This window comes from Panthera tigris, chromosome A2 (assembly GCF_018350195.1).
Source record: "Panthera tigris isolate Pti1 chromosome A2, P.tigris_Pti1_mat1.1, whole genome shotgun sequence".
Taxonomy (NCBI): Eukaryota; Metazoa; Chordata; class Mammalia; order Carnivora; family Felidae; genus Panthera; species Panthera tigris.
The window spans coordinates 165,669,869-165,740,708 of record NC_056661.1 but is presented as its reverse complement, the minus strand read 5'-3'; the positions used below and the strand labels follow the sequence as shown (position 1 = coordinate 165,740,708).

The 70,840-nt window shown below is 52.3% G+C and overlaps 1 long non-coding RNA gene and 1 pseudogene across 1 annotated transcript; one reads left to right on the top strand and one right to left on the bottom strand.

Annotated features, from left to right (window-relative positions):
* Positions 1-34,299: 34,299 nt before the first annotated feature.
* Positions 34,300-34,793, bottom strand: LOC102963780 (annotated as a pseudogene).
* A 21,892-nt stretch (positions 34,794-56,685) lies between these two features.
* On the top strand, positions 56,686-60,704 carry LOC122235876. The gene is made up of 3 exons (XR_006213974.1): positions 56,686-56,796; positions 56,892-57,069; positions 60,004-60,704. It is a non-coding gene; the product is annotated as an uncharacterized LOC122235876 (long non-coding RNA).
* Positions 60,705-70,840: the final 10,136 nt, after the last annotated feature.

Genomic DNA, 70,840 nt, shown 5'->3' with positions numbered 1-70,840 from the left:
TTACGATTTTCTTACCATGTGCTGGGCTTCGAAGGAGGTGAGGCTTTCAGAGCGCTGACGTCTTCCCTGTGCGAGAGCAGGCTCGGCTCCCGAGCGCCCCTTCCACCTAAATGACCACCTTCCACCCGTTCAGACTCACACCTGCTGAGGGTGGAAAAGACGGTTCTGCATCCTGGCCGCCAAGGCCTACGGGTTGGGTGTGGATTCGCAAGAACAAGCGGGTCAGGAGGTAGGAGCGTTTGTAAGGACAGGTCGTGTAGTTTGGACTGTGTGGCGACGTTGATGATGATTTCGAGTCTGCCCTCAGGTGATACCAAACGGGATTATCAACAACGTGTGTCAATGATAAAAGAAATCGATCAGACAGAAATAAGGATTCAGTTTGGCTGTGCAGATGCCAAGTGGCTTGCTGTTGTGCACCGCAAATCGAGGCTAAGAAACAAGACTTGTTTTTTTTGTTTTGTTTTTAATTTTGTTTTATCTTTTTAAGGTTTATTTATTTTCGAGAGACAGAGGGAGACAGAGCGTGAGTGGGGGAAGGACAGAGAGAGAGGGAGACACAGAATCTGAAACAGGCTCCGGGCTCTGAGCAGTCAGCACAGAGCCCGACGCGGGGCTCGAACTCACAGACCGCGAGATGGTGACCTGAGCCGAAGTCGGACGCTTACCCGACTGAGCCACCCAGATGCCCCGAAACAAGACTTGTTAAACCAGTGTTTTCTGTGGGGTTGTGCTCACTGAGCTTTTCCTGGTCCGGGTACCAGAATTTGAATAGGAAAAGGTGGGACCTCTCCAGTTCAGAGAGCTGCCTGCCCGATGCCAGGGTGGTGACAGAGCACTTCATGAGGGTAGCAAGGGCCAGGATTCTCAGCGATGTGCAGGTGCAGTGACAGCAGCACGTGGAAATGTCGTAGTGGGTGGCATTTCTTGAGTATGGCTACGTGCGTATTGTAACATAGGAGCACTGTTATTATCCCCAGTTGGAAGGAAACAGGCGCAGACAGAGCGAGGAGGTCCCTGAGGTTACACAGCTAGGAGGTGCAGGGGCTGGGGTGTGAACCGGATGACGGGTTCCCACTCCCAGGATTGTGACCCTAGTAGCCACTAGACCTCCATTCACCAGACCCTGAGGAGGCAACTCCACGAGTGATCTGGTGGACACGTCTCTCAGACGGAAGAGAACATTCTTGGTGATTCTTCTGGCATTACTGAGTTTCTGTTGATCGCCTTCTTGTGTCCTGTGGCTGCTGATCCTGCTGCTGTGTGGGCTCCTCAAAACCCTAAACGGGGTCTCCTCTTGTGGGGACTCATGAGGCCCTAAATGGACCCCCACTGCTCATGCCCATTCTTCACATTGTTCTTGGTGGCCTGTGTGGGGAGCACAGGCTTTAACAATGAAAAGTCTGTTTATAGTTCAGGTAGTTTGAAGGAATCAAACATTTCAGTTCCTTGAACCTTACTGTCTCAAGCACTTATGCAAGTTTTTTTCCCCTCTAAATTATTTCATAAACAAAAATAATGGCCTGGGAACTTTCTTGGGAAAACCCATGTAATGGAAACAAAAATGTTAATTCTGGGAAAACATCTGGGGTCGCAACCTAAAGGAAATTTACACGAAAGAGGCAGAGTGGAGACATTTGGGAGATAGGCTCTGTACTCTCAGACGTATCCATCTATGTTCTTGCCTTCGGAGACCTCAGTAATCTTTTAATTGGATGCAGTAGGTCTTTTCACGGCGCTGGGAGTTGTAAGGGCTGCAAATCAAGTGGTGCCCTCCACATCAAGGAGCGTATAATCTTGTTAGAAGCAGAAAACCCTCCCGCCTGAAACACTGAAATGTGCGGGACCAGGAGAGACAAGAAGCGCTCCGGACTTGGAGAGGATGGCAGAGCTTCCCAACGAGGGGGGGTTGATCCCGACCTCGAGGGATGGGAATGACTTGGAGACTAAGGGAGCAGGTGGAAGGATGCTGTTGGGAAGGAAAAGAGCAAGAGGGGGGCTCCGGAGATCCTGGAAGAGCCCCTGGTCCCCACTGGACAAGTGGGCTACGTCCTTGCCAGGGGAGGGGCTTTTCATGCTCAGGAGGTTGCTGTGACTTAATGGTCCAAATGAGAGGCAGGCTTGTGGACAAGGAAACCAGCACGTGTACAATAACCTGTGGCTGTGATTCAAGTGCGAGGCACACCAGAGGGATGGCGGCAGGGACAGGGGGACACGAAGTGACAACAGAAGACACTGTTTGAAGGGGCGTGGCACAGAGTCACTGGTTTCCAGGCGAACGTGGGGCATTTTAATGCAAAAATATTGTCGGTTGCTTATGGTGTGTACTGTCTTAATTGTGTTGTGATAGGAAAAAGTGAGTAAGACTGACTTCCTTTATCTTTGCAGCCACGATTGGGGTCAGAGAATACACCGTAAGACGTGTTTTTGAAATTCAGTGACTAACGGGATGGTGGGGCTGGCCTGGGGGAGGGGGACACGCAGGGCCCCGGGCATTCCAGGTGAGCTGGGAGAACCCGTTAGGAAGTGGGTGGAGATCTATGGCTTGGGGGTGTATGGGTTCAAGGACAGATTTGAAAGCCATCGTAGGGAGGTGTTTGTGAAGCTGTGAGCGGTGAGTGGATGGGGAGGCAGGGAGCAGGCTGGGCGGGGGGCCAGGGGGTAGAGGGCCAGCAGAGACACAACGATGGCCAGAGGCGTCTCAGGGATGGAAGCGGCTTTCGGGGTTCCAGTGGCCGGAGGATGTGGTGAGGAGACTTTCGGCAGTTAGGACATCAGTCACAGTGGCTTTAGGAGCTTGGGGAGGGAGTGCGGATAACGATTATCAAGTGCCAACTTGTGATAAGCGTTGCTTGAAGGTGGCAGTATTTAGCACAGCAGCCCCCGTGTATGGGGAACCCGAGAGACGACACCAGTAGCTGGGGCAGGTGGCCCGCAGAGGCACTAGAGCCGCAAGGAGGGGAGCATCGCTTCCAGCCAGTGGGGGCCACAGCGTCTCCGTGGGAAGGAGGGTGACCGGGATCAGGAGGGACCAGGCAAGGGGAAGAGTGGGTTGGGTTTCTGCACGTTACTGGGATTTGGACGTCTAGAGATGGTGGGATAGGGTTTTAAGGAAGTGGGTCGGAGGGGGAAAATGATTTGGGGTTGAAAGCGAGAAGGTGTGTACGATTACCAAGGAGTAGGCAGTTCTAGACAGTAACGAGTGCAGGCTGCAGAGATCAGGTGGTGCCAGGTGGGGGGCCTTCCTCCCTCCCTCCCTCCCTCTCTCTCTCTCTGACACACACACACACACACACACACACACACACACACACACACACACACACTACAGTTTTATTTACTGGCATGTGATCTACGTAAACTACAACTCACCTACTTAAAGCATACTGTTCACTGAGTTTTGAGAAGTGTAAAGTCATGGGAATACCACCAGAATAAAATTTTAGGATACTGTTATCACCTTAAAATCCCTTCGTGCCTCCAGCACGAGGCTGACCCCAGCCTCCAGCAGCCACCGAGCTATATGGTTTCACCTTTCCTGCAATTTCGTGTGAGCGGAATCACGCGGCATGTAGGCTTTCATGTCTGGCTTCTTCCAGGAGCACGAAAGAGTTTGCCACGCTTGTTTCCGTTGTCTACACTGAGTAGCAATGCATGTGCCTTACTTCATCAGGTTAGTTGAAGGTTTCTACATTTTATTGATTTTATCAAAGAGCCATTTCTTGGTTCCATGGATTTTTATCTGTTGCTTGACTGTTTCCATTGGAATTTTATGTCACGGATTGTAGACTTTCTCCTTATCTAGTATAAGTTTCTAGTGATGAATTTGCCTCTGAGCACTGCTTTAGCTGCATCTCACAGATTTGACAAGCCGTGTTTTCCTTTTCATTCTGGTCAACTGTATGATTTCTCCTTTACTCATTGGTTATTTGTAAGTATCTAGTATACTTTCCACACATTTTGGGATGTACCATTTAATAATTCTGTTATTAACTTGAAGTCTAATTCCACTGTGGTCAGAGAATGTGTTCCTTATAACGTCAGTCTTTTTAAATTTATTGAGACTTGCTCTGTGGTCAGTCCTGGTAAATGTCCCACATGTGTTTGAAAAGATTGCATATTTTGTTTGCTGTTGTTGGGAGGAGAGTTTTATGGAAGTCAGTTGTTTGATGGTGTGGTTTAAGGCTTCTGAGTCCCTCCTGGTTGTCTGCCTGCTGGACCTCTGGATTTTGGAGAGAAGACGGGCAAAGTCTCCAGCTATAATCTCTGTCTCTTTTTCGGGTCTGTCGGGTTTTGCTCCCAAGTATTTTGGGGCTCCACTATTTGGGGCTCCATTGTTAAATGTGTGAGTTATACATTTCCGCCACACTGAGCATTTCATCATTATGAAACATACCTCTTTGTCTTGAGAAATATTCCTTAGATTAAAAACTGTTAGTTTGATATGAATAAGCCACTCCAGCTCTCTCATGTGTAAAATTTGTACATTTTTCACTTTCACTGTCTTTGTATTTTCAAATTTAAAGTGTGTCTCGTGTAGACAGCATATAGTTGGATTTTGCTTTCAGATCCAGTCTGACAGTCCTGTCTTTTTGTTACAGCAATTATTAAATTTGTGTTTAATATGATTACTGATAAGGGTGGATTCATGTCTGCCATTCGGCTCTCGTGTTCTTCCTTCTTTTGCCTTAAGTGTTTACATAGAGCACTTTACCATCTCTATTGATTTCTTACCTACATTTCTTTGTCTGCTTTTCCTTTAAAATTATTTTGTGATCACTCCAGAGGTTACATAGGCATCGTAAACTTATTACAGTATACCTCAAATGAACAATGACTTCCTTCCGGTAAAATATAGGCACTGTGCTCTGGCATGGTGTGTAGAGTCAGCTGCATGTGTGTGCGTTCTCACACACACACACACACACACACACACACACACACACACACACAAACATATACACCCCCACACACCTGTAGTGAAGGTCTATCAACACATATAATGTTTGCTTTAAACATTCTTTTGAGGGGCGCCTGGGGGCTCAGTTGGTTAAGCATCCAACTTCAGCTCAGGTCACAGTCTCACGGTTTGTGAGTTCAAGCCCCGCATTGGGCTCTGTGCTGACAGCTCAGAACCTGGGGCCTGCTTTGGATTTTGTGTCTCCCTCTCTCTGTGCCCCTCCCCTGCTCTCACTTTGTTTCCCTCTCTCAAAAATAAATAAAACATTTTAAAAATGAAAAACACCCCACTCTTTTGAAGAAGTTAATAGATAAAAGAGAAAAGCACACAATTATATACATATTTACCACTTTTGGTGTCCTCTAGGCTGTCCCGTGGATCTGAGTTAGTCTGTGCCATTTTCTGTCCTCCCACAGGACTCCCTTCCAGGCGGTTCCAGTCATGGTAGGTTCTGTTGGTGTTGGTGCACCGAGAAGCACCCTTATCTCATTACCATGTTTGAAATATCATTTACTGGAAACAGAATTCTTGGTTGAGGGTTTTTCCTGTTTGGACACTAAGTCCTTCCCATGTCTTCTGGCCTTTTTATCACTTGTGGGGGGAAATGAGCTTTCAGTTGTGTCTTTGTTCTTCTCCAGGTGATGGGTCATTGTTCTGTGCTTGCTTTCACCAGATTATTCTCATCTTTGCCCTTCAGCGGTCTCACTCTGCTGCGTCCAGGTGTGGTTTTCCTGCTGTCTGTCCTGCTTGGATTTGGTGACCTTCTTGGGTCCCCATGGTAATTTTCTTTCAACCAAATCTGGGATGTCTTGGTACAGCATTTCCAGCGAATTGTCCTCCCTTGGCCTCTGTACTTCCGGGACTCGGGCCGCACGGATGCCGGGACACAGCGTTGCTCCGGAGGCTCTGTGGCCCTGTGTTTCTTCCTTCAGTCGTCGTCCTCCCGTCCGTTCTTTCCCTCTGCCTTCACGTTCACTGCATATTGTGTCTCCCCGCCCCTGCCTGCTGTTGAGTCCGTCTAGTGAAATTTCAGTCTCACTAGGTCTGGTTCTGGCTTGTCATTTCCACGTTCCCCCCGTTCCTTCTCTGCTCACTCGTGCCTAACACATTCCCTTCAGTTCTTTGAACCGATTTTCCTTTGAAGCTTTGAACATATTTACAATAGCTAACTTTTTAAAGAGAACCTTTGCTAGATTCAACTTTTGGTCCACTTGGAGTCACTTTCTCCCGATTGCACCCCCCCAGCCCCGAGTATGGATTATACTTTTCTTTTTTTCTTTTGCATATCTTGTGAGTCGAATTTGGAAACTGGCCATTTTAGGAGCTACCTGGAAGCGGCTGGGGTTCCGGTTTGTTCCTGTGAGGGTGTCGGCAGATAACCCGCCTGGGCCGAGGGCCGTGTCCCCGCTGCCGGGCACAGCTGTGCGCATCTCCCTCCGCCCAGAGGTCACCGGCCTGCTCCCCACGGTCTTCCCGTGCCTGGGTGGCTGGGCAGTAGAGGTCACGCTCTGACATTCCAGGGTGTAGGGACTCCACCCTCGGCTACCTGGGCTGTGTGTGGCTTGAGGCGAGCAGTCAAGGGGGCGGTCATCTCCCAAATGTCTCCTGCCTGTAACTTTTGTAGCTTTCCCCGGGCCCCCCCCAGCAGGTGTCACTTTGCCGTCCCCCATGACTTGGTGACTTGTGAGGAGGTCTCAGCAGCCCTGTGGCTGTTTACTGCCACAGCGCCCCCTGGCTTTTCTCGCTGCTGTGCCCCCGACCCTGAGCCAAGCACACTGCCCCTGACCCCTGCTCTGGGGAGGAGGGGCTGGGGACACCCCCAGCAGGAAGGCCACACGCCCGCCTTCTTGCTGCTGCGGGCGGGTTTCCTCGGAGCTCACGGTCCTCAGGCCACGGCCTGTGCCGGCCTCTTTCCTGGTGTCCTGGTGCTGTGTCCGAGGGCATGGGCCGGCGAGGACAGCGGAGTGGGGCACCCACAAGACGAGTTGTTGAAACTCCCCAGACTCCAGGATGAGCTGTTAGAACTGCAGGGTGGACCCAGGAGAGTGTTAGCGAGGGACACGGCCCTGTCCTGTCCCCCGGGTGCTAGCCGGGGATGCAGCGGCTGTTGCCCGGGTCTCAGCCATGACCGCAAAGGGACATCTTCCGGCGCTGCCCCGGGCTCACCTCGCGTGTTCGGCTGGGGACGCTGCTGCCACGCGGCTCCCGTGAACCTTCCCGCTTCTGTGACAGCTCGCTTCTCTTTGCTGAGAAGGAAGAGGGGAGAGTGTGTTGTGCGCTTTCTGAACCCGTGGATGTGACTGTGTGGACGGGGGGAGGAAGGAAGGACGTGCGTGGCCCGGGACTGGCCGACAGTAAGCCACCCTCCCTACGTGGAGAAGGGAAACGTCACGAGGCTCGGGACGGTGATGACACAAGCCTGGTGTTCGGGCAGGGGCACGTGTGAGCTGGCGCAGGTGGTGGAGGGTGAGCAGGGGTCACCAGCTGTGACCGGGGGAGTCACGTCTCGGCTTCGCTGCCCCCGAGGGGACGGGATGTGAAGGCATCTGATAACCTGCACGGGTACATCCTTGATAAGGATGTTACTGGTCTGGCTGGGGAATATTTGTTTTAACACTTCTCTAGCTTCTCGTCCCAGTAGTTTCTTTGATACTTTGATATACGTGCGGAGGAAATACTGCCTTGTAATAAATTGGCAAGATCGTTTGATAATGAGAGACTTTTGTGATCAAAGCTTGAGATTTAGCTGAACCCTTTGGCGATGTTCAGCGTGCCTTCTTCTTATGCTAACTTCCTGCCTGGGTGGAGGGCGTCCTGATCATATCGTGGCGTGGCCACAGCCACGCTTGCCTGTGTGTGTCACCATCTGCTGGCGGGAGGATTGGAGTGACGGCACTTGAAAGGCTCACCTGCCCCAAGTGTCCTCTGTGGCACATGCTGGAATTCTGCCCTGGGGAGCGGCTTCCAGAGCGTGGCTCCCTGTTACAAGCTGTAATACTTGTGCAGATGATGGCGACTCGTGCCCCTGGTGCCCCGAGGGCACTAGCTTGTTCCCCACGTTTCCATCCCACGGGGCAGCACCACCTCACAGGCGGGAAGGCCGGCCGGTCGCCGCGTCGGCTGTGCGGGTGCTACTACTGTTCTCCCTGCGTCCTGGGTCCCTTCCCTCTGCTCCGCCCCAGGCACGGGCACCAGCACGATCTTCGGGTTACACTGCGCGTTCTTTCAGTTGCAAAGCCCAGAAACCCATTCGAGCTATTAAATGAAAGTGGGGAAGGGCATTTATTTTAAGGACCCGGAGAAGTCACCGAGAGGACACCTGCAGCTGGGGCTCGCGTCAGCTGGGAGCGCGAGTCAAATAATCAGGGTGGAAACGACATCTCTCTGGCGGGCAGCCTGCCTTCCTCTGCTTGGGCGTGAGTCTCATGTGGCCAGCTCGGCCTGGACTGAAGCCACCCAGCTCCGGTGCCCCTCACTCACTGCGTGATTCCCTCTGTGTCTCGTGGCCCGAATTTCTAAGAGGAATACTCTGACCGACTCGGCTCCACTTAGCTTGGAAAGAGTCTTTACGTCTGTCCCTTCAGGAGCTGTGGGAGGGAGGGTGGGGTCACAGGACCTGCTGCCCTCACAGCCCCGCCCCAGACAGGGAGGGCATCTGTGCAGGTGCAGGATGGGTGAGGCAGGCAGTTGTGCCAGTCTCTAGGGCACACTGAGAACTGTTTGGATTGTGTGACTCATTTGCACAAAAAACTTCACACACACACAAAAAACAATCCTCATTTCTTACAAGACTGCCCGTGATCTGACTGCTGTGTGTCCAAACTCATTTAGTCTTCTCGCCTTGTGCATCGTGTCCAGGCACCGTGGCCTCCCTGCTGTTCCCGGCATGTCTGGCCCATTCCTGCCTCGGGACATTTGCACCTGCTGTTTCCCAGGCTTAGAGCTCTTTCCTTCCGGTTACTAGCATGTCTCACTCCGTCATCTCCTTCAGGTTTTCACTTAGAGTCTGTCTCCTCACCTCAGTGAGGCCCCTCCTGAGCATCCTGTCCCCTGTTACGATATGATACGAAGGGTGCGTCACCTCGGGGGCAGTGTTTTCCGATATGCAGAACCCCGGCCTGGGAACAACATCAGACGACTCCCACCGAGGGGCACTTGGCACTGCTCACACCTGTCAAAGCCGTGAAAACCCATGGCGGCTGGGCAACTGGTGCAGACCAGAGGGGGCTCGCTCAGGGGACGTGACGAGGCAGTGGGTGTGCCGGGTGAGGTCCGGGAGCAGGAGGGGGACGCCAGCGGAGCGTCCGGTGACATCGGGACTGGGTCTGGAGTTCTGCTGGTGATGTGGCAGCCTTGGTGTGCCACAGGGAACCTGAGGGCTCTGTGCTGTCTTCGCGTCATCTCTGTAAGTCTAGAATATTCTAAAGCAAACTTTCTGTTTGAAAGAGTCCAAGTTTCCATTGCCTGGACATTCTTTTTGCCTCCTCCCTCCTTATGTTTCTCCGTAGCCCTTATGGCACCCGAGTCTGGCATATTTTGCTGATTTCGTCACCGTCTCCGACCCCGTTAGAATGTGAGTTCTGGGGTGCAGGGGTTTCGCGGGGCTGGGTGCCCAGGACGAGGACAGTGCTGGGTGTGGCGTGTGATCCGTGCTCAGGAAATGCAAGTTGAGTGTGAGGGAGCCTGGCGTCCGGGCTCCCAGCCGTCTCACCCCCACGGCTCTTCGCAGCCACTTTTGCACGCTGCCGACTGATGGCCCACGGTGGCCCGCCTTGTCTGGGCCAGTGGCTTCCCCCACCTGCCAAGCCCTCCCTCCTTCTGTCTGCACATTCAGCTCTGTCTTTCAGCTTCCGGATCAAATGTCACCTCTCCAGAGGAGCTGCCTCTGACCTCGAACCCAGAAGCAGCCTTGGGCTGTGCAGGTCTGCCCCGGTGCCTGTCTGTATGCCCCGTGGCCGCCCCGTGGCCGCCCCGTGGCACTCACCACCGGTCCAGGCGGCGAGCGCTTCTGCTCCGTGACTTCCTCCACTGGACTGCGACCCTCTCCAGGTCAGCGTGACTTTCGCTCGTCTTATTCCCCATGGAGGGGACACGCGGCGGTACTCCGTGGACGTCTGTTGAGTGGGTAAAGCCGAAGGTTGATGGCAGAGTCACGGGGGGGCTGGGAGGTGGATGACGAGGTGGCTGTGCTAGTCCATCACCACGTGGCTCTGGGGATAAATGGCCAACACCAAGCTGGCAAGTGGTCTGCACATTGAATGTTAAAAAATAAGTAAGTAGTGGATTCGTGCCCAAGAATCTGGAGAAGCATTTAGAGGAGAGAGTGTGTGCCAGGTTCCCGGGTCACCGCCGAGGCGGCCGCGAGAGCGGGCGCAGGGAGCAGGGGCCAGGTGAGGGGAGCCCCGGGGTCTGGCGGGACCCGAAGGCGCTGGCTTTCTTTGGACGACGTGTACAGATTCGGCGAGGCTGCAGTGGCGTGCCGAGGGCGCGTTAATGTGTAACCGCGGGCACAAGTCTCTGCAAGGCGCCCAGGTCTGCACCAGTGCCGAACGGGGCGTCTGCTGGCCGCTTACCCACCTGGATTGCCGTGCGGGGGCCGCAGGCCTGCCGGCAGAGCACGTGAGCAGGAGAGAGAACATTCCTCCTGCCTGGCCATGTGGAAACGTGTATTTTTCCGCAGCCTCATGAACGCAAAGTCAGTTCAGACCGAGTGAGTGAATCTGAGACTATACAAGGATGGACAGATGGACAACCAGGTTAGTCCTGTGATGAGCTTGTAAGTCTGGCTGTGTAAACATCCAGCCCGGCCGCTCTGAAAAGCCCGGCCCCTGGCACGCTGGCCACAGGAGACCCTGCCCAGCTCCCCAGTGCCCGGAGGCCAGCTGACCCCGGGCGGGCCCACTGCTCACAAGCCCCACCTGAGCCCCGCTGACCCTTCCTGGAGCAGAATGTAGAGGAACATGGAAGCGTCGAGTGGCTCAGAACGATTGAGGAAACCTACGCTTTGGACCAGGGGGCCCGGCTGCATAAACGGAGCCCCTGGGCCCGGGCCAGGCCTGCCTCCTGTCTCTGGAACGCGAGCCCCGGGCACCTGCAGGGCGCTGCGCAGAGCTGGGACTCGCAGGGCTGGTGGCACAGGAGCGGGAAGGAGAACCGAGCTGTCGAAGGACCTGGGGATGTGGCCCTCATGAGTCTGTCTTCCCTAAGGGGCACCCACGGGTGTGGGCCACGCTGCCTGCAGCAGAGCCGTGGATGTGTGTTCCCATCCCTCCCCTGCAGGGCTCCGGAGTCCCAGAGCCGGGGAGGGGGGCTCCCTGGACGGGTGGACGGGGGCAGGCCTGACGGGGCCGCGTGTTGGCTCAGCTAGAATTAGGACCACCCAGATGCCCAGTAAAATGTGGATTTCGGACAACAGACAGTGGGATTGTGCTTACGAAACATTTGAGATTCACGTATACTAAAACGTGATTTGTCGCCAGTATTTCACGCACCCACCTGTCGATTGCTCAGTCTTACCACCAGGGCCAGAAACGCGGTTCTCCTGGACCTGTGCCGTGGCCAGGGCCCCGCCTGTAACGGCTGCTTTCAGGAGGTGGCCCCCCCCCCCGCCGCCCGGTTCCACACCTGGATCCCCGCCTCAGTTGGCCTTCCCGCAAGCTGTTGGGAACTGGTTACAGCACCCGAGAACCGCTGATCCGTCTCCCGTGGGAAGGCAGCTGGTCGGGATGACCGAGGTGGTGACAGAGATGGGAAGGTATCAGGGACCGGGGGTGTGTGGGCCTCCGTTTCCAGCCCTTCTGGTGTTCTCCTCAGCTCCAGGCTCAGGGCCACCATGGCCGTGCTCAGAGGGGGTGCAGCTCTGGGCTCTGACCTGACCGGACCCTGTCGAGAATTCCTGAAGATGGGAGTGACGGGGGGTGGGGGGGTCACCCCCTTCCCGGCCCCGTAAGTTATTAGTGCCGACAGGGAACACAGGGAGCGGGTGGGACCCTCCCCTGCAGACGGGCAGCTGAGGCTGGCGGCTAAAGGGAGCACTGGCTAGTGAGCCTCTCCCTCCTCCCACCCTCCCGTCTCCCCGTCGTCCGTGGCGGGTGTGCGGTTCAGGACTAGTGCTCTGTGACGTAGCCAGGGGTGGGAGGCCATGTTTGCAAGGTACCTGCGGCAACAACGTATCTCTTCAGAACGGCACGAGGCAGTGTGAGGAGACCAGGTGGCACTGACAGTTCATTTGTGGAAAAAGGACGTGGCCCTCGTTATAACGCAAAGTGGCCGTATGGCCTGGATCTAGAGGACAAGAGGAATCAGCTGCTCGCAAGTGACCGACTGAGCCAAATGCGAAGAGATCAGGCAGGCCCTGACCTTCACGCTTCGACAAGTCCTGACAAGTGACAGGCACGTGGGCAGCCTATCAGGTCCAGACGTTTCCTGAAACCCCCCAGTCGGCAAGGCCCTAAGGACTGGGCGCCTGGCCCACCTTGTCCGATAACTTGAGTCCGGCTCCACCCTTCGCCTGTGTTGGCCGCGGTGGCCTCTGCTCGGCGGGGTGGCCGCATCTGCTCCCGGCTCCGGGAGGTCTGCTAAAGCCCATTCAGGTGCACCGCTGGCAGGTCAGGTGGTCCACGTGCCGAGGGGAGGAGACAGCGTCCTTCCCTGGTTTCTGCTTCATTCACGGTTGGAGCTGACGAATTCTACAGGCTCCCTTTGGCTGGGGGTAAAACACTGATTTCCTACCTGCATGGGCACATCTGTGATGCACTCCTTAAGATTTTAGCTGGCAAGCCCCCGGAGTTGTACTTTTCTTCCCGGAACGTTCTTCTTCATACGTTCACGCTGTAGTTAAGGGAGCAGGAGTGGCATGGAGCTGTTTGCTGTGACTGAAGACGTGCCAGGCAGAGTGGCATCCGGGTGAAGGTGGCAAACAGACCGAGGATAAGGGCTGTGTTATTTGGAGTGTCGGTTTGACTCGTTCTAAGAAAACAAGCGTGTTTTATCCGGAATGCTGCGGATTCCGTATTCATTTCCTTGATGGAACGGCAGGGTCCCTGAAGCACCATTTCTTCGGATTGTTTGATCCTTACCTTAGAAAGGTTGGAAATCCACGGGATCTGAACCCCAGACGCGGATCCAGCCAGAAGATGTGGTTTTGTTTCCCTTGACACATTGATTTGGCCTGGGAAAGGTCGCGGTCCTGGGACACACAGAAAGGTGAGAGGGACTGTGGCCTCAAGAACCTGAGGGCTGGGCATCAGGTGGGGAGCGTGAGGCAAGGGCCAGAAACAGCAGAAATGCAAAGTGTCCAGGCAATTCCACGCAGATGCAGGAAGGAGAAAGGATGTAGACATTTGGCTGACTTTGGGAGCAGGGCCGCGGGGACCAGCATAAGGCTGAGGTTTACCCAGGGGCACGCGAGTGTATGCTGTCCTCACGGACTGAGGTTAAAAACACTATTGCCTTGGAGAAGTACTTTCCAGGGAACAGCTATTCTGTCCGTTGGCCTAGTGCGTTATTGGCCCCGTTAGCTTCCGAGTGGCAGAAAGCAGGCTCTCCTTGATCCTCGTTACCCATTTACAGAAACGAAAGCAGTCAGAAGGCACCTGGAACTTCAGAAGCTCCGAAACCGTGTGGCACAGGCGGGAATGCGTTCCTCCCGTCTTCTTCCCAGATGATCCCGAGAAGAAAATGGTGATGTTTGGAGCTTCATATCGTGTGAGAAGTCAGCCTTACCAACTTCTCGCTTTTGCATTTCAAGGAAAGAGGGCTTCCTTTTTGAAGTCATGGTTTGAGTCACGGGGACGTCTGACTGGCCGTGCGTAGGTGTGGAGCCCGCATGATCCCCCGTCGGTGTCTGTTTCGTAGCGAACGCCTCTAAAGCCAGTCCTCTGTGCGCGTGCGTGGTGCGCGGCTGAACGGTGCGTCGCTCGCCGAGTGTATCTCCACGCGGGGGAAGGGGGCAGGACGTTCGGGCGGAGGCCAGGCAGGTGCCTGTAGTTTACGGCTTCCGGAAGACAGCGTGTCCGCGAAGGCGAGCGACAGGCAGGTTCAAACGCTGCAGCTTTCCTAAAATAAGTTGAAAAGCGACGACCAAGTGGTGTAACACGGCGCTGACGTTTTTTGCTCATTGAGCAAACTCACCGTGCTTTTTCAGAGTGAAGAGAGCTTAATGGTGAACATCCCATTACTGGAGAATGGGTCAGTTCAGGAAATTTTGGGTAAACACTCTTCTACCTTTTGAAAAGGCCTTAGTAATCGCGGTAGTTGGGCTGTTGGTGGAGGAGAGCCCGAAACAAAAGACGTCATGTTTATTTAGTTGATTCTTGGCACAGGTTTTTGGATTTGATGTGTGTATATTTAGGCGATCACCACAAAAAGTCTGCTTAACAAGCATCACCTTACACAGTTACACAGGTTTGTCCTCGTAACGAGGGCGTCTGACATTTACCGTCTCAGCAGCTTTCGGATACGCGTGGCAGTGCTGTGAGCTGGAGTCCGGGAGACCGTGTATTGAGATGCACGGTTGGGTCGCAGGCAGAGCTGTCTTGTTGGGGACGGTGTTTCCAAGACAACGACCGGTAGTTAAGAGGTGTCGAGAATTAGGGGTAAGGGGCGGGTGCTCCGTGCGCGTGTCCAGTGTGGCACTCTGCTCCCAACCCCCCCGGGCGGTCTGATGTTCGCACGCAGGGAACCCCGGTGAGCGCGTTTGGGGAGCGCGTTTGGGGAGCATGAGAGCAGACACCACAGCAGCCTGCAGCAAGCATCCACCTGTTCCGGGACGTCTTTTTAAAGCGAGTTCAGCTTACCACTTCTCCTCTTAGTTTTCCTTTGCTTAATTGCAGGTGATGATTCAAAAAAAAAAGCCTTCACCTGTGCTCGCCCGGCTTTCATCTTTCGCAGACAAAGCAGGCTGGGGCTTGGGCCTCGGTCTGTGGCATGCTTAGGGCCCGGGTATTAAAGGGGCTGGATCACCCTCAGGCTTTTAAAGGTTTTTTTGGGTTAAATTGATGAGCATGTATAATAAATTGAAGCTTTGTTGTTTGGCGGATTTTTTTCTCTATTTGTTATTTTATCAGTTAAGAGACAGGGTTGGGGGGGGGGCGTTCGTCTCTCCTCCCACGTCTCAGATTTGCCTTGAGATTTGTCATCGACTGGGATGGGCTTGGATATGACTAGCATTTTTGTATGTGTCTCTTTCCCCAAGTTGCCTGGAATCCAAGCACCCGAGTGTCTAGATGGCCGGTGTGTAGAGTCTTGACAGGGTTTGCACAGGGCCCAGGGGACTGGTGTCCCCTGTGTCCCTCCATGGCGAGGGCCTGACCTGTCCCCGCGGGGGACACACCCAGCAGATTCTTCTTCGCTGGAGATTGGGACTTCATTTACATCAGTCTGTCATTTTCTTCTGTTTATTTGTGTCTTTGGAATTTCGTTTTGTTCAAAGCAGAACTGAATGAATTTAGTGAGCGTGTGAGTTTTTGGGACTGCTTGCCTTTGGGGAGCAGTGTGGCTCAGAAGGGCCAGACCCACGCAGTGCCCGCACTGGTCAGCCTGTGAGCAGTCAGTTTCAGACGAGCCTGTCTGGGCTACAAACACGCTGTGTAAACACAGGGCACACGGGAACACGCGGCATTCTGCGGAAGAGGCCGTTTAAAGCAGGCTGTTCCGCGTACCCCCGATGCTTCTATGACATGTGTGTGCGAACGTATCGATATGTGCCTTTTGGGGTGGGGGGCGGGCACTTTTACCAGATACTTTCTTTTTCCTTCTACTAGGGCGCCATGCTCGAGGGGGTGTGGAAAAGCCGCCGAATACACAGGAAGGTTGTGTTGACTTTGTTCTCAGCCTTCACTCTTTTCCTTGGGCCAAGGTGACGGAGCTCTCTGCCCGTACTTGCCGAAGCGCCCGACTCCCCTTGTTTCATTCTTTGTAAATAAAACAGACTTCCCTCTTCCCTGCACCATGGCTCGCTCCTAGTTTCCTCCACGGCTACAATTCAGTCTAATCGTATCTCTTGGAAATAATATGAGAAAGTTATGCTGTTTTACTCCATCAGATTTAATAAGTTTGGATGCTTTCCAAGTACTCGGCATTAATCACACTTAAACCCAGGGCTTGATAGTTCATCCACCCGGAGTATTCATGTCAGAGACATAAAACAATCTGCTTTAATGCCTACAGTTCCCTTTAAATTGAGCACTTGCCTTGTGTTAATAAAACTTGCTTTGTATTGAGGGGCAATACAACGGGCGAAGACTGGGGGTGGAGATTTTTATGTCACGTAAAGCGTTTCATGGCCGAATTTTCCTTTCCTGTTTTAAAGCTTTGCAGAATTACATGGAAAAAAAAAAAAAGGGAATAAGGTAGGCTCAGAATAAGGAGGAATTAGTCAGCTTGGCAGTCTCCAGAGCTTGGTTTCCATCAGAGAGATGACGTGGCCCTGACAATTGGACAACACTCCTGATGTCGCTCCTGTGTTCCATTCTGGGAGACGGTGACACTGGACGCTGGTGTTTGCCCGTGTTCCAGGAGGAGGGTACGATGCCCGCTGTCCACGCCACCTGCCACAATCGCGGGCTGCAGGGATGCACACAGACCAGGCCAACGTTCGGAAGTACTGTCTTCATCACCAGCATGTGACCATCCTTTTAAGTGGGAAGTGTCCTGCCTCTTCTCCACCCCCGTGACGATGTGAAGAGAGTGGTTTCTCGAGCATCTTTCTTCTTTTGGGCATGGAAGTCTTCATCTTGTAGCAGAGTTGCCTTAATATTTCATCAGAGTGACGGAAGTTTCCACTTGTTCATATTTTCTTGAGGATCCCTCCATGGCGTGAGGGGAGGTTTGCTCCGGGGACGAAGGGAGCACAGAGAACATGAACTCTGCCAGAGGGAGGCACTGACTGATCCTGGGGCTGGCTCTCAGGTGGCTTTCCATCTTTAGTCCACAGAGCGTGGTCACTGTGGGTGGCCTGCCAGGCTCTGAGGCAGAAATACCTGTCAGCCAACACATATCCCGAGACCACGTGCTTTGTACTTAACTACCCTAGAAAGGACCCAAATCGTATGGGTACGGACTCTGCTACAAGACATTCTAAACTCCAAGCCACGCAAGGTGTGATAAGTAATTGCTGACTGGCGTGTGCCCATGATGACTTCAGTGCAGTTCTGAGAAGGGGTGGACGAGGCTTGGGTGTTGGGTAGCCTCCCAGAAAGTGGTTGGTGTTTAAGGGTGCTGGCCCTTCCTCTGGCCTCACGCACTGAACCCAGCTGGTTCATGCATGACTTGGCCACTAGGGGAGTTTTCTGGAAGCGTATTTTATGTCATGGGATGAAGCCTACACATGCAAGAAATCTCCATTTCAATCCGTGAATACAGGACACTGCCTGGTCTGAAACCAACCAACAAGCAAACGGACGAGTTGGACGACTGTGGTAGAGAAAGGCATCCACTCTGTAGCGAAGGCTCAGCCTCAGCAGATGAGACACCGCACAGTTACTTTCTTTTTTTTTCTTTTTCTTTTTTATTAACGTTTATTTATTTTTGAGACAGAGAGACAGAGCTTAAACGGGGGGAGGGTCAGAGAGAGAGGGAGACACAGAACTGGAAGCAGGCTCCAGGCTCTGAGCCGTCAGCCCAGAGCCCGATGTGGGGCTCAAACTCACGGACCACGAGATCGTGACCTGAGCTGAAGTCGGACACTTAACTGACTGAGCCACCCAGGCGCCCCGACAGTTGCTTTCCTGTCTGATCTTTGTCATCCCTGCTGAAAAGGGTCTGTAGAAGATGTGGCTCAGATATATATGGACTTTAATTGCTTCAAATTATGTGGACATCTAAAATTAACACTAGCCTTGGTATTGATGTTCAGAGTTTGGAATATGTTTAATTGGGCTCCTCTGTATCTACTGGTCATAGATAATCTATGTTTGTAGGTACACAAATCCAGCATTTATCTGGGGTATGTAGGCCATCAGCAAGTTGTAGTGAAGTTTGCTCATACAGTTTACGAGGCCGATGTTGGGAGACCGGGCTTACCCCTTAGGAAGCTTATAATTCCGTATGATGGTAGTTGTAATCTTTCCTGGAAAATATCTTAATCCCCGTGACATCATACTGTGAAAGAAGCTGTGTTATGTGACTCATTTCTCAAACGTTAATTTAAGAAATCTTTGTCACATGCCTGTTGTGATCCAGGCAGTCCTGTAGATGTCAGGGACAGAGTAGCGAGTGGAGACAGACCAAGTTCCTGCTCTCACGGACCTTGCACTTCCCGGGAGGGGAAGACAGAAGCTAGTAACGTAAAAGGAGTCCGTGCTAGTTAGGGCTGGCAAGTGCTGTGAAGTGTGTGGGGAGCAGGGCACAAGGAGAAACCCCCCATGTGACCCAGGGCCTTTGAACAGAGACCTGATGCAGTGAGTGAGCAAACCTTGGAGGTGGCTGAGGGAAAGAACATTCTAGAAGGAGCCATAAATGCCAAGTCCTTGAAGTAAAGGTGTGCTTGACGTCTTCAGGGAACTTCTGTTGTTCGCCTACCGTACACACTGTCTGCTTAGGTAGGTTTTTAACTTCACCACAGGGTTCAAGTAGCAATAAATTGCTTTCCCAACCAGATTTATGCCAGATTGAGGGCTGAAACCATATCCTAAATGTGCCTTGTGCTTTTGTGATGTTTAGCCTGATGGTGACCCCATAACAAGTGCACAACAAACACATTAAAATTTATGGACCCCGTGATTAAAATGTTAAAATTAACCGTAATGTAATGGATATGTAGTTGATACGGAACATTTTTCAAGGAAAAGAAAAATCTCTTGCTACCTCAACCTTTCTTTCTCAGTTTCCTGTCTGTGGAGATTTTATGCAGGCTCATCAGGCTCAAATTAGTAATTGGGCACTGTCCCAGGAAATGGTCCAATACTGGATATTTGATAACATTTTTTCTTACTATAGAGTGTCCACAAGATCAAGGTTCTGTCCTCAGAGTCTACAGGTAAGTGGAGTCAAGGGGGCAATTACAGCTTCCCCGTGTAGCACAGCGATGCACAGGAAGTGTTTTGGAAGTCAATTTTGAGTTCACGGTCATCTTTATTGAAGGTACAATTTATGCCGGAGGTGTGATCCGAAATTAATTCATACAATGAGTGAAGGAAAAGCTTTTCATGTATATTTGGGGACTTTGGGTTTAGAGGAAGCCGGTGCTAAATCACTGGAAAGGGAAAGAATCCTTATGTGAATATCCCAGCCCTAGCTGATGTAGAAACAGACTGAGCATGTGTGTGTGTGTTTCTCTGTGTTACATGGTTTTAATGGGGAGAGGAACATTCCAGAGGGCGGTAAGTGCAAAGATCCTGAGGCACAAGGCTTCTTGCAATGATCAGTGAGAGTCAAGAAGGTCACTGTATTGTATTCCCACAGCACGTACTGTGCAGATCTCTTTGCTGCAGCTGGACTTTGATTGAAGAGGGGACAAAACTGAGTTCCCGGCCTCACACTTGGTGATGTGTTGTGATATCCCGAGAATGGAGGAAACACGGAGGGGGCCGATAGGAGGTGGGGAGTACAAGGAAAGGGAAGGGGCGTCTTCTGCTGACTTAGTTCGAGTTTCTCTAACTGTGGCCTCTGAGGCAGGGATTTGAATGCAAGTGGTTTATTTGAGGGGGCCCTAATAAGCCTCATGAAGGAGGAGGCCAGTAAGTCAAACAGGCTCCATAATTTGCATGGCCCAGTGCAAGCCGAAAATGCCGAATCCCCTGTTCAAAAGTGATGAAAAAATTCAAGACAATCACAGCAGAGCCTTAGGCCAACCTTAAGGGGGACCTACTAAGTGACGGGCTCTGTGCACCCATGGGGTGCCCCGTGAAGAAGCTGGGTCCTGTGTGTACCAGGGATTGTGTAGGGATGTGTCCACCAGCATGCATCTGCCAGGGCTTCATCTCACGGGGGACCCTGAGTGCACATACCTCAGGGCGGTCCCCGGAGGCAGGGGTGTTCATTCACAACTCCCCTGCCCATCGGTGGGGGCTGTCTTGGGGTGCCTTCACCCCCTCATGTTTCTGGCCTGCCCTGTGTATATAGGCTAAGCACTCTGCATGGAGGAGTGTCTTCTGATAGACAGACAGACAGACACACAGATGTGGGAGTAGATCTTGCTTGTGGGTTGTCTGTGACGATCTCCAGGGCAGCTTGTGGCTGGGCATCGAAAGCACCTGCTGTGTAGACGCGGTTTTGCATGGGACGTGCGGGGATGCAGAGACCACGTCCCCGCTCCCCCGGCGGGCGGGACTCAGGCCGTGCTCACGGAGATGGTCCAGCACCGGCGGGCAGCCCAGGATGGGTCTGGGGACGTGCAGCCCGAGGATGGCCTGTCCTTGGAGTCCAGGCTGCCATGGATGGGGCGTGGGGGGACCGAACTGAAGTGAGGACACTTCTGTACACAAGCCCAACACTGTGAGAAGGAACCAGACTGTTGCAGTCAGAGTCCCTCAGGCAGTGAGCACTCTTGGGGTGCAGCGAGTGCTCTGGGGGCTGTGAAAAGTGCCCCCGAATTTCATTAAACACAGAACCATCACTTGATAGTATTTTAGAGTCCGTAGGAAATCTGACCCAATATTCTCATGCATCCACGTTCTTACTCATGAGAATATCTTGGCCTCAGTCTCTTGTGCTTCCTCATGGGAGGGGGGGGGGGAATGTTGTCTCCGGACCCCCCTGGGGTCGAGGAAGAGCTCTGTGTTTGCCATGATTCCCTTTCTGGGGCTCTCAGGAAGACCAGATTCCCAGGCTTCCCTCCTGGCTGGGCTGGAGCCGCGTGGCTGAGTTCGGGCAGGTGGGGACTTGAGTGGCAGCCACGCGTCCCTTGCAGCTGAGGCGCGTAAGAGCAGGTGCGTGGCCATCCCCTCTCTCCCTTCCATTCTCCTGCGGGCCTTTCGCAGCATTCCTTCTCATGTGGGATCCTTATGCGGGCCACCGGGTCCTCGATATCTAGACTGTACCGCATCTTTTTATCAGTATCAGAATCCGTACGTATGCTTTCTATACACAAAACTGTTCAGCAGATGCCCCCTGAATGCCTCCCGTGTGTCAGGCACTGCTCTGGGCCGTGGACAGACCACCCCAGCTCCCCTGGAACTCACGTTCAGGTGGGGGCAAGCAGCAACGAGCAGACGAACAACAGCGGACAATTAAAGGCAATGAGCGGTGCTTGGAAAGAGAAAAGACGAGTCACGGAGATAGAGTTCGGACTGATTTAGAAGACCCCAGGGAGGAGACAACATTTGAATTTAGATCTGAGTGGGGAGCAGGGCAGAGCGAGCCAGGTGCAGGCAGGTGGAAATGGCATTTGCACATCTGAAGGCTGGGATGAGGCCAGCGTGACTTGCAGCGTGGGTGCAAAGAAAGGAGTCCGGATGACCTCGGCCTCTCGAGTTTGAGCCCCTGGGCAGGTTGTGGGGCTGACTATGGAGGTGGGGAATATTGGGGGACAATGTTGAAAGTCAAGGAGTCGGGGGGCTTCAGCTGGGAAGAAGGGGGGGCGGCCGATGGTCCTCTTGATGGAATCCCCATTAGGACTAATTAGTCTTGTATGTTTAATAAGTGTTTGTAGGTCTGTCATTGGTAATTAGCCAAATATGTGATTGAAATACAATTTTGAAAAAATGGGATGTTTGCTTTGGCGAGAGAACATTCTGTGCTATCTCAGGACAAAATTCTATTCTAGAGCAACATTTAAGTTTTTCTAAAATCTAAAGATTTAGGAAAAAGTCTCCATTTTTCTTGGAGGCAACTGTGTGATGAGTAAACTCTTACGTGTGTGTTTGTGCGATTGATGGGCAAGTTACACATCCAAAGTGGCTAGTTTAAAATATAGCCCACAGCCATTATCCAGGAGGGCTCACCGCTTGGCTTCCGGTGTGAATTTACAACCGCTTAGTGTACCTAACGAAACGGAGCAATTTTTTGAATTAATTTGTGTATGAAGATACACGATAGCCTGAAAATGAGATAGTCCTCCTCTTAATCTTGGGTTACTCTTTCCTAGCTAGCAGCTTAAATTCGGTAAGGCTGTGAAAACAGGACTAGGGAACGTAGGTGGTAACCAAGCCCATGACCTGCCCCGGCCGGACGAGTGAGGACATTGTGGGCGTGGTCTCAGATTTGTTTTCTGCCACCTGCTTTCAGCCTCTCCAGGGGAAGACGGTTGGGGAGAAGGTTCCTCTGGAGAGTGGTCAGGCACCGGAGGGGCAGTGGAGGCCCCTGGGACAACTTGAGGCATGTCCCTCGCCAGTGGCACCATCATGGCCCAGGGTCCCAAATCACGTTGGCCGCTTATCCTCTAAAACCTGTCTTGGGGCATCTCTCTCTCGGATCACCGTTCCATGCTAATTCCTGGTGCTAATTATAAAACACCCAGTACTCCAACTAATAGAAAGAAAGCCGTCAAGAATCTTTCAAGACATTTCATAGAATTTATGTATCCACCATCAACCTTTGACTTGATAGACAGAAATTGTTAATTGGGCAATTTGAATGATCTTAATATTGATTTAAGCTTTTAAATGGTTTTTTAGACGTTTTATCCTAATGCCATCGTGAGAACCAGGAGGGCAAAAATGATATTCTAATTTATCAAATCTCCACCTTAAATGGCGTAAACCAGTGTTGAGACCTAGCCCCTTTATATCTAACGTGTCCTCTGATATTTGTACACTTTTTTTAAAAGAGAAATTGAGTGTTTTTCCTGTGTGCTGATGAGCATGACTCTACATTCGTGTTTCTGGAGTGGGATCAAGAAGTCCTTGATTCAGCAAATCAGGGCCAAAAGAATCATCTACGTTGCAATTTTGCCCAAACGCGAATAGTCATTTTTGGTGGGTTTCCTTTGGCACTTAGATGGATGACATCAGATCCTTCTATTAAAATAAATAAAGGTACGTATTCAGCGGTTAATTTTGTACTGCTCTGTTGGTACGTGTAACACACGAGGGATAGTGAACGTCTACAGTGCAGTAGGCGGGAACTTGGTATTAGGAGGTGAAGGAATTGGATTTGGCTCATCTGGCAGAACTCTGTGGCCTCAGGACACTACTTCTGCTGTCACAAATACTGGATCTGAGCATCTCCCGCTTGTCACCTCCCTCCCTTATGGCCGGTGTACAAGGGGGATTCCTTTGCCTTTTCAATAAGACAGTCTCTGCTATCTGCGTGGCCCAACGTCCCTCAGCCGTGACAGTCTTCCCTGTGGCTCTCGCAGGAGGCCCGATGGAACCGATGACGTGAACGGTGTGGTTGAGGGACTAGGTCCCAACGTTCTTTCCAGTTTTAAACATATTCAAGGCCATGTGACCTGGACCATATCATCGGGACCTTTAGAGAAATAAAGGCACACACTCGTGCTTCTGTGTTATGCCCATAAGGCCAAGAAAGAAACAGCCACATGTAGCTTGAATGTGCATTTTAAATAAAACTTCCATTGATGGCAGAGTTCAGAATCACATTGCTCAGGACCAGGGAAAACTCTGTCTTCGTGTGAGCTGGTGTATTTACTTCAAATAAGGATGATGCAACCTAACTTTGCCTTGACTTCCAGCAAGTCTGCCTGCCTATTAGTCCATCCATCCATCCATCCATCCATCCATCCATCCATCCATCTATCCGTCCATCCGTCCATCCATCCATCTATCTATCCGTCCATCCATCCATCCACCCATCCACCCATCCACCCATCCATCCATCCGTTTGTCCATCTGTCCATCCACCCATCCACCCACCCATCTGTCCATGTAGGTAGGTAGATATGTGGTGACCATCCTTACACCTACTGCCAGTCTCTACTTCCTGACGATTTTGGTCTGTGCTGTTGCAAACCATATGCATGTGAAAGAGAGCTCACCGGTGCTAAGTCTTTGGTTCCTGAAAACAAATTCTTAGATGTGCAATTGCAGTGTTAGGGAATATGTTTGTTTAATTAAACTTAAATGCTTATTTTGAACAATTTCTGATTTCCGTTATCAAATTTTCCATCAGAACGCTTTACCAATTTACACCCCTATTTGTGTTTTATGAACATTCCTACACGCTAGAGCATTGTTTTTTTAAAAATATATTATTTCTTTCCAATTACAGAAACAATATGTATTTATAAAAGAACTCATTTGTTCTTCTGTCTTAATGCCTCAGAGGGCCCAGGGCATGAAGGTGTTCAGCTCGCAGGTAGAAGCAGGTGGAGAAGGAAATGTCATCCACTGTGGGACATGGGTCCATGCACGGCTGGCTCTAGAGGGACTGGGGGGATCGCTGGCTGTGTGTGTCCCATTTTCGGGCTTTCTGGAAGAGTGCCCCGGACACTGAGGATCCTGGATAAAGGGACACTTGTATTTCATGAACCGTTTTCTTCCTGCAGGCACAGCAGAGACCCTGAGTTTAAAATATCAGTTCAGATTAACCAGACAGCTACAGAACCACCGGATTTTAGTCCCCGTATCGCATCCCTGATCTCATCTCGGCTTTCTTTCGATACCACCCAGGGTGGTACAGATTGCAACGCAGCCCCTGTGAGTGTGATGATGGCCCTGCCAGCCGGGCTGTGTGTACACGGTGGCATCTTCATTTGAACCGTGTGGAAAACACTCAGTGACTTGTCTCAGGATTACATAACTGTAAATTTCGAAGTTGGGACTTTAAGCTGACACAGCTGCTTCTGTCTGGGGCTGAGGAGGCCGGCGGGCTGGGTACCGCCTGAGCAGAAGGAGGCGTTGCCATGGAATTTAGCGAGGCAGAATGCTGGCTTGAGGGCAGCATGGCTCTCAGGCACCGTAGTCAGTGAAAGGAAATTTACCGGCCCCACCAGGCGGCGAGTCCTACGTGTTTTGAGTGGATTGGTGACATAGGAACCTTCGAATCACTTGCACGGCGGGAAAATTGGCTGGAAGGAGAGACAGGGGAATGTAATTACGTGCTGAACCGGCCAGAGCTCCGCATTCCCTAGAACTGAAGTCTCTTCTCGCTCCGGTGGCACTTCTGTAAGATAAGAGGAAGGCGGCTGGAGTCAGATCAGCCTGCACACCCCTCTGTGTCGGCCCTCTTGTCTCGTGGCTGTTCCTCCAGTTTGCTTCCTACTTTTGAAGCAAGGGTGGTTCTCACCCTTGGCTGCACGTTAGAGCCGTCTGGGATTTGGCCGAGGTTGTGCCGGGGGCGCAACCAGATCAGACTGGCTGGGGGTGGGGCCCTGGCACCAGGGCGTTAGAAGCCCCCGAGGTGACTCCAGTCGGCAGCCAGGATGGAGGAAAACGGGTTCACATGTGTTTCCCTTTCATCCTCTCACTGCATCCCAGCAGAGTTGGTCGGGAGGTGAATCTGGGGGACAGAATCGCTGACGTGTTTTTATTATAAAAGTCTACGTGTGTAGCTACGAAAAATGTCACCCGCCAAGGTGATCTGACAATCTTTGGTCGATAGGGGGTTAATACTGGCGACGTCCCGGATGCTCTCGCCGCACTTGAAGAACGCTTGAAGAACGCGGGCTCACTTCCTGTATCTGGGATTTTCTCTGTTTTTGCCCACCTTGTGTTTTTCTCAGTTTTCTCTTTGTTAAGTGTTTCTTGTCCGGCATTTAAGCCCCTGTATTTGGCTTCCCTCCTCTTATCTATGTGTTTTTGTGAAGTGAGGTCCCGATTCCGCAGTGTATTGGCGAGTCCCGTCTTGCTCCTAAGCGTGATTTAGTAGAGTCTGCAAGCTTGCAAGTCGGGCTCTGAGATTCCGCGAAATGGGTCAGCGCCTCAGCCATCAATCCGCTGGTCACGGAGCTCCGGGGCCCCTTCTCGGGCCGCCCGGCCTGTGGGACGGGAGGCGCGTGCGGTCCTGCAGGGGCTGGGGCACCGCCGCTGCGGGGGCGGCCACGGGAGCATCCACGGAGCCTCCGTGACTCGGTAACTGAGGACATCGAGGGCTAAGAGAGGCCAAGAAACTTGTCCAAGTTCATAAATCAGCCAATTTTGTTCTTGAGAGTGGCTGTAATGAGGTATTGATGGCAGAAAGTCTCGAAATTGCACTGAAATGAGGTTTCTGGATTGCCCGTGGACTTCAATCACCTGGTCCACCTTTTTCTCGCTGTGGGGCAGGTATTCTGTGACTCTGTGTAATGATTCTTTTTGGAACGGGCTTCACTCAGAGAAGGCTGACAAAAATGAATAGCACAATGATGAATTTTACGTGTTTTATAGATCAAAAGCCAATTTTAGGTTTTGTTATTACTAAGCCCACGTGCTATCTCTAGCTCATTAGTAGTGCATTTTTGCTCTAGTTTAAACCTCAGTCTGGAGAAGAATTTTGCTAAGTTGGAAACTTTAGGCTTGAAAACAGGAACATGAACGAGACAGAATCATGATTTACGAGGAGGAAGAAGTCAGATTGCCTGAGGGGAAGATGGTAATGTAGAAATAAATTCGGAAGTGATTATTCATGTTGCAAAAGTGACTCTTGCCTTTTCTGGAGGATAATCTATCTGTGCTTCTTAGGCTGGGCTCCCTTGAATGTGGGGGGGGGGCACCAGAAGGAGGGAGTCCCACCTTTATTGGATGCTTGCTGTCTCCAGGCTCTGCCCCACCTCAGCTCCTCCCTCCTCTCTGGTCCTCCAGCCCCCGGGAGCTCTCAGCCTCGCTGCTGGTCTTGAACACACCAAGTGTACGCCTGCCTCAGGGCCTTTGCACTTGTGTCTTTTCCATGTAAGAGTCCTCATCTCCTTACAGGCATGGTCTTTTCTCATTTCCTGTGGGCGTCTCCTGTTTACAGAGTGGCTTATCTGACACCTGCTCTATGTTTCCATCCCCTCCTGTGTTCCTACCTCAGAGAATGGCATCCCCAACCAACTGCACGAGCCTGAAGCCCAGGACTTACCCTCCTTGACACTTCTCATTGCTGATGCGTCACCAAGTTCTCTTCATCTCATTCTCAAAGGCCCTGTGAACCGCCATTACCCTAACTCTTCATGTCCCTGCCGACGCCCTGTGGCCTGTCCCCTAGCAGCTTTGCCCAGCTCTACCCTGATAGACCTTTGAATAAAAGAGATTGAGTTGTTGTACGTGGCTGCTATCATTTTCCTCTCTGCACAACATCCCTTTGTGTGGATGTGCCACAGTTTGTGTATCCGTTCAGCACTGCGGACATTTGAGTTCTTTCTAGTCTCTTGATGATGTAAACTCTCCCTCTGTTAATACTTCTGTAGACTTCTCTTCAGGAGTGTGCACGGGGTTTCTCTGGGACATGTGCCCAGGAGTGGGCTTGTTGGCTTGTAGGACATCCAAACTCTGAACGTCACAACAAAATAGCAAATTGCTTTCCAAAGAGGTTGTGTCCATTTGTACTCTGTGACCCATTGGTCCACATGCTCTCTGAGCTCTGGTGTTATCAGCAGTCTTGATTTTTCTAGTCGAGTGGGGGCAGGATGGAATCTCGTGTGTTCTTGGTTTACACTGAGATAATTACTGAATATCTTTTCATATGTTTATTGGATTTTCTATATATATCTTCTGTAGTTCATAGTGACTTTATGTCTTCTTTCTTAATCCTGTGACTTTATTAAATTTTTTTTCATGTTTATTTATTTATTTTGAGAGAGAAAGAGACAGAGCACAAGCAGGGGAGGGGCAGAGAGAGAGAGAGAGAGAGAGAGAGAGAGAGAGAGAGAGAGAAAGGGAGAGAGAATCCCAAGCAGGCTCTGCACTGTCAACACAGAGCCTGATGTGGGGCTTGAACTCACGAACCATGAGATCATGACCTGAGCTGAGATCAAGAGCCACCCAGGTGCCCCGGTGACTTTAATGTATTTTAATTGCCTCATGGTGTTGACTCCACTCTCCAGCACAGGTGTTAAATTCAAGCGACAACAATGGCCATTTTGGTCATTACCTGGTTTTAAGGGAATGTCGCTTCTAGAGTCTTCCCATGAAGAGTATCCATGGTAGGTATTTCATACGTGGTCTTGACCAGGTTGGAGACGTTTCTCTCTGATCCTAGCTTGAGTGATGTTTGACCACATCTCTATTGAGATGACCATGTAATATTCTGATGATACGGTGGATGAATATTATGGACTGTCTAATATGAGAACACTCTTGCATTTCTGGAAGAAATCAGACTTGGCCAGGACATATTATGTTTTCCTATTCACAACCGGGTCTGGTTTACTAGTATTTTATTTAGGATTTGGGATATATGTTCAGGAACGCGGTTGGTCTTGCCTAATGAGACATGAAGTTTGTACTGGCTTCATGAGATGGGCATGGTCCCTCTCTTCATCCCCAGAAGGGCATTATATGAGAATGGACGGAATAACCTTTGTCTTGAAAGTTTTGGAGAACTCACTTGTAAAAACCCCTTGTTTTATGTTTAAGTGTGGAAAGTTCTTAAGTACTGCTTTCGTTTCTTTAATAGCGAGAAGATTCTTCAGGAATTCTATTTATTTTTGAGTTCTTGTCAGTTAGAAAGAATTTGTTCATCCAAGTTTTTGACTTTTGGCCACAAGTGATGCTTTTAATTACATCTGGCTTCGCGTCTCTATTCGTGAGAGGTATTCCTTGGTTGTGTCTTTGCCTTCTTCCCTTGTAAGTTTCTCCAGAAGTTTGCCTCCTCCTTTCCCAAAGAGACACATTTTCACCTTGTTGGTGGTCCCCGGGCTCCTGGAGGCTGAAGAGGGATTACTGGCTTTGGAGCAGAGGCCCCTGAGCCGTTAGGGGGATTGACGGGCCTGCTGGGTTTTCATCCCACAGACAGAGGGGGTCTGTGCTGGGCAGCTTGAAAGGGACAGCAGGAGACGGGATAAAAATGCTTCTGGTCACATGTGTGTCCCGCTAGTTCAACGTGCAGCTCGTTAGGACATCTCCACCAAACCACAGAATCACCGCAACGTGAGGTTGCCTCCAAGGGAAGCGGGTGCTGTGTGGGCAGCGATCTTACGGAGCGTCTGAACCAGGTGTGCCTTAGTCTGGAAACGCGAGCAGGTTCTTCAGAGTTTATGGTGGCGTTTGCGGGGACGTGTAGTTACTTTACGGCAAGGTGTGGGGGAGTAAGTAGTTGACAGTCTTTCCCGAACATACTCCTTTGAGGCAAAGGCGAGGCTGAGACGGGGCCCGTGTGTCTTACATGGCGTTTTATCTGTTCCATCAGTTGTAAGGTTCCCGAAGTATTTTCTCCGCCTTCCCTGTTTCATTTCTCAAAGTGCTTTCACTGTTGTGTCCACGATCAAACCTCAGACCAGCACAGAGAGGAAGTCCCCAGTGGGGGGCCTACTTGGCGTAAGCATGCACAATTGGAACGTTTGTAACCCGTTAGCTACACGGAACCCAGTTTTCTTTAAGAAGTCTCCTGTCATTATCTCAGTCTGTAAGTGAGGAAGATTTGAAAGTCCTAACAGGTAACAGTGGGAGATGTTGAGTGGGGAGGACTGCAGAGGACGAAGTAGCTTGGGGTGTCCTGTGCCCCGAAAGGGCGCCTCTGGGTCCTCGTGCAGATTCTGTTCCCATTGCAAAGTCTTCTCCCTTCAAGGTTCCCCTGTGGCTCCTTGTATGGTTATTTGGAAGGATTCTTTGCCAGAAAACGTTAGGTGATCTGCAATTAGATTCTTCTTCCCCTTTCTTGGAATCTCATGTGTCCCAAACAGAATGTGTTGGCTATTATTTTGGGTTTGGGATTTCCCTTTTGAGCAATTCTTTATGCCTGGCAACTTTCAGAATAACACTCCCTAGACACACACACACACACACACACACACACACACACACACACACGATCTCTCTCATTATTGTGACGTCAAAAGTGGTCAGTATTTGACTACATCCTGCACTGACTTCCTTAGTGTTTCAGGCAACTGTCTCTCTCTCTGCTTTCTTTCTCTTTCTTTTTTCCTCTCTTTCCTCCCTCTGTCTCCATCCCTCTCCCTTTCTCTTTTTTCAGTAGACTAGCCTTTATGCCTACACTTACTGAAGACAGTCTCACTTGAAATACTGTCGATAGTGACTGCACATTATGACTTAATCTTGGGTGATGTTGCTAAATCTTTTGCTTCAAGGAAAACGTTAACTGATGTTACAATGCTAATAATAGAGGCTTGCCTCTCTTAAAAATAATTATAGATCAATAAATTATGGGGTGAATTAGAAAATAATTATAAAATAATTTACTGCAGTGCTCCTTTAAATATTGATGATAATTAATTTATAAGGCTTTCCCCCCCTCTTTTCGTAACTATTGAGTAAAACAACAGTCACGAAGGCAGGTGCTGTACTGGTGTTTACAAGGTGTGCCCGTCTGCCACGCTGTGCTGCCCCCGTCCTGCCGTGCAGAGGGGGATCTGGAGGGCTACTGCACCGGCTTTAACTTGCTGACATCTGGTGACCCCCTTTAGACCCTGGAAACGCAGAGCCGATGTGCTGTGTTGAGGTCCTAGAGAGCGGGGAAATGCAGACAGTGTCTGAGAGTAGGGAACCCGGCCTGGGGCAGAGTGGGGCGACGTGCAGCCAGAAATTTGTGCGAAGAATCTTTTTTAGAAGCCAGGACACCCCTGCTTCAAAGAAATCTAGTGATTTCTGTGGGAAAGTGAGGAGCAAGATTTTCCAGTCTGGAGTTTAGCATCCGCTGGCCTCCAGTGATGGAAGTGAGGAGAAGCCGACACGGGTGCGAGAGCGGGGCGAGAGCCTCCCACCGGACGAAGCTGCAAGCTTGTGCCCCTGCCGCTGGCCTCGTCCTCAGAAGGGCAGTCGCGCTCGTCCGCTTCACCTGGGGGATCTCTCTCACCGAAGGGGATCCCCGTGCACAGCTGCTTGCGATCACAGGGCTTGTGCTACCATGGACCCTGTGCTCTGAGATTGTGCTACCATGGACCTTGTGCTCAGAGGAGTTGACCCCAGACGGCTGCCCCATGACCGGCAGAGAGGGACACACTGAGGTCTCTGGCACAGCAACCCAGGGGTGTGCTTCTGTGTTATGGGTACAATTTATACAGTAACTGGCACGATCGATGAGGTCTTCACACGTGGATTCAGAACTGGTGTTGAGGGCTGACTGGTGCTTAGCTGTTGGGTCTGTAGTGGGAGGGGTGGCTCCCTCAGAGGCTCCCAGAGGCTGAGCTCTTGCCGGGCACTGTTAACTTGCTTAAATTGTCGAATTCCAAAACAGAAGTTGTCAGAAAAAGTGGTAATTATGTTTACTCCTAATACACCTCAAACTAAATCTAATTTTGTTTTGTTTTGTTTGTTACTCAGGTGAAATTCTCCTTATATAAAGTCAGTCACTGAGAAGTAATTCAGTGGCATTTGTATATTCACATTGGGGTACAACCATCACCTCCATGTAGTTCCAAAACATTTTCTTCACCCCAAAAGGAAACCCCAGACCCATTAGCGGTCACTCCGTGTTTCCTTCCTCCCAGACCCTGGAAACCAGCAGTCCGCTTTCTGTCCCGATGGGTGTACTGTTCTGGACGTTTCATACAGATGGACTCCTGCTGCGTGGGTCCCTTTGTGACTGGCTTCGCTCACGTGGCCCCGTTTTCCAGAGGCATCCACGCTTGGGCGTGTGCACTTCCTTTCCTTTTGTGGCTCAGCGCTACCCCGGCATGTGGACAGGGTATAGTGGCATCTGCTGGTGGGTGTCAGGTCATGCCCACCGTCCAGCTGCTGTGACTGATGCTGTTCAGAGCATATGTGTGCACGTGTCTGCGCTCAGTGTGTCCGGGTTGGTGGGTCACGTGGTACCTCTGTGCTTCGCCAGACCTTTCCTCAGCATCTCACATCCCCACCAGCAGTGGGCGACTTCCAGCTTGTCCATATCCCTTCTGAAGTTGCCCGTGTCCCAGGCTGGACCGTGGTCTGGCTGGAGTCAGGAGATGGGGAGCTTGGACCTGGGAGCTGCCCGGGGGGTGGGGGGGAGGTCAGGGACACCCCGAGCTCTGGCTGAGACTGTGGATCCCTTTCCACCGTGACATTCTGCAATCTCTAACCTCATCATCTAAGGGGTGGCCCCGAACACTGACGCTTGGGTCCCTTTCCTTGGTCCTCATTTCCATTCTTGAAGTTCTTGCAGCCATCCTGGCTCTTCCTCCACGTGCAGTAACTTTGGCAAGAATTTGGGGTCGGGTAAAAGGGGGTCAGAAGATTGCTTCCCAGACTGATTGGTAATTCAGATCAAAAGCATTGATTGAGCACCCGTTCTGTTTGTGGACGTGGTTGACTTCACAGTTTCGGGGGAAAGGCCCCGCTGCCCCTTCCCGACCTGTGCTTCTGACCGTGGGGAGGCCCGCCCACCGGAGGCCACAGCTCGATGTTGAATTAAAGATGAGAGATGCACGGGTGTGGCCGGCAAAGAAGGAGGGACCCCTGCATCCAGCTGAAGGGGGTACGGCCTTCAGCGCGAGGTTCTGGGACCCTTCCTGGCGCCTGGCCCGGGCTGCCCCCACCTAGGTGCGCTGCACAGGTGGGGGTTCTGAGACAGGGGTCACGTCTACGGAGGCAGGGCCCCCACCTTACACATGCTTGCAGCTCGCGCGTGGGGGTCGTATGCGGGGCGTTTGAGGGAGACAGAGGGGCCTTTGCAGAGTGCAGCCTGGCATGGATTTTGGGTTCTCCAGATGTGTTCGGAGGCTCATTCTCTCCCAGCTCCCCCTTAGCTGTGAGGCAGGGCTGTACAGCAGATGCCACCAAGGTTGTTGGGGGGGAGGAGGGGACTGGGACTCTGCTGCTGGAGGTGGGGAGTAGCAGGTCGCTGTCTGCTGGGTGTGGCCTGCGTGTGGCCCCAGCCCGTGCCCCCTCCTGCCCTCCCCCACTTGTTCAGGGGGGCGCCCCGCGGCTGCCCCCAGGGCTCGCTGCCCAGCCACCCAGACGGGGACATCGTAGGCCGCAGACCTCAGACCTGGGTGCTTGGGGAGGCTCTGATGCGGGGTCCGTGGTGCCCTGGGCATGGCCTGTCCTCACACCTCCCTGGGGAGGCACGGGCTGCCGTACCGTCTGCTCTCTGCACGGGGGTAGCCACACGCGGCTGGACGGGCAGAAGGGCAGGTGGGCCTGGTGTGGGTTCTGGCCCTTCGGCCTCTGAGCCGAGCGGCTTTACCTTCCTCGCTTGGGTTTCCCTGTCTTCCAAGTGGAGGGAATGGTGGAATCTGCCTCGGAGTGTTTTCCTGGGAACTGAGAGCGTAGCAGTGAGGCAGCGACTGTAGTAGGCGTTCGTGGCCCCGGACACCGTTTGGAGCATCAGCCCGTAAGTCTACACAACGGCTCTTCTGTGGCCAAGGCGCATTGTGGAGGTGGGAAAATGACAATGGAACTCAAACCGTCAAAGTGGAGATATGAAGTCTCTGCAGAAATTCCAGAGTGGATGGTGTGGGAGGCCCCTACGCCCGCTCAGGGAAGCGGGAGAGACTGCAGAGGGGGTTTGTGAAGAAACGGCTTGAACGGGAGCCTGGAGGCAGCGCACTGTGATGGGGGGAGAGAATATTCTGGAAAGGCAGAACTCGAGGAGCACGTATGTTTAGGGGAGGACGCGGTGTGCCTGAAGCCCCCTCTCGCTCGCGTCTGGGTGCGGTCCTGGGCCGGGGGTGTGAGGTTGGTGGCAGCGTGTGCGTGGTGCCTCGGGGACGGTGACCTGGCAGCCGTTTGCATGAGAGGGCGCAGTCTGGAAGGAACCGGAAATGAGATCAGACGAGCAAAGTCAAGTCTTACGTGTTTAGCAATGGTTCTGTAAATGCGGTGACTCATGGCCATTAATGCGGTCAGCTCAGCGTGAGTGGCCGGCCGGACAGGCGGACGTCTCCGAGGTGGGGTGGGGTGGGCCTGGTGGCCGTGGAGCGGAGCTTGGGAGGGAAGCTTTCTTTTTTCTTTGAACTGGTGGCATGGAGAGAGAAATTTTAATAAGGAAATAAGCATCGATACGTGTACATACACAGGACGCCCCTCACCCATATACGCTGCACAGGTTGGCACAACCCTATCAAAAACATACCATGACATAAAGGTTTCAGTAAGTTGTTCTTGCCATTTTCACCCAGACGGGTACTTAGGTAGTTTAGCTCTTGATAGGACTGGGTTATTCATATATTTAAGAGTATATGGTCATGTTTTTTAAAATGGCTCAAGCCGGGGCGCCTGGGTGGCTCAGTCGGTTGAGCGTCCGACTTCGGCTCAGGTCACGATCTCGCGGTCCGTGAGTTCGAGCCCCGCGTCGGGCTCTGGGCTGATGGCTCGGAGCCTGGAGCCTGCTTCTGATTCTGTGTCTCCCTCTCTCTCTGCCCCTCCCCCGTTCATGCTCTGTCTCTCTCTGTCTGAAAAATAAATAAGTGTTAAAAAAAAAAAATTAAAAAAAAAATAAAATAAAATGGCTCAAGCCGACCTGTCTGAAGCAGTAAGCCAATAGGACGCCGTGGTCATCACGTGGAAAAGAAGATCATTATTCTGTATTAGGTCTGAAGGAGGTGTTTTGGAGAAAGGGCAGCTTGGGACATCAAGAGTCGGAGTGAGTCATTCCAGGCTAGGGTACTGTGGTCACTAGGAGTGGTTACCAAGAGGCTGAAGGTAAATGTCCTCCAAGGAACTGCCCGTGACTGGCTTCATGGCGGTCAGGCGAGGGACTGTTTCCGTGGTCCTCTGTAAGATGATGCAAGTTTTTTTTATCCTTGACAGGGTCTTCGAGGTTGGTGTCGGATCAGCACGGGGTCGCTCCTGGCGTGCTCCTCGCAGTAGGACACGGGGTCCGTGAATGCCTTTGACACCTTGATTCTCTCCCCGGGGGGTGGGGGCTCCATCCTCGGTGGCACAGTTCCCCGCGCCTGGGCGATGCTGCTGGTGCTCGCCGTTTCGCCCGACATCGTCAGGTGTTGCTTTTACCTGGAACCAGTAAGACTTCCTGGGCCCACCGTTTTCAGGTTGAAAGTGGCGGAACGAATCACCTGCGCCCGCCGTGGCGGGCCCACCCGCCTGCCGGTGCGGCCTCCCCCTCCGCCGCCAGGGACTCGGCGTCCCAGGGCTCCTCGGGAGGGGACTTTCCGTCACGCACATTTCCGTGTGGACGCGGTTCTGAGACGGTGCTGGTGTCCTGGGGAGGAGAGGTACTCGGCCGAGTTCTGTGCACTTTTATTTCCCTGATTATTTTGAATTTCCAAGTCAATTTTGGATCTGGGGTTCTCAATTTACCCTCTGGGAGGGGGACCCCGCTCCCTCAGGAACAGTATTTCAGTGAGGAAGCTCCCGTTCGTGGGGCGACTTCCCACGACAAAGAAATGTCACTCGCATGTGCACTTGGGAAACGCTCTTAGGATTTAAAAATATATTGACACGGAAAGACTTGGCCGAGTGGCCGCGTTGCAAGAACTCAGTGTTGATATCAGCAGAATGTGATGTATTCCCTCCCAAAATAAGATCATTGGGGATAAGCTATGAATAATTTCCAAGTTTATTTTCACACGATATTTGTTTTTAGTAGCACGCTGGGACTTAACGTGATGACAGACAACTGTTGTGTTTTTCCGTTTCCCTCACTGGAGCTAACAAAGGGCACCAGACAGTCCCTTGGCTGGAACCTCCTTTCCCTCTGCCGGCACCAGGTGGCGCCGTGTTGCAGGTTCTTGAAACGTTAATTTATTATTTTAAAAATGGAATTCAGGAATTAGGGCTGCTGGTATTCTAGGTTCACTAGATTTTGGAGAGTGTTCCAAGTGGTGGGTAAGAGATTCATCAAAGACTGTATTTAAGATTTTTTCCCCCAGTCTCCATTCTCGTCTGTTAGAGTAGGAAAACTCTTTCTTCCCAAATCTTGATTTTCAGGAGAGGTGGGGAGAGAGTGTCCCTACACGTGGCTTGTGCGAAGCAAAATCTTGATGCTTTTGCACCACCACCTTCCCATTTTTCTGCTCTGTTCTCCCGTTCTACTTGTAGAAAAGTGATTTATTAAGGGTAAATTATACTAAAATGTGAGTGACTTATTTTTACTAGAGGAATGGATGCACAGAATAACATTTGGCACAGAAGATTGGAGTTTTAGCCCTCGGTGACAAACTGGTTTGGAAAACACGTTTAAGATTTACTTTTACCTCTAACCTTAGCAGTATTCTTTTTATCTGGACAGATAACAAAACCATACGTCGTTTAGTATGATGAATACATTTTGCTCAAGGCAAATTTGGTTTTCCTGGTTTTCACAAGAATATTAAAGCTAAGAACGGCCACTGTGGGTTTACAATTAACGAATAAATATTTTTGAAGCGTTGATTTGAAGTCTGAGAGGATCTGTGTACAAAATGGAACAGGAAAAGACGTCTGAATACCCAGGAACGCTGTAATTGATGTGTTTGAATCTTGAAAACACTATTTATCATTGTCGCTAATGCAGAGTAATATATACTGCCGACGCTTCAAAAGAACGGGGTGAATTCCGTTGTTGAAATTACAGTTCTATTGTGCATTCTGTCGGGTTATCCTTTATTTTTACAAAAATAGTCCTCCTGCTGAACATATATTTTGAGATTAAGAAGTGCCTATTCTTTCTCACAGGAGAATATTTCTCACCCCTCAGTTCTTAAAGCAGATGAGAGCTTTCGAAAGATGACTCTCGCGGCACGCAGGACGGAATGACTGAGGGAAGCGAGAGTTGGGAGAGAACTCCCTTCTCTTAGCCATTTATTTGGAGGGTACTTAATGAACACCTACTGTGTGCCAGGCATTGTACCAGACAGCGGCGACATGGTGGTCAGTTCTAATGTTTATTTATTTTTGACAGAGAGACAGACAGCACGAGCAGGGGAGTGGCAGGGAGAGAGGGAGACAGAATCGGAAGCAGGCTCCAGGCTCCCAGCTGTCAGCACACCGCCCGACGTGGGGCTCGAACTCAGAGACCGTGGGATCATGACCTGAGCCAAAGTTGGACGCTTAGCCAACGGAGCCGCCCAGGTGCCCCGGTGGTCAGTTCTAAGTAAGGAGAGATGAAATCCTTCATGAGACGTTGGATGGCTGCATTAGGGGGCAGCAGGGACACAGGACGGGACAGACCCCAGAGATTCTGGAAGTGGACTTGCCAGAGTGTGGGGTGTCTTGAACGTGGAGCAGGGATGGGGATGAGCACATGACGGTCCCGCCGGTTCCTCCCTTCCCTGAGCACATGGGGAGCGGGCAGGCATGTGGACAGAGCCCTCCCGGGAGTCATTCGGAGTCTGTATTTGTTCCCGTCTCCACTCGTGCCCCCACTGGCCGTCCCGCATCCACATCTCCTCGTTCCACAGTCAGTTAAGGGGAGGAGCACTGTTAATTTTTTTCAGGTTTATTTATTTTTGAGAGACAGAGCATGAGCAGGGAAAGGGTGGAGAGAGAGGGAGACACAGAATCCGAAGCAGGCTCCAGGCTCTGAGCGGTCAGCACACAGCCCGACGCGGGGCTCGAACCCATGAACCAGGGCTTGAACCTATGAACCGTGAGATCATGACCTGAGCCAAAGTTGGACACTTAACTGACTGAGCCACCCAGGCGCCCCTGATGGGAGGATTACTATTAATAATTTTTTAAACTGTAGCCAACCACTGAAAAACATACCCAGATACCATGGTGTTGGGTTTCCATGATGGGAACGGTACGTAAACGTCTATGTTTATTATGTTCACACGGAGGCCATGTCTTTAACGTGAAAAATCCTTAAAGCACAGTATCTGGTGCCTCTCTGTCCCCAGTCGCCGTGGAGTAGAGGCCTGCAGCTCTCAGAGGATGGGAAGGGAAATGACGCTTCCTGACTCAGTCATCCAAGTACTGGGCGAGTGTACTCAGTGTTTGCGCTGGGCTACGTCTTGCGCCGCATAATCCCTACCCTGCAGACTGTCCCCAGGCTGTGTGCCCGCCAGCTCTGTGACCTCGGGCATTCCCTGGTCCCTTAGTTCACACCTGTGACAAGATATGTGAAGAACCCGGAGTCGTTCCTCTTTCACGTCAGTTCCCTTCGCCCGCAAGCAGGTGACGGGCTGGTAACTGGGACAAAAAACAAGTCACCATGAAAGAGGCACTCACTCCCCACCTGTCACAGTGAAAGCAGCTTCCGGAACGGGAATCCCAGTCGGGGCTCCACTTCTATTCTGCTTTATCCTTTTCTCAGGCCTCCTAGGACACGGGTGTGGGTTTGTAAAGCTTCTGACAGTGGGAGCCGAATGGCTCGTCCCGGCTCTGGGGGGCGGGCGGCGATGACTGATGACAAGGAGGGCTGACTGTTTCTCAGTTACGTGCAGGGGAAGAAAGAACAGCCCACATCGCCGTGGAATTCGTTCTTCGTATGTTTACCGTGCGCTCGGGGGGTGTTTTCTTACGCGTGCAGGGAGAGATGCGGAGGGGCACCGTTGCACGTGCTGGTCGCTCCCCTGCGCTGACCTGTCCCCCTGCCTTGCTCTGGGCCTGACCACTGAATTCGGGTGCTGGGAACGGCTCTCTAGAGATGTATTACTGCACACACGTGGTCCTGTGACTCTCAGGAGGACAGAGTCTGCAGACTTCGGTCTGGTGCGTCTCGTCTACTGTCCACACCACCCGGAGACTGCGGGGAACGTGGCACACGGGGACGCGGGGGCTTCTCAGCAGACGGTCACCAGCCTTCTAGGAAGATGAGGCCAGGACGAGCCGTGCAGGGCGGTGCGCGGCAAGAGCGACCGGGGTCGTGCGGGAGGGGGCTGGCTGTCATGCCGGCACCTGTGGAGCCGTGGGGCGTGACCCGGGCCACGCCGGCGACGGGGACGTGGGGCGTGACCCGGGCCACGCCGGCGACGGGGACGTGGGGCATGATGGTGATGGGGCCGTGAGGTATGACATGGGCCACGTTGGTGACACCACGTTAGACGCGTCCCCTTTGCTGAGGGTGCTGCACAAAGAACCCCGGAGGCCCCTGGTCCCAGACGCCTCCCCTTCCTCATGCACTTATAGGCATCTGTGTGGTGCACTTGGCCGTGGGAAAGGGGCGAGCCCGTGGCTACCGAGGGCGTCTTCCCTGCCATCCTGCGGGGTCTCACCCTGGCCGGCAGAGCAGACTTTTGTCTGCCTGGATCTCTGGCGCAGGTGTGACCGCATCATGCGCAGCCGGCCCGGGGGGCGGGTTCCTGCAGTGCCCCCCCCCCCCCCCCCCCCCCCCCCCCCGGGGACAGCCTGCACCAGCCGGTTGGTGGCAAGTGTGCTCCGTCTCCCTCAGCCCAACGCACCTTCTGGGGTGGCACTTCCTCTTCCACCTGCTTCCTTTGTGAGCCGGGAGGGGCCGCAGGGCTGAGGACTGTCCCTGAGCCACGCGGCCCCTCTGTTCCGCCACCAGGGACCCCGGCTCCCCCAGCCTCCCGGCGCTCAGAGGATTCTGACCGTTCCCTGCGGGGAGCCCACTTCAACTCCTGAGCCACAAACAGCAGACACGCGAGCCACCCTCGCAAGGTATTTTCCCTGTGCCCTTCTCTTTCTCCCCCGGGTACGAAGTGCTCGCTTTAATGACTAATTTACAGTAGGAACTTGGAGGTGAGGCTGCTGCGACCCGCGTCTTGTACGCAAGGCGGCTGCATTTATTTGCCACAGCACGATTCCCTTCGAAGAGAAACGGCAGAGTTTTTGGTTTTTTGTTTTCAATATATTTGGAGATTTAGTCCATATAACGAGTCTCTTTCTGAATGGGCTTATAACACAGTGGTAGCTTTTGTCTCAGAGACGGTAGGAATAATAAAATGTAGTCACTACTAAATTATGTCATGGACTGCAGTAGATTTTTACCATTAATTGGATCTAGGCCCTCTGACCTTTTCACAGGAAGCAAACTAAAGGTATAATAATTTTTATAAAGATGAGCTTTCTGTACTTCCAGTAATTTTTTTTAAAACATTGAAAGAATTTCTGGACAATGAAAGAACTCTGGCTTTATTGTTCTTGAGATAAATAAAGCTTTGCGTTTCAAGGCTGTCACATGTGTTCTTTCTCTCCCTCTATATCTGCGGCCACCTCCTTCCCCGGGTGAAGATAATACGGGGGGGGTGGGGGGTGGGGGGCGTGAATCAAAGGTAGCTCACATTCAGGAAAATCTAATTGAACCAAAATTATATATCTACCAGTGTAGTTTTTAAAATGAACTTATTCAGACTCTTCCCCAAAATAACAAGCCAAGTAGGAACTAAACCAACATTTGACAAACATAAATGTACATATTCAGTGGTATTTTTTTCTTTGAAACTAAATACTTTCTATTAAGATTTATAAAACTCTGAAACCAAGATCCTGAAAGCAGGCTAACGCATTGAAACTCTTTGGTGGACTTTCAAGGTGAAATAGCTTGGCGTAAGCAGGGGTATTTGGTCTGAGCTCATTTATTGCAGATTCCAGTTTTCTCTTTTGTTTTTCTTTCTTTTTGAATTCCATCTGTTTTGCATGGTCTTTGCTGTGCATTCTGGTCAGGCCGCGCTGACGCCCATGAGCTGCACTAAACACCGCTTTTATCGTTTTCCAAACGATGTTTGTGAGTCACTTGGTAGAACTGACCAAATCCAAGGGCTGATCCCCACCCGCCATTAACACGATACTGAGACGGGCTGACTTTTCTGAGCTTAAAAGCATGATGAGCTGGTCAGACGCTAGGTTTGTAAGAAGTGCTTGGGAGCCATTGGTTGATGGTTTAACGCCAGAGAATGTGTGAAAGAAAAGAAGAATCCATATTTGTGGCTGAGTTCCTCTGCTTCGCCATCAGTGGGACTGGCGTTCCCGAGGCCCCGGCCACCTCGAGGATCCCAGCCATCCCAGGCTGGAACATATGAAGAGTTTTCAAGGCACCTACGCGGCATCTGGCGCTTGAGGAGTGGGAACATCCTGGCAGAGCTGATCAGATCATTGTGCACTTCTCTTTTGTGTTTATAAACTTAACGGAAATAACCAAACAATCTCACCTTTAGATGTGAAAGCACTGCCTTGAGATAACGGTATCGATTTTCTCACTTAGGACTCTTGCACAGAAGTTTAGAACTAATCATCTTGTTTTGCAGTTAACTCATCTGCAAAATGTCTTTGTCTATGTGCATGCACTTAGACACACGTATTTTTATGAAATGATTTCAAAGACAAAAATTCATCTTTTTATATTCCTCACTTGTGCAGCCGTGGAGAGATAATTAACAACATCTATGAAGTAGTTTGTAAGTAAAGACACGAGATAAGCAATTAGTCATACTTTTACCGAACCGTCAAAGGTGGTTTGTAAGTGAGGTCAGCAAGACGCTAACTACATGGTTGAATGCGTTATTTGAAGTAAAGATGTGTGATCTTTGAGTGAAGTTATTAATGATGTGACAAAAATCTTGAAAAACACTCGTTCCAATGGGGAACCAGAGTCAAGGCTTTGTACTGACACGTTAGCCGCGGGGAAGCAGCTCTGGGGAATAGAGCATTATGCTTGCAGATATTTGCCGGAACGGTACAGAGGAGGAGAAGCGATCACTCTGTTCATCTGCTCAGACTTTTTGGCTAGAAGTTTGTCATGATAATGTGTTACACAGCCAGTGGATTTCTGACGGGCTCAGAACTTTCTTTCCCTCGGTCCGCATTTAATCAGCACAGATACAGATTGTGCTAGTGAATTATCAAAAGCTTTCATCTGGTGGTAAATCTTGTTCTGCCGCTCCAGTAACACAGGTGGCGTGATGGAGAAGAGGGTAGTCGGGTGCGTGAGCCCGGCTGAAAGGCCCAGGCAGAGTCAGGACGACTTAGCCAAGGCCATGGATGGGGAGGGGAGACACACAGGGCAAACAAGAATTTATTCCAAAAATCCGAGTGTTCTTACAGAGTATTCTAGCTCCTGCATTTCCCCCAAGTAAATACACTTAGGGTAGACTGCAAAAGAGGAAGTATCCCTGTCAACAAAGAGAAGGCCTTCTCTCGGTGGGGGTGGCGGTGATGCTAAACTCCATCGTGAGTCACGGACGACACGCGTCTTAGTCCCCGGGACTGACCTCAGGGAGGAGACCCTGCCTCTCCTTCCCTCTTCCCTCCAGTGTCTCCAGGCTGGGGGACCGAGGCGCCAGCCAATGGTGGCTGCCCATGTGTTCTCACATAATCAGGTTATACAGGCAATGAGAGCTTTTCTGCCTTGAGAAGAATTGGAGAGAAATGTGTTTTCTAGAGGATTTGGCAGGAAGCGTTCTGCTGTTGCTTCCAGTTTACCGCACAGGAACCATTTATTAGCACAACAGATCTGCATTGATCGTGAGCCATTAGAACCTGCCTCATTTTCTCTGTTTCCAAATTTACTTTGTTTGCCCGGACCTTCCCGGTGCTCCTGACAATTAGCCAGCTGGTGTTTTATTCCCCATCACTTGAGTTTTAAAATTTTTTTTCAGTGTTTATTTTTGAGAGAGAGAGAGAGGGAGGGAGGGAGAGAGAGAGAGAGAGAGAGAGAGAGAGAAAACAAGTGGGGGAGGGGCAGAGAGAGGGGGACACACAGAATCCAAAGCAGGCTCCAGGCTCTGAGTTGTCAGCACAGAGCCTGACACAGGGCTTGAACTTGTGAACCGTGAGATCGTGACCCGAGCCAAAGTCGTACGCTCGACTGACTGAGCCACCCAGGTACCCCTGTTCCCCATCACTTTAGAACAAAGCATGGGAAGGCAGAATATCCAGAAATGATCCCTTTCTGGGCACAACAGCACGACTCTTTTGTATTTTTTGCAACACACAGTGCTCCCTGAAGCTACGGTCTTTCCCCTGTTGTCTGTGCGAAGCTGTGTCTGTCCTGTGTGATCTGTAAAAACCGAGTGGTCTTTGACAGCCGCCAGTGACCGAGGCCGCCCCGGCCGCCGCTGCGCCAGTTCAGACAGTTAACGCCAGGAAGACAACAGCCTCGGTTTGCAGGGAGATAATTGGAACTTGTTCTGAGCAAAAGGAAATCAAGTATTTTAAGTGGCCGGCGGGCCAGGGGACTCAGGTACCCCGTGACATCTGATAGGTGGGGTCGTCGCCCGTGTTGACAGCTGAGGTTTAGGAGAAAATGCTGCCCGGTAAAGAATGCTCTTCTCTTCCAAAACATCCAGCTATTTGTTTGAATATTATCGGCTTCTCGAGAGGGGTTTTCACTCGTGTGTGGAGCTTCAAATGTGCATTTCTTCCTTGCGGCTTGCGGAAGAAGCCAGAGTTGGAAACTTTATCACAGAAATAACCTACAGGGGAACATCAAGTGAAGATGTTGTTCTTACAACTGCTTCTTGATGTGACATTTGTCAAAGCCTCTTTAACACACGCACGTGTATGCGTTTGTGATACAGTCGTGGCGATGGAGATGTGTGTGGTAAACGTCAATGATAGGATGACATTGTCGTAAAGCCACTTTCTGCCTAATTCTTTATGTTTTTGTGCTTTACGTACACATTGGCCATAGGGATTTCTTTTTAACAGCATTACCTTCAGACAAAGGAAAACGATATATAAGGAATCAATTTTAGAAAAAGCTAGTATTTTATTTACTTTTTAGTGTTTATTTTTTGGGAGAGTGCAAGTGGGGAAGAGACAGGAGAGGGGGACAGAGGATCCGAAGCAGGCTCTGTGCCGATGGCAGAGCCCAGTGTAGGGCTCTAACTCATGAACCACGAGATCGTGACCTGAGCTGGAGTTGGATGCTTAACCGACTGAGCCACCCAGGTCCCCCAAAAGCTAATATTTTATTTTTTTTAAATTTATTTTATTTTATTTAAAAAAAAAATTTTTTTTTAACGTTTATTTATTTTTCAGACAGAGAGAGACACAGCATGAACGGGGGAGGGGCAGAGAGAGAGGGAAACACAGACTCGGAAGCAGGCTCCAGGCTCTGAGCCATCAGCCCAGAGCCCGACGCGGGGCTTGAACCCGCGGACCGCGAGATCGTGACCTGAGCCGAAGTCGGACGCTTAACCGACTGAGCCACCCAGGCGCCCCAAAAGCTAATATTTTAAAGAAAACACTCTTTCTGTCTCTGACATAATTAAACTTGACTCATCCATCCATTCATTCATTCATTCGCTCACTTGCTCAACAGATGTTAAGAATTAGGAATTGACCTAACTGTGCCTGCTGTGTGCCAGGCACTGTTATGGATATTTAGGGTAAAAGAGGAGAAATCTGTCCCTAATAGAACTTCTATTCTTATTTCAGGAGAGAGAGAGAGAGAATAAATAAGCCGGTAAGTAGTCCCTGCTGTGTCAGATGGTGGTAAGTGCGGGGGGAACGAGGCCACAGAGGGTTGTGCCAGTCGCGGGGGTGGGGTGTGCAGAGAAGGGACCACAGGCAGCCTGTGCCAGGGGACAGCGTCTCGGAGACCGGACGGGAGCCACCGCAGGGTTGCAAGCGCAGGAGCGGCGGGTCTGATCCGCGTCTGAAAACCAGTGCTCTGGCTTCTCTTTTTTCTACTGTGGTAAAATAGGAGTCAGATAACCTGTCCCTGTTTAATCGTCTTGAAGTGAACCCTGGCACCGAGCACATTCCCTTTGTGCCACCATCGCCGCCGCCATGGCCAGGACCCTCTCCATCTCGTCAACCCTCTCCATCTGTCCCCGTTAACCCCCGACTTCCCCTCCCCCAGCGCCCAGCACCCACCCTCTACTGTCTCTGTGGATGTGACGCATCCAGGGGCCCCGTAAGTCCCACGGCGCTCGCCCCTTCGTGACCGCCTTATCTCACTGAACACGGCGTCCTCAAGGCCGGTCCACGTGGTAACCAACGTCAGGATGTCAGGTGTCAGGATGTCCTTCCTCTTTAAGCCTGAATAATCTTCTGTTCCACAGATGAACAACGTGTGTCTCGGCAACCACATGTGTTTGTCGGCGCACCTGTGGATGGCCCTCTGCCTGCTTTCCACCTCCCGGCCGCCAGGAGCGGTGCCGCGGTGAGCGTGGGAAGCACGTGTCGGAGCCCTGCCCGCTCCGTGGACTCCCGCGTGGGACGCAGTTCCGTGTTTAGCCCCGTGCGGGGCCGTCCGCGGCTCCCATCGCACCGGCACCACCACCCGGCGGCCCGCCAGTGGCGCAGCGTTCTGGCGGCTCTGCGTCCCCGCCGACACCGGCGCTTTTTTCTTTTCTGTAACGGGCCTTCTGTTCGAAACAAGATGGCGGGGCCCCGGCGGAAGCGCAGGGGGACCGGTGGGCGTGGCCGAGGCCGGGGGCGTGGCTAGGGTGTGGCTGAGGCCGGGGGCGTGGCCGTGACGGGCCGCGCGGTACTGTGGCCGGTGTGCCCTGCGGAAGGCGCCGCACGCTTTGCCGGCGGAAGGGGGGTTGGGCACGAGAGCCGGATGCGGAGGAGGATCCAGTGTCTGTGGCCGGCACAGCCGGCAGGGCGGCGCTGCTCTGCTGAGGCGGGTGCGGGACGGGTGCCGGTTTGCGGGTGTAGATCCAGCATCGGTCTTGTCCGTTCGTAGACGGGACTAGGACGGCTGTGCCGTGATTGGTGCATTCTGGTACAATCCTGACCCTGTCCTGGGACGGCAGGACGCAGCAGGGGCATGCTGGGCTTGTCCCTCAGCAGTGGTCGGAACAAAACTTGGGAGAATCTTTGCATGTGTTCCCCCCCTCCCCGCAGCTGCGCGGTTCACCTCCCTGTGCCGCCCTCCCCCTACACCCCCGTCAAGCTCTTCCATGTCCCCAGGTAACACCCTGCTTCCCAGGGCGGGGTGCCTGCGGCGGGGGGCGGGGGGTGCCCCCTGGATGCGCTCCTGTCTCCGGTGGTACCCATTTGTGCCCGACGCCTCAACACCCGGCCAGTGGCCACTGAGAGTGGATTGTCCGAGCTCTGATGAAGCCAAGGATGTGACGTGCTGTCCTTTCCTGTTTATCTGCAGTCGGAGACCGTTGGTGTGGGAATCATGGGGACGCGGCGCAGGGCCGCTGCTTTTCCCGCCCGGTGGCCCTGCAACCCTGCATCTCCCCACACGTCCTCTCCCACCCTGGCTGTAGATGTTTTCCTGTTTTGTTGTATTTATTTTATTTATTTTAATGTTTACTTATTTTCGAGAGAGAGAAGAGGGGAGGGGCAGAGAGGGAGAGGGAGAGGGAGAAAGGATCCCAACGGGCTCCAAGCTGTCTACACAGAGCCTGACACGGGGCTCGAACTCACAAACTGTGAGATCATGACCTGGGCCAAAGTCAGACGCTCAACCCACGGAGCCACCCAGGCGCCCCTGGCTGTTTTCCTGTTTTAGATTACCTTCTCCACCTACCCCACGTCACTGCCACCTGCTGTATCTGTTGGGTCACCCAGGAGCCTTCCAGGACCTGCCTCCGGGAGGTCTCGTCCCTGCAGCCAGTGTTGATTCCCCCTTGTCTGGACCCTCATAGCACTGTGTGTTCCCTGTTTCAAGCCATTTGGGCACTTGCTTAGATTTCTTTGTGGGAATGCCTTGCTTCTCAATGCGACGTGCAGAGTGTCTGGGGACAGGAGCAGTTTCTGTGATTTGTTCTGGTTCCCTCTCATTTTCTGACCCAGCGGTGGATGGACTAGGACGTGCTCAGCAGACACTTGTGGAGAGGATGTGTCGTGTGTGTCACACACTAGAGTGTCTTGACTTTTCCTTCACGTAAATGTGTGGTTTATTAGGAGAGAAGTAATACAGGAAGCAAGGCCCCTCGTGTGACACAGCCTGCCACTTCTGGGGACGGCGGCCCATCCTTCTCCAAGTGCTGCAGTCTGACGTGAGTCCGGGGGTTTGGATCTGAAGACGAACAGCTCGTGCCACAATGCTTGAACTTGGCCACAGGCTCACGTGCAAATCCGGCCGTGACCTTGACCTAGGAGAGGTCTCTGCACCGAGGGGCGTGTGTGAACACGCTTTGTCCCAGGTGCGTTGAACACATGCCCGTGCGTCAGGTGCCCTGTGTTCAGGAGGGCCCCGGACGTCTCTATGCGGGACGCACCTCTCCCACCGTGGACGGCGCGTCCACACCACCTGTTCGGGAAAACTGCTCTCCAGGCCCCCGGCAGCGTCGTGCTGCTTCTTCCTGGGGCCCGAACCCGCTGTGTTGGATCTCAGAGTTGTAGTTCAGAGCCATTGGCTTTTGTTGGGCTGACGGCATTCAGTCAGCTAGAAGACAGTCTGAAAGCTTGATGGGCCGAATTCTTCATGCACTTTCATTATGTCCTAAGTCCTCGACGGTGGAGAAGGCAAGGCGGTCTCCACACCTTTCTCGGTCCCAGGACCCCACACTCTCGGCCTGGAGCTTGGCAGGTAGACGTGCCTGGGTGGTTACCAGGGCAGGCCAGTATTCAGTAAGAATGTCTTCCGAATGTCTTCCAGTCTTCTGGAAATTCTATACACCAACAGTAACCTGCCAGGGATCAGGTTACAAGCCAAAAGTCACCCTATGAGGGCGAACAGAGTTCTCAAAAGTCTTACTTAGTAACCTCTCTGCACAAAGCTGTTTTTTTCCTAAGTGAGAAGCAAAACCAGAATTCTAACTCCGCGTTAAACCTAAGCAAACAGTGGTGAACACCGTGGATTATGCGGCTGTAACTGGAGATAGGCCCAACCCTGAGCAAACGGTGCTCTTTGATGCTGTCCCCTCCCTCGCCCCGCCCGCCGGGTCCTTGCCCTCGCCGTCATCCGGGGGGACTTCAAAGCCGCGCCCGCACCTCCAGCTCAGCCCCGCCCCGACCCGAGGTGCGGGCGGAGCCTTGCAAGGAGCCCACATTCGCAGCTCGAGACGCGGTGGCAATTTGTTCTTGCTGCCGTCGACTTTGAACTCCGTATCTCAGATTTCTCTCTGTGTCACTGGCTTTGAACTTCCATTCGTCAGTGCCTGAATTATCTCTTTACAAGCGCGCCCTGATACTTGCCAGGGGGCCTCACGAATTCCAATCCCTCACCTGCCTGGACTGAGCCCGAACCTACTGCTTGAATCCTCACCTGTCCCGGTCACACTACATAAAGACCTTAGATCTTGGATGTGTTTGGGACACTTACTAACGGCCTTCCCGCGTCTTCGGTTGAAGACTGAGGGCTAGGGCAGCAGCAGGGAGGGCTATTTAGCAGCTCAGACACCCCCTCCCCACCCCAGGGCCTGTGCCCCTGTTCCCTGTCCCTTTCTTTCCCCGACCATCCTCCTATCCGACAAGTCAGTGCCGACCATGGCTTCCAGACCTGGGAACACTCCCTGAATAGCAGACGCGTCTCCAGGGGCTGTGGGTGCCCACGGGGTTCCACGACAGAAACAGTCTGGGTGGCTTTCAGCCTTTTTCAGGTCACAGGCACACAGGGAGTGCCTGTCCCTCCCTTATGAAATGTAAAACCAGATTTGAGTACGAGGGAGGGTCTGCAAACACAGACGGTGAGCTTTCCTTACCAAGATGAGAAAAATAAACACAGTTGCAACTTGTAAAGGAAACCGAAATGGACAGCTATCTAGATTTGTTTTTCCTGCTAATCCCAGAAATTTTACTTGAAAATCAAGATGTAATCACCATCATAGAATGCTTGAGTGAGATCTGGTGCTACCCCGATCTTAAAGGCGAGGACACAGAGGCCCTAAGGTTCAGCACCAAGGGCAGACTTTGTGAGGACAGCATGCGTGCAAACGGGCCGTTTTCTTGCTTAAAACTCTTCTCCACCTCTCCCAAACCTGTCCCATTCTTCACTTCAAGCTCAGACTTTTTCGTGAAATCTTTCTGAAGCGCTTCCTCTCCTTCCTCTGAAGGCATGTGGTGTCTCTGTGTGTTATTACTGGAGATGGGGTTTTCTCATTTTTCTAACTATGTTATAGGCACCCAGAAAAACGTCTTTATACCTACGACAGTGCCCATAAATACCTGTTGGGTGATTGGTTCTGTAAACGGAGACTTACTTCATTGTCATTCTGCTGGGGCTGTGGGGTCTGGCGTCAGGGTGGAGGTGGTGAGTCACGGGGTCCCCGGGACGTGTCTGTCTGTGGACAGACCCAGTGGCAGCCGGGGCCGGAATTTGGGCAGGCAGTTCCTGAAAAGAAGGACAACTTTCACGGCCACAGTCACGAGGCAGGGGCTGGCAGTTGGCCTCAGCATTCATGGGCTTGGACACAAGGAAAGGGCACAGTTGCAAAGAGCCAGGATGGGCATATCAAGGGGCCGTGAGGAGCAGGGCCACCATCATCTCGATGACGGGGCTGAAGACAAACCCAGGGTTGAGGGCCAGCCCATGTGAGTGTGACGCGGTGGGATCCGGGATGATGAGCTCGCGGATCATTGCGGATCATACGTTTACAGTTTTCTGATTCTTCTGCTTCCTGATCCTGTAATTTCAGGCCTTCAGATCTTAGCGGACGTCTCTTTCCTGAAAGCCCTGCATCCTCGGGGTAAAATGTTAGAGCAACATGGACATTCTCCATGTCTTCTGTACCCCTCTGCATTTCCAGGCCACCAAACAGACTCTGGGCTGATGGCCTGCGGCTCTGTGGGCCCGAGGTCCTGGGGGGAGGGCCCTGCCTCACCCTTTCCATAGCTGCCCTGCCCCGCCCCCCCCTCCGGTGTCACTCCAGAGGCCTCTCTGCTGAGGGTGTGAGCAGCCAGCTGCCCTCCTCTGCTGAGGACACCCAGGCCTTGAAAGAGTCAGGGGCTTGTCCGGGACCCCAACTCACGCTTTCTGATGTCAGCGACCCGTATCTATGCCCGACTGCACCTTCCTGCTGGTGCTTCTTTGCCATGCTTTCTTCACCCTTGTTGCCAGAGGCCCCCGCCCCTCCCCTCCCCCAGCCTCTCCCCTCCCCCAGCCTCCTCCCTCCCCTCTCCCACCCCACCCTCTCCCCTCTCACTCTCCTCCTCCAGCCTCTCCCCCCCCAGCCTCCTCCCTCCCCTCTCCCTCCCCACCCTCTCCCCTCCCACTCTCCTCCTCCAGCCTCTCCCCCCCTCCCCCAGCCTCCTCCCTCCCCTCTCCCTCCCCACCCAATCCCCTTTTCCAGCCTTCTCCCTCCCCTCATCTTCCCCAGCCTCTCCCCTCCCCCAGCCTCCTCCCTCCCTCATTCCTTCCTCCTTCTGCCCCCACCCCCAACCCTGTGGGTTTGGCGTTCATCTTCGCCCACCAGACCAGTTTCTTTTTTCCTCTCAGTCTTTACTTATGTTGTGTCTTCTGGAATGCCTCTCTTCCTTCTGTCTAAATCTTCATCCTTCCATACAGGTGCTGGATGTCACTTTGTCCCATAAATCAACTTAAAAAAAAATGCTTATTTATTTTTGCAAGAGAGAATGTGTGCATGAGTTGGGGAGGTGCAGAGAGAGGGAGGCAGAGAATCCCAAGCAGGCTCTGAGCTGTCAGCACAGAGCCCGACAAGGGGCTCGAATTCACGAACTGTGAGATCATGACCTGAGCCGAAGTCGGATACTTAACCGACTGGGCCCCCCAGGTGCCCCTATTTATTTTTATTATTATTATTATTATTATTATTATTTTATTTTATTTTTTATTTTATTTTTTTTTGAGAGAGAGAGAGAGAGAGAGAAAACGTTCGTGCAAGCGGGGGAGGGGCAGAGAGAGAGGGAGACACGGAATCGGAAGCAGGCTCTGTGCTGACAACAGAGACTCCAATGTGGGTCTTGAACTCACAAACCTCAAGATTGTGACCTGAGCTGAAGTCTCATACTTAACCGGCGGGGCCCCCCAGGTGCCCCCCATAAACTAACTTTTAATTCCGTCCCCCACAGATCTGGAGGTTCGAGCTCCTACATCCCCTGTGGCCAGTGCCTCCACCCTTTTATCCTTAAACTCTCCGCTGCAAGGTCGGCTTCTGGAGTGCAGAGCAGCGCCCTGCCCCGTGTGCCCCCTGCACTCCCAGCCAGCGTGCAGCACACCTGCCGGAAGTCAGAGCCACCTTTGTTCTGTGGTGCAAGACGGTGACTGCTCGCTCCATGTGCCCTGTGGCAGAGGGCTCCACGCAGACACCCCCGTCTCCCTCCTAGAGTCCTTGCTTCTCAGAGTGCTGGGGGCCGTCTGCCTTCCCCGTCACCCCGTCCATGCCCCGTGGGCACTGGGGGCCAGTTCGCAGTTCCTGTGTCCCTTCTGCTCAGTCTGCGGCCTCTCGTCTGACTGTCCCCTCTCTCAGCCTTCATTGCCGGTTGGGCTCTGGTTTTGCCCATGGAAATACGTATCCATTAAAAACAGGCTTGAGGGGTTGCCTGGGAGGCTCAGTCGGGTAAGCGTCCAGCTTCGGCTCAGGTCATGATCTTGTGGTTCATGAGTTCAAGCCCCTCATCGGGCTCTGTGCCGACAGCTCGGAGCCCGGAGCCTGCTTTGGATTCCGCATCTCTCTCTCTCTCTCTCTCTCTCTCTCTCTCTCAATCTGCCCCTCCCCTGCTCGTGCTCTGTGTCTCTATCAAAAATAAATAAACATTAAAAAACACTTAATAGAAAAAAATAAAGAAAACGTGAGTGCCAGGACCCTCCCCAGACTCTAAATTTATTATGTGTCTCCCTCTCTCTCTGCCCCTCCCCTCTCTCTCTCTCTGTCAAAAGAGAGAAAGAAAGAAAAAAAGGAAGGAAGGAAGGAAGGAAGGAACAAGGAAAGAAAGGAAGGAAGAAAAAGAAACTTAAAAACAAACAAAACCCAAAACAGAATTGAGAGCATGAGGGCATTTGCCCTAATAATGCTCCACACTAAGTGCCGTGCAGTTCACCCACGAACCGGCACAGGTCACAGTGTCCTGAACCGGAAACCTCAAGCAGGGATGTGTCACCCTGTAGGAGCCAAAAGTCAGACGCCTGCAGGTCCCGTGCGATCAGGGTAGAGGGGAAAGGCCTTGACCTGGACCCATCCTTGCCAGCAGCATCTTACTGTTCCTTCCGGGGCAGGATTGGGTCCTCAGTGCCACCTGTTGCCAGGCAGGGCAAGCATGCCAGACCCCACTCGGTGAGGGGTGAGGGCGAGGGGGCGAGGCTCAGGGCACGCGCTCCTCCCCCCCCCCCCCCCCCCCGCCCCCGCCGGGGCAGCCCCGGGGCATAGCCAGGAGCCGCACTTTCTGGGGTAGTTCTGCCTCCACAACCTGGTGAAGGTGGCGAGGGCACCGAGTGCCTGGGAAGGGTCTGCAGATGTCCCCCAGTACCACACGACTCCTGCCCCATTCACTCATCCAACGGTATGGGATCCTCACCCCCCAGGGGTGCTAACAGTGAGGGAGCAGAGGCGGATCCCCCTCTCTGGCTTGGAGCATTGCTGTTCTCCCTGCAACTGCACATCTGCAGAGACTTAGCACCGTCCTCTCTCTGTGCAAACGGCCCCCCAGGATTGGCTCCGTGCGTCTCCTTTCTTAACCTCTGCACATGTTATTGCTGTGATGACGCCCCCCCCTGCATTTAAAACACTTAATATGCATGTAAATTTCAGCACACACACACACACACACACACACACACACACAGAAAGTCCCACAAAAATCACAATATCACCCAGAAAGTTCTGCAGTGGCTTCCATGATCTCAGATTAGCTACTTCTACATCGTTATGAAGAAATGACAAACTTTTACTAGCTGTGATTACTTTTAGTAATCAAACTGTCCTTCATTTCAGTCAGCAGTGTCCATGCAATGCATCAGGTGATTGAGCTCCCCCAAATGGATTCTGAGAATATCTGAGTGTAGGGGCGCCTGGGTGGCTCAGTCCGTTAAGTGTCCAACTTCAGCTTAGGTCATGATCTCACCGTTTGTGGGTTCAAGCCCCGCATCGGGCTCTGTGCCGACAGCTCGGAGCCTGGAGCCTGCTTCGGATTCCGTGTCTCCCTCTCTCTGCCCCTCCCCTGCTCATTCTCTCTCTCTCTCTCTCTCTCTCTCTCTCTCTCTCTCTCTCAAAAATAAATAAATGTTAAAAAAAATATCTGGGTGAATCTTTATGTCCCTACACTGTACAGTCCACTCAATTACCTGGTACTTTTAGGTGAACCAAAATAAGTGACACCAAAACCACGAGGCTTTCTCCCCTCGTGTTGTGATAATTGTGGGCCATTAGAAGGATGAAATTGTTTTGAGCCCGGAGCCCATAAACACTGGGCCAGAGTTTCGTTCACTGCCCTGTCGGTAACAGAAGTCACGGCCTTGAACCTGAGTGTGGATGTAGTGCAGGTACAGGTCCGAAACAGCACAGGTGTGTGTTTGCTTCCCTGGCTGAACTTCGCTTTGATAAGGCGCCTGGGAGGAGCAGGGCCCCCCGGAGCAGAGGCGATGTGGAATGTGCTTCTAGTCCTGGGTCGGCCTGCCGTCTGCCCTCGGGAAGCCACCGAGCCTCAGTTTCCTGGCCTGCACGGTGGGGGTCCCAGCAGGAACCCAGCACGGGGCCTGATGCACGTGATGGCGTTCGGGCACCTGCTTCCCCGTGCAGCAAGCACGCTCCCCAGGTGCACACCGGCCCCTGTGCAGCCACCTGCCCGCCAGTGGCACACAGGACTTGCCCTGGCGATGGCAGCTGCAAGTTCTTTCACCTTATCTATTTCCTGAAGCTTCTCTCAACTCCTCTGGAGGTGCGTTTCCAGAACCACAGGTTCTGGGTTACGGTGGATCCATTCTGGGGTTTCTGGAATGATCTCTGTAGATCCAGTGACTGCTGAATCACAGTCAGAGGGGCGGACAGCGCCAGACAGTGCCTGGCTCCCGGGGAGGTGCAGACAAGCACGCGGAAGGCCGACGGCTGCTGCTGAAACTCCTCCTGAAGGCGTAGGGTCCTCCGTCCGGCGATTAAACGGGCAAAACAGTAGCTCCAACATCACGGGAGCAAACGTCGTCCTGGAAAGAACTTATTTACTTGCATTTTTTTTATTTCATTAAATTTTTTTAATGTTTATTTATTTTTGAGAGAGAGAGTGCGTGCACGAGAGCGGGAAGGGCAGAGAGAGAGGGAGACACAGAATCTGAAGCAGGCTCCAGGCTCCGAGCTGTCGGCACAGAATCGGACGCGGGGCTTGAACTCGTGAACCCCGAGATCACGACCTGAGCTGCAGTCGGACGCCCAACTGACTGAGCCTCCCTGGTGCCCCAAGGGAGATTTTAATTAATGGAAAGACACATCACGCTCATGGATCCAACAGTTTAACTTAGTGAAGATGTCAATTTATCCTAAATTAATTGATAATTTCAATGTAATTTCAATAAAAATTCCAGCAAGATTTCTTTCAGGAACTCAAGAAATGGATTCATTTGGAAAAATCAAGGTGCATGAATAACCTAGCAATTCTCGTAAAAGAAGATCAAACAGGAAAATCCCCTCCCACATATTAAGGGGTATTAAAAGACCACAATAAACACAGAACACCCAGCCAAACCAGAGAGAGAACTGATAACCAGCCCAGCGGAGCAGGAGGGGGGGTGCAGGGACCAGCCTGAGGGTGCAGGACGGGGGTGGGGGCGGTCCCAGGGGCCAGCCCAGCAGAGCAGGACGGGAGTCCGGGGACCAGCCTGGGGATGCAGTATGGGGGGGCCCAGGGACCAGCCCAGTGGAGCAGGATGAGGTCCCAGGGACCGGCCTAGGGATGTAGGACGGGGGGACCCAGAAATGGATGCCCGAATATAGGAGGCTGCTGTCTGGTGAGCGGTCCCTCCATTGCGGAAGGACACGCTCTGACTTCAGAGGCAGTTTGGCATAATAGAGTTGCTAAATGGAGAAGGATGTTGTATCCTAACTTCACACACCATACAGAGTTAAACTCCCTACAGATTTTTGAAAAACTATGCAGTTACAGAAGAAAATGTAGTGGAATATCTTCGTGATCTTGGGGGAGGAGACATTTCAGAAGACCTAAGGTCATAGGGTGAATCAATTTTGGAGTGGTTGCCTCCTGATTAAAGAGTTCTCTTCAGGGGCACCTGGGTGGCTCAGTTGGTTAAGCATCGGACTTTGGTTCAGGTCATGTTCTCACCGTTCGTGGGTTCGAGCCCCACATTGGGCTCTGTGCTGACAGCTCAGAGCCTGGAGCCTGCTTCGGATTCTGTGTCTTACTCTCTCTGCCCCTCCCCTGCTCATGCTCTCTCTCTGTCTCAAAAATAAATAAAGATTAAAAAAAATTAAAAAAAAGGAGTTCTCTTCAGTGAAGATCATTGATAGTGTTTGCAGGTGGGTAGAAGAGTAGAGGTGTTCGTAATGTCCGATGTACAAAGAACTCCTGTAAATTAATCAACTCTTGGACCTGAGTAGAATAGTGAAGGGTTTACGTAGGTTGGGTGTTTCTAGAAGGCCAAGCGGTGGCTCGTGGGCAGGTGCGTGGACTATGCCCTGGAACCCGCGGTGGGGATGGCAGTGCCGCCTGGTGTGAGGTGGGGGGGGGGGTCCTCAGAGACCCCTCCTCAAGTGATCGTCAGCAGCAGGTGGCCCATGGCCACCCTTCGCTGGGAGTTACCTGGCCCAAGAACCCCTCTCTCCTTCCAGAAGGTGGTGCATGGAGGACGCAGAGGTCCCTGCGGCCTCCGTCCGTGATGATTTTGGAAGGGTTACTCCACTTCGAAGGCATCTCCCGCAGTCTGCCAGACCTGAGCCCGCTCATCGCCTCGGAGCCCTTCGACAGATGGGAAGAGTGGGTCCCTCTGAGGAAGCGCCCCGCGTCCTGGTTACAGAGGTGAGCGGTACGTCCTCGTCGGAGCTTCCCCAAGGGGACCCGGGACGTGTGCCCGTGGCAACGTGCACCGGAGAGAGAGGGACACCCAGACTTTGGGGGCTTATCTGAACCAGCTGTAGGTTTGTGCCGAGGGTACAAGTGCCAGCGGGATCCGCTGGTCGGGCGGGGGCTTCTAGAGGTTGGATGGTGCGTGCAGCACCGGCCTGACTTCGCCTCACGGTGCACAGAGTGGGTCTGCTGGCCGGCCCTGTGGTCAGTCTGGATGAGTCCCTGCCGCCGGCCTCCTGGGGCTCCAGTGGTCCTTGGTGGTTCCGGCAGCAGCAGCTGTCAGAGGTCTTGGGCTTTAGCGCCAAAAGCTGGCTCCGGTGGCTGTGCCCTCTGTGGCTGTGCCCCCTGGGGGCCCGGCAGCTGCAGTGAGAGGGCAGTGCTGGGGTTTCAGTGGCGCCGGGGTCTGGCTCCGGCGGGGGGCCGTGTGCTCCCGGGGCCTTTGGCAGCTCCCACAGAGGCATCGTGGTAGCAGGTGCGCGCACGGTCCTCTCTCTGTCCTCCCAGCTCTCAGGAGGGTGCAGCTTCCTGTAGTAACTAATCCCTGGGTTTCCACCCATCCTGGATTGCTCCTTTGGCCGTTCCTAGGATGCCGTAGCCACTTCCTTAATTTAAATCCCCCTGCATTTGAAATATACCTACTGTGGTTTCTATTTCCCTGGTCAACTTCTGACTCAGAAAGTCTACCCTTAATCAGATATTGTTGTTTTCCGGTTATTGAAGAAACAAAAATTGGAACAGTAATGAAATACGGTTGTACGTGCGTAGAGTTACCAAAAAGTAGACCATCTTTTAATATCAAGTATCAGCAAGGATGTGGGGGAATGGAGGTCGCCATGCACATGTGGAGGAAGGGTGGGTGGGGCACCCGGCCTGAAAGGCACTCTGGGATTCCGTAGCAAAATTAAACCCTCCTCCAGCTCGTGATGCAACAGGGCCACTCTCGCCTGTGTCCGTATGTTTAGTGTTGGAGATGTTTGCTCCAAATTTGGTTGTGCTGGTGGGGAGTTGGAGGCGGCCTCGGGGGGAGGGGCCCGTCACTTGGGGAATGGCTAAGTCACATGATGGCACATGGATACTGTGGAACATAGTGCAGCAATAAATAATGAGATGTCCCTAAAGTAGTGGGGACAGATCTTAAAAGCACGATGTTAACCCAAACAGCAACAACAACAACAACAACAACAACAACAAGAAGACCATGTGATTTGCAGCTCGATACTGTGTATACGAATTTTGTGACGTGCAAGTAAACACCATAAACAGCACATGGCATTGCAGGTATGCTCTGTCGAGTCTCCCTGATTAGCGTTTCTTTCTGGTAGCAGACGTCTCAGGTTTTAAGTCCCCAACTGTTCTTACTGACCTCCTCCTAGCACTGGCTCAGCACAAGCCTCTTAGGCGGTTTATAAGGTCCACCAACACCATTACGACACCGTCAACGCTGCGTCACCACCACCGCCAGGTCACCTCCATCACCATCATCGTGACCACCTCCCTTACCACCGTCTCTGCCACCACCGCCACCATAAGAACAATAACGGAGGTGAATGGGTAAGATCTTGACGGCACGAAAATACCAGTCACCCTGGAGGGAGCGGGGGTGAGCTGAGCAGTCAGATTCTTGCGAGCTTATTTTCAGGGGAGAGAAAGGAGCAGTACTGCCCCTCTGCTCTTCTCCGCGGTGGCTCCCGAGGACCGTGGGGCTGGGCTGGGCAGTCAGGATTTTGCCTGAATCCGTTTTTTTCCAGTTTGTTCCCTGCCGAAACGCCGGTTTATTTTAGCGTAGGCGTGGCCTCGTATTCCACGAACGAGGATCAACCTCATCTCTTCATCCATTTTAACGTCTCGGGGTAGAGGCTTCTCTGAAAGTCAGAGGAGTCCCGTAAACCCATTTCGGTGAGGCTTCGTTCACGGTCCCTCCTCGCGAGCCGAGTCCTTATCCTATCGCTCTGCACAACAGCTTACAATGTGTTGCATACATTGAAAATCTCGTCTAAATAATCCCCTTCTATCCCCCTGCTTCTACCCATTAAATATCCGATGATGTTTATCTTGTCTTCACTTAGTCCGTGATTAGGGAAGCTGCGCATACTTAGCGTCCTTAATCTCTCTTCCTAAATCAGTCCTTGAAACCAGCCCCTTAACAGTGTTGTTACTCTGTTCTCCTCTGAACCTCTTCCAAATCGTCGATCTTTCTTGTATTGAGCTGCCTGACCTGAATAAGCCGAAGGCAGAGTTGTTATGGGTACAGACTTACTAATGTACCCTTGTAACATGCTGATGATTCGGCCCAAGCCTCCTAAAATTAAGCCTGTCTCCCCTCCCACACTTCTAGCTGTAGATACAAGTAAGATCCTTCGCTCTCTCTCGAATCTATTTCTTTTTTTAATGCAGGATTATTGCTAGTTATCTTCCCGACATATCGGATGCGGAAATCCAAATCAAGAGGAGGGAGAAGTCCGGGTACACGCGGTGTAACTTTTCGTTACTCTCCAATGCCTAAGGAGTTAGCATGCTTTTTCATTTTTCCCCTGACATAACTGTGTTTTACATGGACGTATCCCTTTGTATTTTCCCAGTTTTCGTGTGAGGTCCTCGCAGTGCCTCTGTGACACGGCCAGTGTTGGATTGTCTCAGAGTATAGGTGTTGTGGGTCGCCTGGGTCTGCCGACCGCTACCAGTGTCTCCCCATCACGCAGCACTGTCTGCTTTCAAGTTTGTGCTGGTGCTCAGCTTGGACTTCCTTCCATTTCATAAATCTGTTCCTATGCTCTCTTCTTAAATGAAACCTTAAAATAATTCCTGTAATACCCTGATAGACACACTCCGGTTTGGCAACCTTTCATCATTTTATTATTTACTCTCTTGTTGCAGGCTTTCTGCGCAGCTACAATATACATAACTTATTTATATGTTATAAATGCTAGCATGAATTACCAAGCAAGCTTTTATGACAGTCTGTCATGCTTTATTCTGATTAGTTCTGATGTATTACCAATACTAGCTTCCAGTCCCAAAATATCTAAATGCAAAAATCTGCCTTTCACACAAAAGGCTGTTGAGTGGGAAGAGAGAATGAAGGGAAAGATGGCCCTGTACGGTTGCGGTGTTGAACACTGCACAAATCCAGGGGGTCATTCTCCCAGACTGTCATGTGAATGGTGGCCCCCTGGAGTTCTTCAGTGCACAACTTGCACCTTTATGTGCAGAAATGCTGGCAGGGGCAGGGGTCTTCCCCAACCGCAGGAGGTGGGGAGCTTTATAACACCCATTGTCTATAGGATAGAAGTTCAAAGTGGCATTTAAGGCAACTCCCAAACCGGCTTCAGTTTGCATTTCAAGCTTTGCTTCCTCCACTTTCTGCCCCATCACATACCTGCGTGATCTCCAAATCTTCATTCCTCTGTACCTTTTGGCACACTTGTCCTTTGTCCTGAATGTCCTTCTCTCCCTACCCAACAGAGGGCCGTTTCCTCTGAGACATCATCCCTCCATTCTGTCCGTGGACTGAGTTGCCTCCTGCCCTTATATTCCATTCCTAGTTGTCTTGTCGCTTGTGTCATGTTGTATGGAAAGTGAGTTGTTACAGACTTTTGTTCCCTGTGAGTCCTGAGGACCCAGCCCTGCTTTCCTCTTCCTCTTCCTCTTCCTCCCCCTCCTCACGGGCTTCCTGCAGGTTGTGCGGGTGGCAGGCACTCAGTACTGTCTGCAAAGATAATACCTCTCTACTCCCAGCTCTTCTCTCTTATTCCTGATCCAAATCCACAAAATCGAATCTCGGGGAAATAATGCAACTGACCACAGATGATGACGAGAGAAGTTTAAAACATTAGGTTCCTGGTAGAGGCCTATTTTGTGGGAGAAAAAACACACCCTTTGTTCTTGTTCTCCAGGAGTTTGGAAAGGCAGTAGTGATAACGTGATCTGTCCACAGCACCGACTGGGTGCTTCTCGGGGAGATGGTGGTCTTGTGAGACACACTGAGGGGTGCGGGGGAGGTGGGGGCGCGAGGTGCCAGGGTGTGTAAGGGTTCGGAGAAGTCTGTGTGGTGGGTGGACTGGGGCCCCATCTCCCAAAGTGTGTCCAGCCATATGGGACCTGATTGATTGATTGATTGATTGATTTAAAGTTCACTTATTTTGAGAGAGAGAGAGGCAGAGAGAGGCAGAGAGAACCCCACGCAGGCTCTGTGACGCCAGTGCAGAGTGTGACGTGGGGCTTGAACGCACGGATACGGGGATCACGACCTGAGCCAAAATCAAGGGTCGGACGCTCAACCAACTGAGCCACCCAGGTGCTCTGGGACCGTATTTAGAAAAAAGGGCTTTTGCAGATGTAAGTAAGGGTCTCCAGATGAGAGAACCCTGGACTCGCCAGGGGGCTCTGAACCCAAGGACACAGCTGCGGAGACCCCGGAGGAAGGGCGGGTGTCACAGAGGCACAGACCGGGGGGCTGCATGGGGTCAGCCATGCCAATGCTTGCAGGCAGCCTCGGGAAGCAGGAGAGAGGCGTGGAGAAGATTCTGCACGAGAGCCTTCAGAAGGGACCAACCGTGCTCGCACCGCGTTATCAGCTGTCTTCCTCCAGGACGGGCGGGAAGACGTCGCTCTTGTGTCCGTGCTAATTTGCTCAGCAGCCCCAGGACACTAACGCACAAGGATGTGACTCCGTACCGGGCAGGGACACATGGACACTGGGGCACTGGGTTCCTCCTGGCACTGCTCTGGCTCACTCTGAGCTCAGGCTCGGGGCGTCTCCCGGGGAACAGGTGGGGTGCCGTCTGGCCCACGGCGTGATTTCTCTCGTTGTCATCCGCCGTGAGCACTTTAAATGTTGGTTGGGAATGGAGGTGGCAGGTGCTCTGGGCACACCTTGCTGGGAAGCTGACTCTGATGACTGATGGAGATCAGCACGGTGGCGGAGCCAGGGGCCAGGGTGCATGTGGGCTGCCACTCCAGAAACGAGGGAGTGTTAACCGCGACTCCTCCCTAAGTTTTGGTGGATTTGGGCCTGGGTGTGTCTGAGGGGCTGTTACCCAGGTGATTGTTCTCCAGCTTTGGTCAGATCCTTAAGAACCTCTGAGATGGAAGGGATATGCAGGTCCTATGTTCCAATCGCTGTGGCTCTTATGCGATGACTGATGGCCATTCTGGGTGACTGATGGCCGTCCAGGGTGACTGATGGCCATCCAGGGTAACTGATGGCCATCTTGGGGTGACTGATGGCCATCCTGTGGTGACTGATGGCCATCCTGGGTGACTGATGGCTGTCCTGGGTGACCGTTGGCTGTCCTGGGGTGGCTGTTGGCCGTCCTGGGTGACTGATGGCCATCCTGGGTGACTGATGGCTGTCCTGGGTGACCGTTGGCTGTCCTGGGGTGACTGTTGGCCATCCTGGGTGACTGATGGCCATCCTGGGTGACTGATGGCTGTCCTGGGTGACTGTTGGCTGTCTTGGGGTGACTGTTGACCGTCCTGGATGACTTTGGTGTCCTGGGTGACCGTGGGTCTTCCTGGGTGACTGTTGGCCATCTTGGGGTGACTGATGGCTGTCATGGATAACTGTTGGCTGTCTTGGGGTGATTGTGGCCATCCTAGGTGACTGTTGGCCTCCCTGGGTGGCTGTTGGTCGTCCTGGGTGACTGATGGACGTCCTGGGTGACTGTTGGCCATTCTGGGTGACTCTTGGCCGTCCTGGGGTGACTGTTGGTCATCCTGGGTGACTGATGGCTGTCTTAGGGTTGTCATCCTCAGTGTCCATCGAGGGTGGAAGCTTCCTGGACCTCTATAGGTCAGCCTGGACCTGTGACTCCAGCCCATCAGTTTATGGGATAAGATGAGGAAGCTGAGGCTGCTTCGGCGCTGGTCTCTGCTTGTAGAGGGACCCTGAGTCCTGTGTCCTGTGTCTGGGCTCCCTTTGCCCGCCCCAACACTTCCTTCCTTGTGTGTTTCAAGTCATCGTTATGCATCGCTTTGGAGTTATTTCAGCTGTTACTATTGGGCCGAATGCACACAGGCTCCTATCTTCTCAGTTTGCACAAGTTAGGTCAGAGGTGAGTGTTCTTTGGTGTGTACACGCTCACGGGTCCTGGGACACCCAACGAACACAGCATTTTGTGAGCTTCATTATCCAAACGGATTGTGTTTCCCGAAGGAGAACATCCACCCGTGTCCTGCTCCACGGACGGAGACAGACCAAGGTGGGTGTTTCTTTGCAGCCTCTGGAAACCAGTGGTTTTGACTCAATATTCGCTGTATTTTGTGAGATTGTTCATGCTGTGTTAGGAAGGATAGGATTCAATTAGTTGTGACTACTAGAATACCTGTTTTCCCCTCTCCCGAATGTACCATTTTTTCCAAGCCAACATTTCAGGATGGACGGTTGTGAGAGGGGTAACTGTGAAGACATTTTGATGGAGTTTTGCATGTCTGAACATGAGGCGACAGTGGAAGATGCTGCCCTGGTCCTCCTGGAGAGGAGTGGAGAAGAGACCAGAAAGGTACCCACCTCGGGAGAGGCAAGAGCGCCCGTCAGCTCCCGGCAGCCCTCGTGCGTCCTGAGTGGTTTCTGTGGGCGGCTGTGTGTGCGCGAGGGGGGCGAGGGATCCAGGGAGGAATCTGTGATAGGATCTGGCCTTAAAGGGACTCACAGTGTAATGAACGAGCTAGGACATAATTACAATTATAACACAAGTTAAAACGTGGCGAGTTTCATGGAGGAGATAAAAATAAAGTACAGTGGGAGCTTAATGGGGGAGGAGGGCTATTTCCAGGGGGAGAATCAGAAAGCCACTGCCCAGAGGCATTGAGCTACAGCTCTGTTACTTACTTCCAGAAGCCAATAAATTTTATAATCTTAATTTTCTAGATGTTTTCAAAGCATGGGGCATATCCAACTCCCTCAGAGTTTAACTTAAAAAGCAGTCAGAAAATTAAGATTTAAGAACCCCTTGTGTGTGATACAGCCCCCCACAGAGCCCCGTTTTCCTTGCCTCCCTCTGGCACTGGTGGGGCTCAGAAAAGGTTATGCTTTCTGTTTCTTCACGAGGAAACTGGAAAAAAATTTTTTTGCCTTGTGTTGCTATAATAAACTCCCTATCTTCTTACTTGCCAGGCATCCATAACCACTGCTTATACTGTTACAGAGGGTGATACTTACACAGATGACTGTTAAGGATGCAGTGAGGGAGTAAGAAAGGAAGGAGGGAAGAAAGAAAAGAAAGCAAGAAAGCAAGCTAAGAAAGCCATCTTAGCAATGAGATCCTATTTTCACACGTGCAATTTAATGATTTCTTTCGTTTGAAGCAATGTAAAAGCAAGTAATTATTGTTATTCCTAATGTCCCAATGCCAAGTTGCAAACCAGGAGCGGCGGGGAAATAAATGGGGTGCTGGTACTTGGTGATCCCGTGTGTGATAGATCACTGCTGATAAGATGTATTAGTGCCATTATATAATTTGATCAGGTAGCCAAGAAATATGTCAGCAACCTCACCTGCCTTATGTGTCTGTTTGCTCAGTGTTACATTCCTCACCCTGGAAAATAAAAGCAATTTGCAGAAATGCACGTGGCTCCGTGGCTGTGGAGTAGCTTCACCCGCTGAACACCTCGGGCGTTCTGGAAGGCTCTATCACAGGAGCTGAATATCAGAGGCTTCCCCCTGCAGCCAGTGAGGCTGCTTCTCTGCCTTCCAGCTCTGGAAATGCTAAGCGGGTAATTAACAAATCATAGGCACAGGTGTGCCAGGTGAAGTTTGGTAAATTGCTTTTGATCTAAATTGAGATGCTTTGGGGATTTAACTTCTTAGACAAAAAGGGCATAAATAAATAATCAGGATTTTAAGGTTGGAACTTGCCAGCGAGCTCTAAAATGTCTTAATGCACTTGAGGAGGGATGTGGGGAGAGCGTTTGAGGCCAGCCCTTAGCTCGCCTTTTGTGCTGGGATGTTTGTTCACCCGATGAGCTCAGGACGGCGGCTTGGCAAACCCCGTCCAGTGGGTTTGGAAGCTGAACATTTTGTAAAGAACATGAGTTGCTCACGGATGCCTCCAGTTTTATTTCTTACCTCGTAAGAGGGAAAAGGGGATGAGACGTGAGCGCCGGGGTGGCGGGTGGACCGTGCGGGTCGGCAGCCGTGGCCGCAGCGGGGTGGGGGGGGTGGGCCTGGCCAAGAGGCCCTGGCGTGGTCTCCACGGGCCGCTGGCTGCGCGTCTCTGCTCCGCCGCTCACTGTGCATGACGCCATCGGATTCACACTAAACATGTCCTCAGCTCTTGGGGTTGGGGGGGGGGGGCTCTTTCCCGTCCTCCTGTGACGTTCGTCCTACAGCAGGGATGATGCGGGTACTGGTAATGCTCTCTTTGGCCTTCCAGACCATTCGGTGATGTCCTCAGCCCTGTGGTGGTGGCCCCGGGGGGCTGACCTCTGTGGGCCACATCATCTGGGCCCCCTTGTCCTCCAACTTCCACTGGGTTTGAACAATGGTGGCGATGATGGGAGAGCAGAGGGCTCCTTGCCTGCTGGGCCATGGTCGTTCGGGGTCCGTCCTTCCCCCCGGGCTGGTGGTCTTTGGTAACGACTCTGTCCCTCACCCCTTCAGCCCAGGGTGCGTCATGGGTGAGTCTGAGGGTGCTCCCCTCCCCCCGGGCTCCAGAGCCTCACCGTATTTCGACGAGGACTCCATTGGTGCTCTCTGCTCAGCCGCTCCTTTCGGGGTGGGGTCTGCTCTCTGCTGCTTCTGTGCTAACACCGCAGTCTTACCAAAGCTGTCGTGAATCGTCCTGGAAAAGCCCTAAATCCCGATTTTATAGCGTCTCCTTCGCACTAGCGAGAAACCACACAACCTCTGGGAGGAATTAACTTCTCAGCCAAGGTGGATTTGATGTAACAGAAGGATGTGTCAATTAGTTTGATTGGTTTGTGTGCTCGCTTACCCAGTAGTCAGTTCTGCAGGAAGGTAAGACACGCTAGGCCCGGAGGATTCATGCCAGGAGGTAGACATCCATCCAGCAATCCCAGCAGAATGTAGTCGCAGTATGTTCCCCGCCGCGAAGGAGAAGCACGGTATTTTGGGGGTGCAGAGAAGGGGCGTGAAGTTGGCAGAAGCTTTGTGGAGCAGGTGGTGTTTCAGAGGACCGGGAATTAAGTAAGAGAAGAGCAGTCTGGGGAGAGGGGACGGTGTGTGCAAAGGCCCCAAGGCGCGCGAAGCAGCTGTGTTGGAGGGGCGAGGTCAGCGTGTGTGGGGCACAGAGTGTCGGGAGAAACGGGGTGTGGGGTCAGGGGAGGCTCATGCAGAAGCAGGAGGAGGGGTGTGGAATTGATTTGGAGGGTCCTGGAAAGCCACTGAGGGTTTCGGGCACAAGTATGGTGGGCTCAGATCTGCGGTCATAAAATCACCTGGTTGTCTGGTGGAGAATGTGACTCGGGGAGCAGGGGGCCGTCCAGTAGCAAGGGGAGAGGGGGCAGGGGAGGCGTGGAGGGACTCAGACCCGGTGGGGGGGGGGCGGGTGGGAAGCGGGCTGAAAAGAGATGTATAGGCATGGGAAAATCGGGCAGGACGTCAGCAGCAGCTTGAATTTGAGTCTGGGGTGGGTTCGATCAGTGCATCAGGAAGGAGCCCCCGGGCCCTGGCTTGTGCGGCTGGCTGAGGCCCGGATCCCTGCAGGGAGCTGGCCTGTAGTCCCCCAGCGGGGCCGGCAGCGGGGTCCTCGCGTCTGGGAGTGGAGGGCTGTCCAGGCCGGAGTGCCAGTGTGGTGGACGCCAGTGTAGACCCGACACTGGAATCGTGGGCATTTGTGTGAGCTGGACAGTGCAGTCTGGACAGAGGTGCTCACAGGAGCCTCCCATACTTTGGGTCGTAAGGGGTTTCAAATGGGAAATGATCAGGCAAAAGTACGGGCAGGTAAGGCCTGCTGTCCCGTGGGAGTGGAGAAAACGGCTATTGTGGGAGCCGGGAAAAGGGAGCCCTGGTGGCCGAGTGGCTGCCCTCCTTTGGGGGAAAGGTCTCCCCTCTGTGGACACCGTGCCACTAGGACTTTTGAGCCCCCCTGTGCCGGCTCCAGATCCTCCTTCCGCAGAGCCAATGTCACCATAACCCCCAAACACTAATGTTGAGAGACCTGGACGTTTCGTTCAGCACAATGTATTTTCCCCCAAAAGTGTAGTGCACATTGGGGGAGGGGCAGGCTTGTCTCGTCTGACTCGTGGATGAGACCCCACGCCCGGGGGGCCTCCCCTGTGCTGAGACCACCATTGCTGTCACCCCACCCTCTTCTGTGGACTGTCGTCACTCAGCACGAAGACCTACACGTGCCTCACAGTGTCCGTGCAGCCTCCCGTGGTCTGTGGTGGCTCACTGTGGTTGGTTACCCTGGGCCTCGGGCCCCCTCCTTTGTCTTCTACAGCCCATGGCCGAGCCTGGCTCCCCCAGCATCCAGCCGTGGGACAGGGTGGTGGCTCTGTGGACTGTGCCTCCTGGCTGATACCCACGGTCTGGTCTGTGCTCAGGCATCCAGTCTTGGCCTGGGAACTCAGAGCCAAGGACAAGGGATAAGTGATGTCCTAGCAGGCGGTTCCCAGTGGTCTGCCACATGCTGTTGGGGGCCGGGCGGAGAAGCCAGAGTCGAGCTGATGGGGCGAGGGGCGGACAGCAGGTGCCTCTGTGCACAGAGCCCGACAAGGCCCTCCTCTCTCTGGGTCAGCCTTTGAAACCTCCTCTGTGTATATGCTAGCTACCGGCATAAAGCCACAGAAAGTGCCACCCCCACAGGCACCAGGCACCAGGGCAGGAAGCAGGGCAGAGCCCTGGGCAGATGCAGGACAGAGCTGGTGCGATTCATGCCGGCCCTGGACACCCTCTCCCCAGATGCCCCGTGACGCTCACTTCTGCCCTGTCCCTGCCCAGCAGCGGCTCCTCTGGATCTCGTATTTTTCTGCCCCACCAGCTCCCTCTGAGTTTTGCCAAGAAGTCACTGCTGTGTAGACCAATGCTTAAATGTCCTGGGGAGCTCAGTGCTTGAAAGAACTTGCCGGTAATTCCTTTAAAGTAAAGCATATTTTTGCAAAATAAATAATCCCTTCTGTTCAGCGTATCTCTTTTCATACAGTTTGTTTTACATATATAATATTATGTTTGTATTATGTTATACGTAATATACATTATATATTGCTTATATTATGTATTTATATATTACATATAATATTATATTTATTTTGTTTTTAAAGTTTATTTATTTATTTATTTTGAGAGAGAGAGACAGAGACAGCGTGGGGGGGGAGGGGCAGAGAGAGAGGGAGAGAGAGTCCCAAGCAGGCTCCCACTGCCAGCGCAGAGCCCGATGTGGGGCTCTGACCCACAAAATCGTGAGATCATGACCTGAGCAGAAACTGGGAGTCGGACGCTTAACCGACTGAGCCACCCAGGCACCCCATATTATATATATTTTAAATCAAAGTGGACATCAGTTATATTTTTATGATTTTCAGGGAATAATGGGGCCTACTGTGGCACGTTTAGGACCGAGCTGTGTGCTTTCAAAGCAAGAAGACCTCAGCAGCCTAGGTTGGTCTGCACTCACCTGCTTGTCCGGTGCTCAGAGACCCCACGAAGCGTCAGGGTGAGTCACGGCACATCGTGAAGGATGGGTGAGGCCTATCTTTTGTTTTAAATCTCAGAGCACTCTAAGGCGTGTGTGTATATTTTAAGGTACTTTGTTTCTGGAACTTCAGTACACTCCTCGAATTTGTGTGTCCCAAACGTACTGGGAATCACTGAATTAAACAGTATTAATTTTTCTCAAACAGTGGTTAAAAATAGCCACCTCCATCGCGAGCGAGCTAGCAGTGATGGTCCACCGTCACAATACGTGGCTGAGTCGAGTTTTTCTTCCCTTTTACTACCCTCCTGGAACAGAGCTCTTTTGTTTGATTATTACCTGGGCAAATTTGCTATACGATAAAAAAAAATTATGCACGCCGTTGACTCCCATCCAGATGCCCTTAGGAGAAGATGTTCATTTTCATCTTCTGTTTCCCAAATGAAGCTTTAAATCTAATTAGGTCTTGAAAGGAAATAACTGTGATATGGTTTCTGTAAGTAAAGGGCCTCTCATTTAAATAATGTTCTTATTTGTTTATGCTGTGTGATTTACAGTAAGTGATGAAATTCTCTGTGGCTCGCATGCCGCACACTTAAGGGATCCTTTGCATAGAGCACTTTGAGTAAGTTGTAAACCATTCTAGACACAGAAAAATTTAATTGTTGTAACATTTAATAGTGTGATAGCCTAGCCCAGCACCTGGTATGGGCCTTTTACATAGTGGAGGCTCAATAAATATTTGCAGAATGAATGAACTCGTGCTCATCCATCACTGGATTGGGATAGAGCAGCTGTTTTATTAAGGTTTAGCTGTTTCCGGCGAGTTTGCAGTGGGGGCACTTGAAGGGAGAGGTCCTAGGTGCTGTTAACTATTTCAGTCTCTGTAAAAGGAGACTCTGCCTCAGAACGGAGGCGTCCACCTTGGCCGGCATTGGGCCGCGAGCCCGAAGCGGTCGCGAGAGAGAAGTCTGATTCCCGCGGCTACTTGGGCGCCATGGCTGCTCCACAGCCACGTGGGTGGGACTTTCCCACTTACAATGGAAGGGGGGCCCTCCTGAGGGGCCCATGGTGCATCTCGGTGGGCTGATGGCTCAGGCCAGCATCTTGAAAGAAATGGCTGCCTTAGCATTTTTGAAATAAGCGCATATATGTGTTTATTTAGTTTAGATTTAAGTTAGCTAGTATGCAGGGTAGTATTGGTTTCAGGAGTAGAAGCCAGTGGTTCGTCCCTTACATACGACACCCAGTGCTCATCCCAACACGTGTCCTCCTTAGTGCCCGTCACCCTTTTAGCCCGGCCCCCCACCCACCTCCCCTCCAGCCGCCCTCAGTTTGTTCCCTGCATTTGAGTCTCTTATGGTCTGTCTCCCTCTTTGGTTCTATCTTATCTTTCCTTCCCTTCCCCTACGATCATCTGTTCCGTGTCTTAAATTCCACGTACGAGTGAAGTCATAGGATATTTGTCTTTCTCTGACTAATTTCACTCAGCATAATACCTTCCAGTTCCATCCACGTTGCTGCAAATGGCATGATTTCATTCTTTCTCATTGCCAAGTAGTATTCCATTGGATATATAAATCACATCTTCTTTATCTACTCATCCGTGGATGGACATTTGGGCTCTTCCCATGCTTTGGCTATTGTTGATAGCACTGCTACAAACACTGGGGTGCGTGTGCCCCTTCAAATCAGAATTTTGTATCCTTTAGATAAATAGCTGGTAGTGCAATTGCTGGGTCGTACGATAGTTCTATTTTTAACTTTCTGAGGAACCTCCATACTGTTTTCCAGAGTGGCTGCACCAGTTTGCATTCCCACCGGCAGGGCAAGTTCATATATATTTATACATTTAAAAATAGCTTTCCGCGAAACTTTGTGGTGAGGAATTGAGGAGTTCACGCGGGCTTCTGTGGGGGAGAAGCGCCACGGAAGCGGTGGGTTCCGGCAGCCCAGGCCCCGACGCGGCCTCGACGGGCGACTGTCCACAGTGCCCTGAGCTCCCCGTCGGCGCTCGCGAGACGGTGACGGCTGGTGAGCGGCTGTCCCACGTTTAGGAGAACTAGCTGTCTCTCACAACTTTCGGGACGAAGGCTTCTTACTCCTCAGGAATGCCCCTGTTTCGTCTCCTCTTTGTTCTCTCCTCCGTGTGGCGAAGCCGAGGGCTCCAGCCAGGGCGCCTCCTGGGAGGGCGAAGGGGCACCTGCAGGTCTGTGAAGGCGGGAAATCACAGCTCAGCCCTGCCCGCAGGGCTGGCGCAGCAGTGAGGACAAAGGGATGTCTGAGGTCATGCAGTAAATAAACCAGGGCAGGATGTCTTTAAGGTTCCTCAGCCATTTTTATCTGAGGCAGAAAGCACTAATTTCAATGTGGAGCTTCATGTGGCTTCTGTGGAGTCGGGCAGAGAAAGACGGGAGGTGAGTCCTGGGGCCTCCAGACCCAAGCAGAGGAAGCAGAGCCGGTTTGTCCCCTACCCCCGGGGGACACAGAGCCGGGTTGTCCCCTACCCCCAGGGGACACTGAGCCATGGCTACACTCAGCTAAGGGCTCTGGGAAATCTGATGACTGGGTTTCTCATCAACCAGAGGGCACCTACTACGGGAGCTCTTAAGAGTTGCTCCCATCTCAGGGCAGCCGGGTGGCTTAGTCGGTTGGGCATCCGACTTCGGCCCAGGTCGTGATCTCACGGTTTGTGGGTTTGGGCCCCGCATCGGGCTCTGTGCTGACAGCTCGGAGCCTGGAGCCCGCTTCGGATTCTGTGTCTCCCACTCTCTCTCCCCCTCCCCCCCTCACACTGTGTCTCAAAAAATGAATAAATGTTAAAAAAAATTAAAAAGAAAAGTCGCCTCCATTTGTCACTTCCTCCCTTTGAGGTGAGTGAGCCTGGGGACTGTGCTTCGAGTGAGGAGCTCCCAGCTTCAGCCCCCGGCCTCACAATCCTTCCCACCCTAGAGACCCCGCGGGGCCGGGCCTGAATGGCTGTGGGTCTTGTGCTCCGTGGGCTCCGGGGGTCTGGGCTGCAGAGAACACCTGTGGTCCAGGGGTGCCATCCTTCGCGGTGCTGAGTTTGTTTTCCAGGAGGCAGCAGCCGATCAGACTGGGCAGTGCCTGTGCAGGAAAGGGGTTTCGTTAACCCAAGAAAAAACGCAAAAAACGAGGGAAGGATAAAGCTAGATAATTGAATTCGAGTGTTTTTCCCTTGCTTCGAAAATGGAATTTGAACTGGTGTTGGCAGAGACGTTTAAATGATCACAGCTCTGTGACCTTGAGTGAATTGGTTGTCCTCTCTGAGTCTCCCTTCCCTCGTCTGTAAAAAGGGGATGGTGACGATAACCCGTTTGCAGCTGCCGAGAGGATTTAGGGGGATTGGGTACCGTGTCTTGGGCACCTGCGGTCGAGCCTGGTTCAGGATGAGCACTCAAGATGGGAGTGCTCTTACTTGTTATTCTTGTAACGATCATTTTAATTAACGTCTCTGTTAATCACTTTTGCAAGACAGTGACTGAAATCGATGATTATAAAAGCATCTTCTCGGCAAACACTTGTTCGGTTTACTCCGGTCTGGGATGAAGAGTCAAGTGCTGTGTATCATCCAACTGGACTTTTCCTCCTCCGTGCGGACGTACGCGCCTCGTCTTCAACTGGATTTTCCCCTGAGATGTTGTTGTTACTGCTTTCCGTGCCCTGAATTATTTTACATTTCGGCTGAGCTTTGACAGACCACCTCT